Source organism: Terrapene carolina, unplaced genomic scaffold, assembly GCF_002925995.2.
Source record: "Terrapene carolina triunguis isolate 2854851 unplaced genomic scaffold, T_m_triunguis-2.0 Scaffold33715, whole genome shotgun sequence".
In the NCBI taxonomy this organism is placed as follows: domain Eukaryota; kingdom Metazoa; phylum Chordata; order Testudines; family Emydidae; genus Terrapene; species Terrapene triunguis.
Genome location: NW_020698066.1, coordinates 6,279,922 through 6,341,935, shown reverse-complemented (window position 1 = coordinate 6,341,935; position 62,014 = coordinate 6,279,922). Strand labels below are relative to the sequence as shown.

At 42.3% G+C, this 62,014-nt stretch overlaps 2 protein-coding genes across 2 annotated transcripts in view; one reads left to right on the top strand and one right to left on the bottom strand.

Moving 5' to 3' along the window:
- The first annotated feature begins 1,474 nt into the window (after positions 1–1,474).
- Positions 1,475–45,023, top strand: LOC112117182 (uncharacterized protein KIAA0895). The gene is made up of 7 exons (XM_026663480.2): positions 1,475–1,530; positions 19,981–20,669; positions 29,475–29,618; positions 30,989–31,121; positions 32,232–32,537; positions 33,160–33,257; positions 44,072–45,023. Exons 1-7 carry the CDS (start codon positions 1,503–1,505, stop codon positions 44,231–44,233), a joined length of 1,560 nt encoding a protein of 519 aa, XP_026519265.1. The 5' UTR covers positions 1,475–1,502; the 3' UTR covers positions 44,234–45,023.
- Positions 45,024–60,062: 15,039 nt separating this feature from the next.
- LOC112117183 (endonuclease/exonuclease/phosphatase family domain-containing protein 1) overlaps positions 60,063–62,014 on the bottom strand; it is an 88,157-nt gene continuing 86,205 nt past the window's right edge. Inside the window, exons 6-7 of the mRNA XM_024215084.2 lie at positions 60,906–61,100; positions 60,063–60,655 (exon numbers count right to left, since the gene is read on the bottom strand). Of these exons, the coding sequence (XP_024070852.1) occupies positions 60,456–60,655; positions 60,906–61,100 (395 nt within the window). The 3' untranslated portion in view covers positions 60,063–60,455. The remainder of the gene's footprint in view (positions 60,656–60,905; positions 61,101–62,014) is intronic.

Genomic DNA, 62,014 nt, shown 5'->3' with positions numbered 1-62,014 from the left:
CTCAATTAAATTTTTAACTTCTGTAGAGTTGGGGTTTGGACATTCATTTTCTGTTACATCGTAATACAATCAGATGTCATGATTTTGTATTATTACGATTTAAGAAAAAAGTCCATATCCAGTATGTTGTATATTTTTTTAAATGGTTAATTCAAATACTGGACATTGTACATAATTGGAAAACAGTGACACTTTCAGTCAAAGTGCTGACCATTTAGAAAAACAAAATGTATTACTGTACAGAGTGTATTCCAACAGAGTCTGATTCAAAAATATTTATCTCTGTAATATTCTGAAGTCTGAAAGGAAACAAAAACCTCCTAGAACAAATGTATGTTAGTTGTTCAAACAAATCTGTGTGTCAAGGCAGTGTAACTAGCTGCTATTTGACATTTAGTGGGTATTTAAAATTTATGTAACTTACATGTCAAGGGACGGGAATGGGTGTCATAAAAAGAAACGCAAACAGGCTGCTCTAACATACAACAGCCTCCCTGCTTTGAATTGCATCCACAGCATCATCCAAACTCTCAGATGCCAAATGCAGCCCTAGTGTAAGTGGATATAACTTGCAATAACTTCAGTGAGAGTTGACACTGCTTACACTAAGATTCGATTTGGGCCCCAGAGATTTCATAGTGGTATACGTCACACTCAGTTTGCACATGCACTGAATGTTAAATTGGCACAAGTCACGTTACTGGGGCAGTTATATCAATTTTTCTACATTATACCCGAGGCGTAACTTACACTATAATTTATTTCATTGCTGAATTTGGTCCAGTATTTGCATTTACATCAACTACAGTAAAATCACAAGAGATCAAACTGGAAAAATAAAAGTAGGGCCCAACTCTGCCCACTTGAAATGGCATGGGGAGGTGTCAGCCACAGTCCACTGTGCAGATCTCCACGTCGGCTATGGCATACAAAGCACTGCCGCATGAGTTTGGCATGTCTGGGGTTGGCAACGCTGCTTAACCTCCCTCCCAGACTACAAATCCCAGGATGCAATGCTTCACCTTGCTCCCGGCTGTGCAGAGGACTGCTGGGAATCGTTGTGGCGCACTGCATGCTGGGACTTGTAGTCTCTATCCGGAAAACCGCATTGTCTCCCTCTTTGCGCGGGTGCTGCGGTTTGTTGTTCCGTTCTTCTGGCCCCAGGGCTGTGCCGTGCCATGGAAGGCTGGCGGGTGTCCTGGCAACAGAGCCTAGCCAGCCCTTTTCCTGCTGTCCCTGAAGCAGGGAGTAGGGGAGGTAGCAGCTGTTCCTAGGTGTGGGTGGGGGACAGGCTGCACATAGCCCTGCACCCTCCCCACTGCTGCAGCCACCTCAGCCCTCTCCTGCCTCCCCCTTTCACCAGCCTGTGGATAAACAAAAGGAGGATACTATCTCCACCCTGCTCCTTGCCTGTGTCTCTCAGCTCTCCATGCAGAGGGGGCATATTTAGGGTGTTAGGGCAGGAGAGACAGACAGACACACACACACAGACTGCAAGAGGAATGATGCTTGAATCCATCCGTGTCACTGGTGAGTATTACTATTCATTATTACCATTAGCTTTCAATCCTTCCCTTCGCATCCTATTCCTGCAGTTGCCAACTACAGCAGGAAAGCAACAGTTTAAGCAGGTAAAGTGATTAAAATGGCATAAAATACCCCCTCTCCCCATTAAATAACTGTTAATATTTAGTTTCTGATGTGCCTTCCGTCGTCCCCTAATGAAGTTGGGATGCTGCACTGTTATAATGAATAACGATCACATTGGAATAAAGCAATAGAAAAAAACCCCTGAAATTAAGTACTAAATGACTCAATTTTGTTCATGAGGTGGCCATCTCCCACCTGCTGATATATGTTCTAGGGCACAGCCTTGCAAAAATATAAACATTTCCTAGCATCATCAATTAAAATGACATCAATACAGAAAAAAAAAACTGTAAAATGGCAACCAAATAAAATACTAAATGATCTCACTTAGTTTATAAACCCCTCACTTCCCGGGTGTTCAGTGACAAGGTGAGTTGGGGTGTTGCACACCTAAACAGCTTAAATTTAACAAGAAAAGGGAGAGAACAAAGGAGGAAATGTAAAAATCAAATAAAACACTAAAGAATGCTAATAATTTTGTTTATGAGGCACCCTTCAATCCTAAGAAGTTGTAGAATTAAAATGTAACTACAGCATTTTAATGAAAACAAAAGAGAGGTAACAAAAGAAGCAAATAAAGCATTAAATAATAGTAAAAATTATTGACAATTATTTCTTCAGTATCTTTCTGATCCCTTTGCCACTAATATGCTTAGAGAACTGTGCAAACAGTTACTATATAAACTCATCAATAATAGAGAAAGCAGCATAGACTATAAATACCAATTAAAAAACGACTACATAATAAATGCATTATATAGGAATAATTATATGTACAATACTGTATACAATTACTTTTAAACTACAGGGATATCCCATTAACTTCTTGTAGTTTGAAACTAGTTTTGTTTTGTTTTCCCCCCATACAATTTCTTTGTTAAAAGATAGTCATTTTGTACATCATTTCTTAAAGTGCTTCTGGCCAATACAATCCACCACTGGGAAACCTGTCCAGCAATGAGGGGGCATGATGGGGTTGATTGTAAGTGCACTGTCACAAGACATTATTATGCTCATTATTAGGATTTCTTTTAATTAGAATTAACCTGAGTAGCTTTATAAATGTGTATGGCTTCAGATTGGTAGTGGCACTGTCAGTTGAGGGATGGTGAAAATGTCAGTACTTGGGGAAGTTAAAGGAATAGAAATAAGGATTAGAGGGGAGAATAGATGAAGTCTCCCCTAGAAATGTACAATAATAATAATAACAACCTTAAATTATAGTTAACTGTGAAGGTATTACTTTTGGGTTCTGAGTCTGCTACTGAATCTGAATATCATAAATGACCTGGAAAAATGGGTAAAAAGTGAGGTGATAAAGTTTGCAGATGATATAAAATTACTCAAGATTGCAGTCAGCTTTGAACTTAACTAAGAGTTAAAAGGAATCTGGGTGACTGTGCAAGAAAATGGCAGATGAAATTCAGTGTTGATAAATGCAAAGCAATGCACATAGAAAACAATCCAAATGACGGGGTCTAAATTAGCTGTTACCACTCAAGAAAGATCTTGGAGTCATTGTGAGTTGTTCTCTGAAAAGTTCTGCATAATGTGCAGCAGCAGTCACAACAGCTAACAGAATGTTAAGAACCATTAGGAAAGGGATAGATAATACGACAGAATATATCATAATGTCACTACATAAATCCATGGTACACTCACACCCTGAATACTGTGTGCGGTTCTGGGCACCAATCTCCAAAAAGATATTAGAATAGGAGAAAGTACAGAGAAAGGAAACAAAAATGATTACAGGAGTGGAACAGCCTCCATATGAGGAGAGATGAAAAAGTCTGCGACTGTTCATCTTAAAAAAAAGAGATCACTAAGGGGGTATACATAGAGGTCTATAAACTCAGGAATGGTGTGGAGAAAGTGAATAAGGAAGTGTTATTTACCCTTTCACACATAACAAGTATCGGGGTCTCCCAATGAAATTAATAGGCCAGTAGGTTTAAAACAAACAAAAAAAAGTACTTCATACAACACACAGTCAACCTGTGGAACTCATTGCCAAGAGATGTTGTCAAGGCCAGAAGTATATACGAGTTCAAAAAAGAACTAGATAAGTTCATGGAGGATAGGTCCATCAATGGCTATTAGCCAAGATATCAGGGATGCAATTTGATGCTCTGGGTGTCACTAAACCTATGACTGCCAGAAGGTGGGTCTGAACAACACTTGATAAATTGTCCTGTTCTGTTCATTTCCTCTGAAGCATCTGGCACTGGCCACTAATGCTGGACCAGATGGACCATTGGTCTTACCTAGAGTGGTCATTCTTATGAAACTCTGTGCCTCAATGGAACCCAGTTGAAGCCACTGGGCTGAAACTTACCCTTGCAGCAAAACTTATAGTTTTAATATAAAAAAAAATACACTTGGAATAGCAGATAGTAGGTTGCAAGATAAGTGGAATTTTTAAAGAATCCTACAACCAGCGTTGACTTCTAAAATTTAATTTTGCAGGCATTTCGTAACAGAGTAGACCCTGTAGATAGGCAGTTATCTGTTTTAATTTATGAGCTATTGTGATGGCATGAAAATTAGCCATTATGCATGCTCAGTAGAATTATTCTTTTTATTGAGCTTACTGACAAGCTATACAATTAAAAACCATTTTCAGTCAATGGCAGAGCTGGTCACACCGCCTGTATGGCTAAGGTTTCCCGACACTTTCCATTGTAAGACCCACATTGTGAGCCTCCGGAAAAAAAAAAAAACTCACTTCACACAGATAGAGACTAAGCAGACACGAGAGTGCCTTGGAAACTTGTAAAGTTGTCTAAAAAGGCTAAGTATCTGAAAAATGTGGTCCTAGGTGTCTCATATTGTGCACCCAAAATTAGTGGACATTTGACAATTTTGGCTTTAATTTCTCTGTGCTACAGTTCCCCAGCTGTAAAATGGGGATAATACCACCATGTAATCTCACGGTAGTATTGTGAAGAGAAATTCATTAATGTCTGTAAGCACCCGGATACTACCATTGTGAGAGCACTATAGAAATGCCTAGGAGGAAATTGATAATTTGGTATTAAGTGCAGGGTTAGGATGGCGTGCATTAAATAATTCCTGAGGCTTACTGAATGAGGAGTGTAAAAAGAAATATTGACTAAATACACAATTATACATATAATTCACATTTATAAAGACTGTATCATAATGCAGATGCACACGAAGGCTGAATTCAGGTTGCACAGGCATCTTTTGAGTTCTTTACTTTGCAACCCAATCGTTCTTCTAACATAGTTTTCCCCCTCCCATGTCATATGTACTATATATGCACCTATGCATATGAAGTCTCTGTAGATTGTAAATTCTTCAGGTAGGGATCATGGAGCAGCTTCATCACCAGGACAGGGAATAAGTGGAGGTGGCTGAAGCCTACCCTCTTCATGGTCAGAGTCCTGCACGGACCCCGTGTAGATTAGGGCAGCCTAGAAGGCCACCTTAAGATATGTCCCTGTTTCAGCAGCCCCTGTAAGCTTTTTCATGGATACAGAATCACCAGAATGCAGGTCTGCCTTAGCCATACTCACCCAATACATTGCTGTTCCACCTCAGAATGCTTCCTATAGTGGTAGGCACCAGGTCACTCTATGCTTTGCATAGGGTTCTCCAGTACTGGGGGGCTGTTCCCCAGAGAGGCCTTATACTTGCCCTAGGGCAGTGACTCACATCCTGTGTCTTCATATGTGCTTTTACAGAGCCACACACTGTTTGTTTATTGCACCCATCCTTGGATCAGTCTTCCCCTCGCTTACTGCAGAGATTGGTTGCTACTGCAATATAATTTATAAATAATGAGTCAGCTGGAATATGTTTATCATTATAAGAAAAGGATGGCCAGACAGGATTTTTTTGTTGTCACAGTGCTGCAAACCATGGTCACTGAGCACCACAGTGAAAGAGGGTTTAGGAGTCAGAAGCTGTCATTTGAGCTAAATAAGAATATGGTGCACATATACATTTATGATATTGCACAGCCATCAGAATTTTGATTCTGCAGCCCTCTGCACAAACAATGCATGTTAGCTTGAGTCTTCAATACAGTCAGAGCATGTACCATCTATTAAATGTTCATGACAAATACTGAATTGTTTACAAGTTTAAAAATACCCAAAAAACACAACTGCAAATTTGTGGGATGAGTTAGAGGGCGGACATCAGTCCTAAAGACATTAGTGAGATATCTTCCCTACAACTTTTAGACTTTTGCTACTTTATTATTTTGTACATGAATTGCTGTAAACTACTTGGCCTTTCTCCAAAATAGACAGCCAAACACATGATGTTATTGTGTGTGGTTGCTGTTATTGAATAGAAAAAAAAAATCATATTAGGGTAACTTATTGAGAGTCATGCTCTAAAATAACAGTCACAAAATTAAAAAAAATCAGGGCCATATCTTTACCTTCCCACAATTAAACACACAGGAGGGTGGGCTGGAGAAGAAATCTTTCCGAGGACCTCGGTGCAAAGATTCCTCCCAAAATCAGTACAGTGAGTGGGACAGAATTTGCCTCTTATGCAGCAAAGGCCACTCTCCCTGTGTGCCATGCAGCCTAATTCCACAGGGGATCATTACACAAACTAAAAACTATTTCCCCATGCTAATTTCCCCCCCTGCTGTTATTCACACCTTCTTGTCAACTGTTAGAAATGGGCCATCCTGATTATCACTACAAAGGTTTTTCTGCTGATAATAGCCCACCTTAATTGATTAGTCTCATTAGAGTTGGTATGGCAACACCATCTTTTCATGTTCTCTGTATATATTATCTATCTTCCTACTGTATTTTCCACTCCATGCATCTGATGAAGTGGAAAGCTTATGCCCAAATAAATTTGTTAGTCTCTAAGGCTTGGTCTAAACTTACCCCCCAATTCGAACTAAGGTACGCAACTTCAGCTACGTGAATAACGTAGCTGAAGTCGATGTACCTTAGTTCGAACTTACCTTGGTCCACATGTGGCAGGCAGGCTCCCCTGTCGACGCTGCGGTACTCCTCTCGTCTAGCTGGAGTACCGCAGTCGACGGCGATCACTTCCTGGTTCGACTTATCGCATCCAGACAAGACGCGATAAGTCGAACCCAGCACTTCGATTCCCAGCCGCCAAACTAGCGGCTGGGTGTAGACATACCCTAAGATGCCACAAGTACTCACCGTTCTTTTTAATGTAATAAATGATGCTATTAACATGCCAGTTTCTAGACGTTGAAAGCAAATCATTTCAGTAAGATATGATATGAAATTTAAATCTATATTAATTTCTAATAACCTCCAACAAATATTTGCTGCCACTGTGTTTCTACATGATCTGAAGCTAGGCATAGACTAAAATAAATGCAGTTTATAAATGCAAAATATATGTTAATGCTACATTTTGATGAGGTCCCACATACACAAATAACGAAAGGCAGAATTATGGTTTCCACAACAACCACAACTCATCCCCAGTCTTGGGCCTGAGTCTCTTTTTGCAGTGGGATAAATCACATGCAACTCCCCTTAAGTAAATGGAGTTATAGTAGTATAAAACCATTGTAAGAAAAATCAGAATTAAGTCCCGTATATTTTCTATTGCTGTACAGTGTATGGTGTTGATTTTCATGCTGTGCCATGAACCTTCAGTGTGCCTGAGCTGTAGCTGCTGTAGGAATCCTGACAGTTTCCTGACTTGGGTGTTAAGAACTCAGCCATAATATTGCAGAAAGTATTTCACATTTAATTGTAGGTTGGTTGTAAAAGCAGGAAAGGGGGAATAAGGAGAAAACTACCCAGTCAGTGTACAAGTTGATCCACAGGTGTTAGGAAGGGACTGCACAATTGGGTAGGGCCTCAGTGTTTGCAGCTGCTGTGTGTTGCAGAGGGGAGCAAAAAACATGGAGAAAGCCAAACTGGGATAATGTGGTTTTAATAGACTAATGTTTTTTTGTCAGAGGTATTATGTTTTTGTGATACAGTTGCTGGGTATTGTGCAGTGGGATCAACTGAGAGAACCTGTGTGTATATATCATAGTTTTAGAGAGATCATCAGAGCTGCCCAGAGTCTGGAACAGATGCTCTTTTTAATTTTATTTTCTGTTGTATAAATTGAAATAAATAAAATAAAGTCAGGAAATTCATAATTATACTTCTGAGAACAGTTGAAACTTGGTCCCCTTGCACGTAGATGGTAGGGCATAAAAGTTGGTACCATGTACAATAATGTGATATACAGTATGGTGTCAACTCTTCACCTATGTGTGAGGGGGCCAATTTATTAGATTTTAATCTTAGTATTAACAGTTTTGTATTTAAAACAGGCAACCTCTTGTGGATTCTGTTTAATAGTACTGGGTTTCTCAGGCCTGGTCCACACTACCCCCCCACTTCGGACTAAGGTATGCAAATTCAGCTACGTTAATAACGTAGCTGAATTCGAAGTACCTTAGTCCGAAGTTACCGCGGGTCCAGACGCGGCAGGAAGGCTCCCCCGTCGATGCTGCGTACTCCTCTCGCCGAGCTGGAGTACCAGCGTCGACGGCGAGCACTTCCGGGATCGATCCCAGAACATCGATTGCCTGCCGTCGGACCCTCCGGTAAGTGTAGACGTACCCTTAGAAGCCAATACATTTTTGATTGGATAAAGCTATTTGTTGGTAGGCTGCAGCTGGATTTAAAACAATGTAGTATACCCTTCACCACACAAATCCCTACAACATGTGAATATACTTCAGCAACCATCTTTCTTTTATACTTGTTTATATTTTACTAATCCTGATTTGTTTTTATATGGTTTCAAAGAGAAGCAAAGAAGTTCCTTTAATTGTAGATTAGAGAACACATACCAATGAAATGGATTGTCATACATCATTTTATTTTGTTGATTCAAGGCCACATCATCAAGCTAGTAGAAATTCATAGGAGGGTATTACCATGTTTTGCTTTTCTAAGTTACTCTCTTTACTAAATACTTCAACATTTTAAAAAAAACCCTCAACCACCAACAATTGACTGGAATTGTTTTACATTTTCAAGGCTCTCTGCAACACAAAGCGCTAGAGAAGCATTTTACTTTCACATGAAAGCCAAGATTCGCTTTGTTTTTATTGGGGCTTTCTGCCTTAGGCTTTGTGGTCCCCAAAGGCAACCTCTGTGTGCACATCTATCACATACAAGGTGAAATTCATCCCTGTGGGGAGTATCAGCTTATGGCCTATGCACCACTTATGGCCCCTTGAATCCTATTTTGAGTACTTAAATGGAACTTAAATGGTGCAGAGGCTTAGAAACAGATTTCCATGAGTGCTCAGCACCCCCATTTGGGGCTAGGTTTTCGAACACCTAACTGAAATGGTGAGATTTCAAAAGTGCTCAGCCAGGGCTGGCTCCAGGTACCAGCTTGGCAAGCAGGTGCTTGGGGCGGCCCCTCCGGAGAGGGGCGGCAGATCCAACTATTAGGCGGCAGTTCGGCAGACGGACCCTCACTCCCGCTGGGAGCGAAGGACCTTCCGCCGAATTGCCACCACAGATCGTGATCACAGTCGCGGCTTTTTTTGGGGGGGGGAGCTGCTTGGGGCGGCCAAAACCCTGGAGCCGGCCCTGTGCTCAGCACCAGGTTGTTCCTATTGAGAGCAATGAGAAAAATGCTGGGTTTTGAACATCTGGCCACTTTGTGTAGGTGCCTGAATGGGAATGGAGCTGCTTTGAAATATTCTGCCACTGGTGCTGGTCTCTGCACTGGGGTGAATTTCACTCACAATTACAGGCTTTTTAATGCATGAAGGCACTTGTGTGTGCATATGCAGTAATTAAGCAGCTAATTACTATATGTGCATAACAAGTGAGTGATTTTGCATATATCAAATTAGAGGCCACATTGACGCTGGATGAAAACTTGCCGTATGGCACACTATTAAAAGGTATTTTCAAGTATTTTAGAACATTTCAGTGAAAAAAACCCAACTAGTTCTAGCAATCTCATCTGATAAAGGTCAAGCAGACCAAAGAGGTTGATTTCTTGAGCGGCTTTGGTGCAGTTGTAGCGCTAAGACATTGCTTCTAGTAAACTTGATTTGCCAGCTCATAGCCCTACTGCGATTGGGAAAACAGATCTGTAAGACGTACCTTGGTTAAAGTGGAATCATATTAAATCAAATAGAACTTGGCCATTTTGGAGTTCAGCCCATTTCGGTCAGGGGTTGTGTCACCAACTGCCGTTTAGCCCAGGGTGCCTTTGTCCTGTGCAACTTTCATTCAGAGCCCCGATAGCAACAGCCTGATTACAGCACAGTCACCTCACCCTGGCTCCCACCAGCCTGCTTACTCCCTTCAGGGTGACACCAACAGCCTTTCCAGCCCTGGGTTTCCCCAACACCATCTCCTCTTTCGCACTCAGCCCCTCTCACTGTAGCACTGTGTCACCACCTGCGCTGCAGCCTGGGGTGAAGCTATTGTGCTGTAAATGGGCTGCTGGTATCAGAGCTCTGAGCAAAAGCTAAACAACACAGTGGCACCCAAGGCTACAGGGCAGGCAGGAACACAACCCCCTACTGACCTGGATTGAACCCCAAAGTATCACAGCCATATGCTACATATAATTTTTTAAACCAAAAATTCACACTGATCTCAATAGTAATTCTGCAGTTATATGAAATGAACTCCCGGTGTAGACTGTGCTATGTCGACAGGAGGGCTTCTCTCGTCAACATAGCTACCACCTCTCAGGGAGATGGAGTACCTACACTGATGGGGGAAGCTCTCCCATCATCGCAGGTAGCATCTTCACTAAACGCTACAGCAGCACTGTAAGTGTAGACAAGATCTCAGAATCAAATAGGGGAGGAGACGCCCAGTCCTTCCTAGCAATCAAGAAGCTGGAAGGTAGGGTTGCCACCTTTCAAATCATTGGTAACTGGAGCCCCAAGGCCACGCCCCTGCTCTGCCTCTTCCTTGCAAGGCCCTGCCCCTGATCTGCCTCTTACCTCAAGGCACCGCCCATGCTCAGCATCTTCCCCCAAGGCCCTGCCCCCATCACTCGCTCCTCTTCCCATCACTTGCTGGATCATCTGAAGGAGCCTGCCTGCAGGTAGGAGGCAGCTCCGGCTTAGCCAGGGCTAGTGTGGGTTAATGACCTTCCCCCCCCCCTCCCCCCCATGGTAACTGGACTTTTCGTTCAGGTGCCATTTAGGGTTGCCAGGTCCCCTTTTCAACCGGACTGTCCTGTCAAAAATTGGGCACCTGGCAACCCTAAATGGCACCCAAACACAGAAGCCAAAAACCAGACTGTTCTGGGTAAGACCTGGATGGGTGGCAGCCCTAATGGAAGGTTCCCTCTTAGCAGTCAGAAAGAGGGATATCTTTAATGGCGTATATATAAACTGTGCACTTAAAAGGGACACCATCAAACGAAGGAAAAAAATCATTGTCTAAATTATTTGGCCTATTTTGCTACTTGTAGCTCTTAGGATTACTAAAAAGGAAAAAAAAAAAAAAAAAAGAGGAAAACATTAGTTTACTCACTGTATGCATTTGACAGCAATGTTTCAAATCACTTTAATTGTTTCCTTGTCAGTTTTCCTTATTAATTGTGTGGGTCTCATGCAGTAATAGGAGAGGGATTTTTTTTTTTTTTTAAATGTGGTTGTAACAATTGGCAGAAGGATTTGGGGGGTGGTATAGGGCCTGCAACTACTTGTATCTAACACTAAAACGTATACTAGATTTCAAGTGGACAGTTTTCCTTTAAGATCTGGTACTGCCTTGTATGGAAAAACTCCCATTGCAATGTATTGGAGTTGGGAGCATATGGGTCAAGGACAGTGTTTTGTGCATAGCTTGTACATTTTTGCTTGCACGCCTAATGGTACAGCTCACACAAAATTAGAGCAAATATGGCTGTGCACCATGGCCTCAGTCAGTCTAACAGATCTGCAAAACTGACTTTTCTGATATTTGCTGCAGTGAAGGACATTTCAGGCCCAAATGATATTCTACCTCTTAGGGCAGGTCTACACTAACCCCCCAATTCGAACTAAGGTACGCAACTTCAGCTACGTGAATAACGTAGCTGAAGTTGGAAGTACCTTAGTTCGAACTTACCTCGGTCCACACGCGGCAGGCAGGCTCCCCCGTCGACTCCACGGTACTCCTCTTGCCGAGCAGGAGTACCGCAGTCGACGGCGAGCACTTCCGGGTTCGACTTATCGCGTCCAGACAAGACGTCATAAGTCGAACCCAGTAGTTCGATCGCTCGCCGCCGAACTACCGGGTAAGTGTAGACCTACCCTTAGATGGAGCAACTGAAGTGTGTCAGCCTCTGCAGATGTAGAGGCATTAGGCAGAAGATAAGATTATTACACTTGAGTCTCCTCTCATCTACCTCAGAGATTTCAGTTGAGCTACTCTAATACACAGTGGTGTAAGTGAGAGGGAAATCAGGCCTACTGCATGTATAGCCGCACATCTGGTGAAGGCTCTAACATTAGCACTTAAGAACATCGGGTGGATTTGGGAACAATCCTCTAGTGCCATTAAGAATTTTGTTTGACAGTTTGGGGCAGATATAATCCTGCTTCCACATGCAGGTCTTCAAGAGACATTGTAGCCATGTCTTAAACAAACAATGACATTTCAAACCATGAATGTGTTTCAATCTGAATAAATTCAGGTATATGAGAGTGTTATTTAGCATCATCTTTTGACATTTCAGACTTCTGAAGTAAAATGGGTATGTTTTTCTTTGTATCCTTGTTAAAAACAACGTGAAAACAGAAAAACAGCAAATTGATGATTTATTTTGCAAGAAGGACTGTGCCATTTTGAGGCCTCTTTGCATGTATAGCAGTGAATTGACAGGCTGGTCTCATGCTTACTATTCAGATGGGTCATGACACCAAAAATATACCGTGCCATAGATTGGCAGTGACATGGCACAACCGAGGTAATAGGTCACTGATAAAAACCAGGTTTAATATATATCTGTCACTGGCCCAGGGCAAGTAAAATATCAATGTTTTAATCATTATCAGTCACCAGTTGACTTGATTATATGCCAAAACAATTGAATTTTCATGACACTTTTTCAAGGATGCTTTGCCCATTATGTCTCAAAATGTCAGTCTCTTCCACTTTATTTTGGAAAATAATTTAGTGAAGATTACAGTATCAGATAGAGTATTCAGCACAACAGTTACATGCTTTTTGACCTTTGTATAATCTATGTAAAATAATATCTGTTATAATAATTCACATCTTTTGGCTCATTCATTGACCCTTATCTTCCAACACAAATGTCTCAGACAATATTAATCCTTGTTATATTCTGTGTAAATCTAGGTTGGAGAATGTTTAAAGAGCCCATACTGTGTTTGGCAGCTGGTTGTAAGGCTCTCTCGCAAAATGCACATTTAAATCTAACTACAGATTTGGAGGTGGCAGTTGGTGAAACATTTACCATATATTTGAGCTATATGGATCTGGGAATCTATAGCCCAGACTGCAACACCCACATATGCATGATAGTCACTGCAGGATTCAGATTGTTTGCTGCTGCTGCCCTGTGTTGTACAGAGATTGGCAGACAATTGGGTGATCCATTAATGGATTGCCCTGGCAGTAGTACTTAGTCTTAGATCCAAAATCTCCATTGGCATGTGCATCCCCAAATACGCACATGATATTAGACTGATGCAAGAGTACGGTGACCAGATGTCCCGATATTATCAGGACCGTCCCAGTTTTAGGGACTTTGTCTTCTATAAGCAACTATTCCCCCGAAAATAAAAGTGTCACGATTTTTCACACTTGCTATATGGTCACCCTATGCAAGAATCTCTGGGGTTGTATTTTATTTTGGGCTGTTTTCTGCATTTTACTTCTATTTCACATTTATCATTTCTTAGACATGCTTGTGACATGCTACTTCAGTTCCAAGGAATCGCTTACATTGTAGCAATAGAAAACCCTTCTCTACCCCAACACTGTTTTGGTTAGGTTCATAGTGAAGGTGACAAATTTCCACTGTTAGATAGCTGAAATTTAATTGTTTTGTATATACTGTGGCTAAATTTTCAAACATGGTCAGTAAATATACATTTTCAGTTTTGCATGCACAACCAAAACTGTGTGCCCAAAATTTTGTTTAAGATTTCACATGATCCAGCACTTAGATTGGCACTGCCGCATTTAGAGACTACGTTGAGGTCACTTGGAAAACTTGCCCTTAAACAGCATCCACCTTTATTAAAGGCAAAGAGCCTCACTGTTAGATTTAATAAATGCCTAAAGGTAGGTTTCTATACCTTCCTCCTTTCACCCTCTCCCCAAGAAAGAGATGAGAGCAATCCTTTTCTTCTTGTTGCCAAAAGTACCTTTAATTGTGTAGCAAAATGTATGTGTACTAATGTGGCTTGTGAACTTTAGCCTACTGGAGAGTATCCTGACTGCACCATACTCTGTGGGACTGATACTTGATATTGTTTTCTTTGTGCTGGGAATTGTGATTTCTCACACCACTACAGTATACACCAAAGCAAAATAAGCTAGATAAGCAGTCTGTCCTGCATTGATTAAACTGATCTTATTAAACTTGAACTGTAATGCCCTGAAGCCTTCTCTGTGCCAAGCGTAAAGGAAGCCTCTCAAATGGACCATAAAGCAAAACTAATCTTACATAATATCTGCTTGTCAGAACAGGGAAAATAACCGAATACAGTAGAATCTCAGAGTTATGAACACCTCAGGAATGGAGGTTGTTCATAACTCTGAACTGTTCGTAACTCAGAACAGAACATTGTGGTTGTTCTTTCAAAAGTTTCAAAGCTGTATTAAGTCAATGTTCACTTGTAAACTTTACTATGCAGAAGAAAAATTCTGCTTTTAACCATCTTAATTTAATTGAAACAAGAACAGAAACAGTTTCCTTATCTTGTCAAAAAAAATTTTTAAATGTTCCCTTTCTTTTTTAGTAGTTTATGTTTAACAAAGTACTGTATTTGCTTTTTATTATTATTTTTGGTTCTGCTGCCGCCTGATTGCGTACTTCTAATTCCAAATGAGGTGTGTGGTTGACCGGTCAGTTCGTAACTCTGAAGTTCTACTGCACTTCTAACTTCATCCTTTCAGTGTTGGAAGGACGCTCCAAGACTGTGTGTGGTATTTCCCCTCCCCCACATTTCTAGATATGTTTTGCATGAATGTACAATGTACACGAGACCACAGTACATTGATCTGTTTACTGCTTGCACCAGTATCCCGAGTAGCACTGAAGAACAGGAGTTTGTACAGTGTGAAAGATTAAAATGAATTCATAAAGCATCAAAACTTACATAGTGGTATGGTGTTATTTTTTGTCTCATTTGTTCTGAGAGCCAAGTCTAATTTTAGTAGGAAAATAAATCTGGAATTAAATTGTTGATTCAGTTACCTTTGTTGGATTTAATGATCCCTTTATTAATGTTCTATTTAGAGCATAATTATTGTATATATAGTTAATTACAGCTTGGATATGTCTAACGCTGGACCAAGTCCCGAGGTTTTTACTAAGTTTAACTCTGTGCATACTCAGGGCCATATCCTTCATTCCATGGATCCTTATAATTTAGGCACAGAAATGGGAAATGTGTATCTAGGGCATCATTCCCCTCTTAAAGGGTTGCCAACCCTCTGGGATTGTCTGTCATGTGATGAAACCTCCAGGAATGCATCCAACCAAAATTGGCAACCTACTCTCTTAGTCCGTTAGGCCCTGCAGAAGCCCACCTGTAGTTCTGAGGATCTGCTTGGGAGGAGTGAATAGGTCCAGTGAACTAACTCCACTAACTCCATGAGGAATCAGCACAGATGCTACATATGGATGGAGACTGTATTAACTTTTATGTGCAGCTGCTTGGCACTGTAGAGATTCCCTCCTCCCTGAGGGATGTCACAGGGGAAGGAACCATCTGCAGAGTTGAAGCCAGCAGGGCTCCAAGCCATTAGAGCTGCCCTGCCACACAGCCCAGCAAGGGGACAAGGGACTCTCTTAGTGAAAGTGGATTTAACACAGTCTGTAGGCGTGTAGGGGTGTGTGGCCATCTTTTGCTGTCAATCTCTGAGGGAGGCCACACCTCTTTGCTGTCACGCTCCTGGAGTAGCAGTCTATCAAAGGGAAGAAATTAGCAGTCTCTTGGGCTCAACCCTCAGGAAAGGGAGAGCAGCGAATGATTCCAGGGCCCAAGCCCTTAGGTGAGGCGGGGCTCCAAACAGTTTGAGTTCCCACCCTCAAGCAGGGTAAAGTATTTAGGGACAGTGCAGGGACCCAGGCCTCTGGGCAGGGCAAGGCACCTTGCAGTCTAGTACTCTAGCCCTCAGGCAGGGGCAAGCACCAACCGGTCAAGGGGCCCACACAAGGGGCAAGCACCAACCACAGTCTATGGGCTCTGGCAAGGGAGGAGCACCAAGCAGAGTTTATGGGGCTCAGGCGAGGGTGTCTGAGGAGCACAGGCCTCCCAGCCTAAGGAGGGGGAGTACTGCTCCCCCCCCAGGTGGGGTGGCAAGGGAGACATGTGCCCACTCAGCTCCACCACATCCCAGCCCAGGGCAGAGTGGTCTGTCACCAGGTCAGCAAGGACTCCATCCGCAAAACACTGACTGTGTCTCCAGCGGCACCACAGACAGACCGTAAACTGGTTCCCCTGGGCTGCTTCCTGTACTCCCCGTTAGGCATACCTGCATCCAAGGGTCATCCTCCATCTCCCCAGGGTACACTGCAAGCAGCAGTCCCAGCAACTCCTCAGTGTCAGGCATGTCTGGCTGTTCGGGTAGGTCAGGGGCCTCCTTCACAGAAGTCTCCTGCGGGCTCGGGCTCCAGCAGGGCATATCTGTCTCCCTCAACAGTTCCCATTCAACCGAGCTACAAGGCCTGCCTTTTATACTTCCTGTTCTTGTCCCGCCTCTCTGCTTCTGGTGTGGACTTCCTGGTTCCGCCCACTAGGGTGTGTGTGGCCCCCCCTCGCTGTCAATCTCCGAGGGAGGCCACACTTCTTTGCTACACAGTCCTTAAGGAACTTTATTTGCTTGATGAATTTAGTTTAGTTTGTCATGTTTATACTTTAAAGTACATTTTTTTAAACCCAGCTGAGTGTTGATATTGTACAGCTTTGAGTAGATGTTTTGAAAATATGGGGTTAACTTCCTTAGAAATGGCTTTGGTACTAATTGCTCTCTTTTCTTAATAGTCTTAATTTAAGTGATAGCTGATAAACCGCCTGGCAACTAAAAATGTGAGTTTGGGGAAACATACTAAATACCTGAATATACCCTACCATTTTTGTCGAGTTGAAATTTGTTCGCAGGGGCTGGCACATCCTAGATATTCCTCACCTCTCTGGGTGCTTATTCTGGGGAGTTTTCTGGAGAGGGACAGTTTCTTTATAGGTAGGGCACTTCGGTTTTGGTTATTTTAATTTTTGCCAGGAATTTATTGGTGTTTATTACTACAACAATAAAAACAGGTGAAAATTGGTGGAAAAAAACTATTAGTATTTTTTTCTGGGTAAATATTGGGGTTTATTTTGGTAGACAGAAGGACGGGGGGAAGTATTCAGTAGATTAATGCTCTGATTAATGGAATTCAATGTGGTTTGCTGCAGAACTAAAACAGAACTAAAAACACAATGCCACCTCTGACTTTAAAAAGCAATGCATCTCGAATCCCCAAATAAAAACGTTCATTTGAATAAACAGTTTACTGCTGTAGACTTAGAACTATCAGCCTCTAATATTTGCATTTAATAATTGAGCCACACCATTTGCAGCACATACACTCAAGTTCATCCTTTTCTCCTGTTTTTTTTTTTTTTTTTTTTTTTAATTTCAAATACTTCCTTGTGTTCTGAAAGGTATTCTAATACAGATTTTTGTTTTCTTCTCATTTTAGTGTGTCAAATATTTAAACCGTTATCTGTTAACAGCTTGAAATGTGTACATGATGGGTGTGAGATTCATCAGTATGTTCAGATGTGCATGCACTTCAGAGCTTGCATGCGTGCCTGTTTGTTTATTGTATGTACCTTCCAGACTAATACATGTAGCCTTACTTCAACAGGTAGCTTTGCATATACATACAGACGAATGTATTATCATAATACATATATTTCATGCAATGTATTGTATTTTCCTGCTAAAACAAGTTATTTTTATATATATTTGAATGATACAAAAGTAGGGTGAAAAATCAGAAAAAAAACAAATAATACTTTTTGTAAAATGTGGGATTTTTTCAGTCAAAATCGATTTAAACTGAAAACGAAGGGGCTTATTTATAGGCTAGATTGCTAGCAGGCCTAACACAGCTGCTCAGTGGAAAAGGGAGTACTAAGGCACCCCTCACTCCATTGTGTGGTAACATTAGGGCTGCTTGCATTGCAGCCCTGGCACTTGTGGCTTTCTCACACCAGGAGCAACTGGGCTGAGAGTAGCGGGTAGATGAGATCTGTGGTTCTGCCCCTACTATTCAATGTCTCGCAGAGCAGACTAGATGCACGTGGGAGAATAAATCACACTCTTAAAGGACTTTACACGTTATTTTCCTCTCCAGCACAACAGAGGAGTCCCTGAGGAACTGTGTCTAAGGTCTTGTCTACACTGCCAGTGACATGTAGGGTACATGTAGTTACATGCCACAGTGAAAAGCAGACAGCAGCCATATGGCAATGTGTAGCTAAAAGCGACAGTGAAAGGTTCTGGCAGGGGCCTTTCCCCTCTGCCTCTTGCCTGCCAGAGCGTCTGCCCACTGCTGAGTCTTTCGCTCTGGCAGCTCCCTATGGTGGGAAAAGGCTCCAGCAGTGGGGAGTCAGCGGGACACTACATGGCTAAAGATAGCAGTGTAGACAGGAGAGGTACTGCTAGGACATGTAGAGAGCCAGGAAGGGGTATATAGCTCAAGGTTCTGGTGTGTCTTTATTTTACTTGCTTAAGCTGTGCCTCACTGCTATTTGTAGCCATGCTAGTGGGGCGTATAGTGTATGTACTCTACATGCTGCCCTATGTGTAGACATAGCCTAAGAGGAGAGTTTCTGAGGGCATGTCTTACTTTTGGTGAGGTGCACCTATACACTGCCCCTTACTGCTTGTATAATTCAAGGATCACAATATTTGTAAACAGCAATTACTTTTTGAAAGAATCTTTAAAGATAATCATAATTTGCTTCAAAATAAACACAAGTAGAAAAGCTGATTACATAACTGAACTATTTAAATGTGTATACACATGCACAGCACCTGAATTTAAACATGGTAGTTGCTGAGATGTGCACTGAGGCCTGGTCTACACTGGGGGGGGATCGATCTAAGATACGCAACTTCAGCTACGAGAATAGCGTAGCTGAAGTCGACGTATTTTAGATCGACTTAGAATTACTTACTTCGCATCCTCGCGGCGCGGGATCGACGACCGTGGCTCCCTCGTCGACTTTGCTTCCGCCTCTTGCCGAGCTGGAGTTCAGCAGTCGACGGGAGAGCGATCGGGGATCGATTTATCGCGTCTACACTACACGCGATAAATCGATCCCCGATAGATAGATTGCTACCCGCCAATCCGGAGGGTAGTGTAGACGTAACCTGAGTTTGTACACCCATATTAGACAGATGGAGATGGAGATGGGCATAGTTGCTTGCATAGGTGCCGACTCTGTGGGTGCTCCGGGGCTGGAGCACCACAGAGAAAAATTGGTGGATGCTCTGCACCCACCGGCAGCTCCCCGCCCTCTCCCCCCCCGCTCCAGCTCACCTCTGCCTCCACCCGCCTCTGCGTGCCCGCTTTTTCCCCCTCCCTCCCAGCGCTTGCGCCGCGAAACAGCTGTTTCGCGTGGCAGGGAAGGAGAGGGAGGAGGGGAACGTGGCATGCTCAGGGAAGAGGCAGAGACGGGATGTGGATTTGGGGAAGGGGTTGGAATGGGGGGCAGGGCAGGGGTGGGGAAAGGATGGAGTCGGGGCAGGGCCAGGGGCGTGAGCCCCCACCAGCGCCGGGGAAAGTTGGCGCCGATGGTTGCTTGTGCAAATTAGGCCTGAAATTCCACATCTAGCCTGTTTAACAATACATGCGTGCTCACACACACAAACATGCGTGCGCATGCACACACACACATACACACAGAGAGAGAAATGCCTGTTTCCTTTTATCTTAAAATCAAGATTGTCGTAAGGTAGTTGTAGTCATGTAAAGTTATTTTGTATTCAGATTCTGTGTTTCATACTTGTTATTCGGTTAGGTCCTAAGAATTGTATATTGTTTATTGTATCATTACAGAACAGTCAGATTTGTTCTAGCGTTCTGTTTTCTTTTTTTTTTTTAATGCAGAAAAACTTCACTGGCCTGAGCAAGAGCTCTCTAAAAAGTCAGTCTTAAATCCAGAAGAACATAAGCTGACCATTCAGAATGAAAGCAGTCTTCAGCACCTGTCCTCTGGAATCCTTAAGGATATTTTCACAACAGGAACCAGTAGCTACAATGTCCTTCTGCAAAGCAAAGAGGAGAAAAAACACCACTCTCAAAAGCTGTCATCTGCCTACCACAAGAGGCACAGAAAGTCCACCAAGTCTTCTACTACCTCGCGAAGCAACGAGCACCGCAAGATCAAAGTCCCACTGCCTTTGCTCAGCAGTGGCTGGTATTGCATGAACAGGCAGCCATCCATCTTTATCGCTAGCCCAGTGTCTAGCAGTGCAAAGTTTACACACAGTATTTCTGTTGCCGGGAACAGCATAGGACTGCCACCTCGACCCAAAAGCAAGGCTAAGAGACATTATTTTTCTAGTCTAACAAAGCCAAAGCAGCCTCAATTGTCAAAAAGCCATGGTAAAGAGGTAGATGTCTCTGGCCGAAAACTCTGTATACTAACTGCCATCAAGCCTTCCAATGTGGAAAAAGAGAAGATTAAATTCTTCAAGTCCGATTTTACCTATAATCCTCAATTTGAATATGCAAATCCTGCATTGCCAAATGTGTTAGCTAAGCACAGCCAAGCATCCAACAAGTTTCTTAAACAGGTATAGTTATTGTTACACATGCTCCTTGTTCACTCCTCTTTGTAGTACTTTTTTCCACTTATAAAGACAGCATTTGGTTTTGTTTGCTGAGGTGAGAACATTCTTCATTATCTCATAACAGGCTACATTAAAATAGAGTATGAAAATATGGCATTTGACAGAATACAAATTATATGCCACATTAGAAGTACTTAATGCACATCCGTATTATAGCAGCCTTTTCACTTTGAACGTGTTTTGATTTTAAAAATCTTTTTCAGGACTAAAGCACCTGAAACATACTATCATAATCTATAACTGGGGTAGGCAACCTATGGCATGCGTGCCAAAGGCGGCACGCAAGCTGATTTTCAGTGGCACTCTCCCTGCCTGGGTCATGGCCACTGGTCCGGGTGGCTCTGCATTTTAATTTATTTTTAAATGTAGCTTCTTAAACATTTTAAAAACCTTGTTTACTTTATATACCACAATAGTTTAGTTATATATTATAGACTTATAGAAAGAGACTTTCTAAAAACATTACTATGTATGACTGGCATGCAAAACCTTAAATTAGAGTGAATAACTGAAGACTCGGCACACCACTTCTGAAAGGTTGCCGACCCCTGATCTATAAGGATTTGCCCACAAAATGTTAATTACTAGATGTCTTTCTTTATTTCTTGTTTTCTTTGACTAGCCTGCTCTGTAGATCAAGATTTTACTATAACATTTTGTAGCTCTAACCCCATTTAAAGCATGAAAGGGGCCACATAGTAATTACTTTTTTTGTATATGTTTCAAGGGGGCGCTGGAGGGAGGGAAGTAGGGAGGGAGGGAAAGAGTCTAGAAAACCTGCCAGTCCTCTTGATGACACGAGGATTTAGGGGGCAATCATACATTCATTATTGCTTGCCTTAAGGTCACGATTATTGGATAAGCATGTGTTGATTTCATGTGGTTTAATTAGCTTTGGAAGGATTTTCACATTGCATCAAGCTCAGTCAGGCAGCAAATCAGTGCCCATGCCCTTGAATGTGACTGAAATTCTGTTCCAGGGACAGGTAAAGCTGCATAAATCAGTTTTCCTATGATACATGGCCTAATTTCAGTGTGGATTATTGTGGATTATTAGGATGATGTTGTTTGTCTGATCACTAATCTGCAGAGTTTTCCATTCGTTTTAGTAATGTGGCTTCCTACCTATGTATTCTCAGGCTCAAAATGTTTTTATTTTAACTTTAAACTATTTTAACTGTAAACAAAATAAGACACAGTCAGGGCTTATCTACCCAGTTTCAGAAGTGACCCTCTTTCCACTAGTGCTTTTTTAGTAAGATCCTTGACTAGCCTAGGAAATAAAGGGTGTTTGGAAAATGTGTTTTTAACAGAGAATCAAATATTGTAAGTGATGTCCTGGTTACAAGCTCTGTCATTGTGTAGTAGGTTCTGGTTTGTGAGCATGAGTAGGCAAATTATTTCACTTCAAAATGACAAAGAAGCTCAGTGCAAAAATTGAAAACAAAAAAACCAAGCACCCATGACTCTAACATCTGATTTAGGGAGAATTTTATGGCCACGGACGTGTTCAGAGATTCATTTTTATTGATTCACATAGCTGCCTTATGATATTTAAAGGTGTAGTTTGCAGATTTATATTAAAAATATATATTAATGTAACCCACTAGCTTGGTTTTATTATTACCATTATGAAAAACAGAACTTATAACTTATCTGCTCTGTCCTAAAAAGTGGAAAAAAATCCTTTATTGAGGAGCATGTATTTGGTTTTTTCTTTCTCTTTCTGTCTTAAAAAAAAAAAAAAATGTCCTTTTGCTCGTTGGATAATTTTAGAAGCATTAAAAATAGATGATTGCAAATTCAGGTCCTCTTTTCCTTCTATAACTAATAAAATAGTTTTATTGTTAAACTAAATTTTGCAGATTGCACTTAAATTCAAAAAGAGCTAGTGATATTATGAAAAAACAAACAATTCAGCCTGGTATGTTGGAATTTTTTTTAAAAAATGAGACCTTAAAAACATTTTATGTGAAGATTGCATATACAGAAACCTGTGAAATATCTGTTTAAAGGTTTGATTTCTTTCAGCCTATTTCAGTAAACCGAACCACTGTAATAATGAATAAATGCCTTTTCTGATAGTGAATGGTTCCTCAGCAATATGCTGTCTGGCTTTAGGGACTGACATGTCACTTTAAGTTTTTCTATTTTATAATTAAATGCAGAGAACCACAATTTTTAATATCATAATACAACAGTAATGCAGTATGTTTGTGTTCTGTCCAGTGAACCGTGATATTTCTGATGGTTTCTCATTAGTCAGATACATAGCAAGGGAAAACGTCTCTTCCCAGATAGAGCTGCAAACGGCTTGATCAAATGAATTATTTTAAGTGATTGAAATTGTAAGGAATAACATCATCTCAAAGTCTGACTTGTTAAGAAATTGAATAAACAGATTCTGGACTTTAAATAAACAAATATGAGCAGTCATAACTCAAATAATACCAATCCCAGCAGATGGCACTATTTCTTTTCATTTGCAGTAGAAAACCTCATCTTCATGCAGATTTGAATTTAGACTCTTACAGATTTTGTCCAGATGAACCAACATATTATCTAAAATGACAATCAGTAACTTGTATATTCTTGCTAAGGTGTGGGCCAAGTTATTGCCTCACTTCAGTGTGAACTGAAAGTCTGAACTGAAAAATGAATTTGGGAAGAGAAGGGGGAACACTCTATAGCCTTTTATAGTGACTGATACATTCTGAAGAGACAGTTCAACTCTTGGAACTAGTTAACCAACAGTACCCAGTATGTCAAGTAGTTTGTAGTCAAATACTGCTATATACAGTACATAAAGCATTTCCCCTATAACAGGACATAGGCCCCAGTGTTTTTGCAACATTCTCAGGCTTTGATTGGTTACCATAATTATTCTGGAAGGGCTTTCTTTCTACAAGTGACTTGCCCAAGGTCACACAACAAGCAATAGAACCCAGGTCTCCTGACTCTGAGGCCAGTGCTCCATCCACTGGTTTACCGAGACTCCCATGCCTAGCATTAGTGATCGGAGTTTCCTGTCACTGAGAGCTTCATTTGTGTTCAGTGTTCTAAAGAAATTTCCTCACTGCTATTTATAATGAAGTAGTATTAGAAAATATTGCATTCTGATTAGTTAAATGGCAGAGCATTCTTCTGGGATAGTACCATATGTCAGAGCTGCTTTTATTTGCTAAACTGCATCACAGGTAATATCAACATTCCTCTATAAACAATGTCAAAATGCAGGATTATCTACTAAAGATTACCTGTAATTGCATTTACTAAACCTCTTCATTTTCCTTTATCTATGAGCTTTCATGTTGTGAACAAACTTACTCAGCACCAGGCAGTACATATATTTTCATCCACATCCTCAAATCTCTTCTCAATCCCTTTGTCCTTACTCTAATTTATTGTGCTCTTTTCATATATCATCCCTTCCCTAGCTTTAGAGATTAGTTCTTATTCTTATCATCTTTGCCACTCCTCTTGCCCAACTTTGCTCTCAAGATTCCTTCCAGCTCTCCCTCCTCCTTATTTATCTCTGTTTCTTAACAAGGCTTAAGTGAGAGCTGTTTTTCATTTAATTTTTTAAAAAAGTTGAACTGGGACTAGTGTGGGCTGCCCTTCGTGTTTGAAGCATCTCTCTGAAGCCCTGATGAGATACTTGGTTCTAACAGAAACAGTATGTTGAAATCACTGCTGGGACACATCCCTCAGCAGCCCGTAGCATGAGGGTAGGCCTGCCTTTTACTCCCACTTCCACACCCCAACGACAGAGATGATTCTGATGCCACATGCTGCTTCCGACTCAGCATCTAGTAAAAATTAAATGAAAAAGAAAGTCCTCGAGTGGTGGCTAGGGTGGAAAAAGCAGAGAAAGAAAGGACTTGGGGAAAGTCTTGGGAGTAGGAAGCCACTTAAAACATGTAAAATAAAGATTTTTGTAAAGTTTTTATTTTTATTTAAGATAAGTTGAGTGATCAAAGTAGGGGACAGGAGTCAGGATTCCTGGATTTCATTCCTGACTCTGTTACTGACTTGCTGTGTGACTTTGAGCTAGTAACTTACCACCAAATTTTCCAAAGTGGCTACTAATTTGTCTGCCTCCACTCTTGGTGTGCTCATCTTGAGACCAATAGGGCTTGAAAGTGCAGGGCACCCACAACTACAAGTGAGGTCAGTGGGAGTTGTGAGTGTTCAGTACTTTCTGAGAGTCAGGCCTGAGGTATCTTAAGTTGGGCTTCCAAAAACGGAGGCTCCCAAAACCAGCAGCCACTTCTGAAAATTTTGGCCTTAACCTGTCTGTGCGTCAGTTTCCCAGCTAGTAAATAGGGACAATTATTACCTCCCCGAGTCCTCCCAAGAGTGTAGAGAGGCCAATTTTAGCAATGTGTGTGAAGCACTTTGACTAGACTATTAAAGTAATGATTTTAACTTTTTTTTTTCTATTTACAGAATTGAAAATATGAAACTTTTTTCACAAGGATTTATTACAATTTTGATCAAATTATTTAAGAGCTTTTTAAAGGCAATGTCATAATAAATAATTGTACGTGGTAACTTTAGACATATTACGGCTTCTTGGGGAGTTGCATTGCTCTGCCTTTGGCCTCATGACTAACAACCCACTCAAGGTGTGGCAGGATCCACGCCTGGAACACTCCCTATTGTTCATTGTGTAAACATATTACTGTGGTTATTATATAGTTAATGTATTATTGTTGTGGTTAAATTATGAAGTTTAACATAGTTGTGACAGAAAGTTTTAGGGCCTTATCTAGCTCTCAGTTGAGAAGCTCTCATTGGCATTTATGAGAACTGGATAGTACCCACAGGGACAGATTGTGCTACCCTTATGCTGAGTAGTACTATAACCTGCAAGGAGTTCATTCAGTATGAGTAAGGGTGGCAGAGTTGGGCCTTTACTGATCAATTAGTGCAGTAATTTCACCTACCAGAACTGCCTGTTAAATTTCATTTAAATTCTTATTTTCAACATCTTAATGCATTTTAGTAAAAGCTATCCACTATTCATTTATGAGAGCTGGAATTGAATAGATGTTGGGGGTAAGAAAGAGAGAAGAAAAGAGGGCTGGGAATCAGAATAAGAGATTATTGGTCAATTAAATTTAATTGTGAATGCAGATCTCTGTTGCATGTTCAAAGGGATTTGAGCCTCAGAGACTATAAAGGTGCCCAATTCTTAGCATTTCAGGTGCTTACCTAACAGACTTCATTGAATTTCCTTGTTTAAAAAGCAGTGAAGAAAAGTCTATGCCAAAGGATAAAATATTAAAGGAGACATTCTGTTTAAATGAAAGAGTGAAATTAAATTTATTGTTCAGTGAAACCAGATATATATAGCAACTAATAGGTAACATGAATATCTTAAAAGATCTGGTAAGCTATAAGAGAAACTGAAGAACTGTTGTACTGAATTATTCAGGTTATTCAGTGAAAGTAAACTATACTCCTGTAACTAAGTAGGAAACTTATTTTACTTATAAGGGATGTATACAAGCATGAGAGCACAGATCAAAATCTGCACAGTAACAGGAAAGCATCCATTTAAAATGAATATCAGAAGATGGCTAGAACAAGTTAATAATTCAGCCTTAAAAAAAAAAACTTGGAAAAAGCACACAGGTTCTCTGACTAATAAACAAACTGGGCTATTAACTAAGAACTAAATGTTGCTTAGATTACGCCTGGGGGAATTCTGCACCACTGTGCATGCGCAGAATCTATGTCCCCCACATATTTCTTTGCTTCCCCGCAGAAAAATGACTTTCTGATGGGGAAGCAAAGGGAAGCCACAAGAGCGGTCACGCGACCCTCCCCAGCAGTATGTTTTGGGTGCCCGGGGCAGACGGCAGAGAGAGAAATCACTGTGGGGCCGGGGATGGGACTGGGGAAGACACTTATAAAGCAGTTCAGTAAATAACTTGATATGGTAAATCAGGTGCAGATGTCTGTTAGGGAGGAAAGGTCATGCTAATTACTGTACACGTAATACACAGATATATCCTTTGCCCCTGAACCTGTGTATAAAAATAAAAAAGGGAGAATGGCTTCTTTATAGCTAAGTTTAGTAACTTTGCTGCTGATCGACACAGTTAAATAGAGCCTTCAGATCTCACAGGAGGCCCTTTGGATACTGTAGTAAGTGAGAGGCAGCATTCTAAGCTTGATCATAGGAAAATATCAGAAATGGAGTGGAATGTTTGTTCAGCATTCAGAGAATCTCTCTCTCTCTTTCAGCCAAGAGCTACAATACTTAAAGAATGTCTCATGCATAACATTATAGTGTGTTCCAATGATGATTGCTTGGCATTGCTCCGTTTTAGTTAAAACAAAACAAGACTATCTGTAGCTGTGTAAGTTTCTAAATTAATCATATTTTATGGACAGTAAGTCTACCCACCAAGTTCCTCAAATATCAGAATAATCTAGTCGCAAACTGTGTGCATAGTCACCTTATTATTGCAGTATACTGGGAGTCAGAGCATTTTAAAAAAAGTCTTGTGTTTCCCATTATTGTAAGTGGTATTATATTTGCAGTATTAATGTGGTAAGGCTCAGTCCTGTTCTAATCTATTTTATATAATTCGTATAGTGACCTTATCATTGTAGCATCTGGGTACCTTCCAGTAGTACACTAAGGCTTAGCAATGTGACTAACATTGGTAAAGTATGGTTCCTTCTCACTTTGATCCTCTCCCCCAGGGAAGGTGCTGAGATCTTCTATTCACATTGAAGTTAGGAGGAAATTCAGCTCTTCTTCAGGGAGGTTCCAGCATCTTGAAGGAGCAGGCCTATAACCAGCAACACAGTTTGCAGATGCAGTTCTCATAATTAAAACATTAAAATCTCATTTTTGCAAGAAACTAAGGCTATGTCTACACTTCAAGATTGCAGCTTGAGTCAACACACCTGAGCTAGATTTAATATAGCTAGCCCAAGTCCTGGAACAGTGAAGCTGTGGCAGCATGCCCTTCAGTTGGAACCATGGGTAATTACTTGTGGGGCTAGCCTACGTTGAAGTGTGCGCTGCTACGCTTCACTACTCTGGGACCTGAGAGAGTTAGATTAAAGCTAGCTCGGGATATGTCTACACAAACTACAATCACACCCCGTGACTGCAGTCTAGTCCTACCCTCAGAGATACTTACTCAAGGCCCAATCCTGTAAAATGGTGCAGACCCTGAAATCCCATTCATATTAACTGTATTTGAGGGCACTAGGATCAGGCCCGAAATAAGGGAGCAACAAGAAATATTGGAGGAATACATTTGAAATGATGTGACGTCATCTTAGATGGGTAGTTTTCTATAAACAGTCCTGTGCAGCATTGTCAACTCTCATCGTTTTATAACAAGTCTCATATTTTATATTTGTCTGAAAGCTCCAGCTCCGGGAGTCTTGTGAACATAAGAGAATATCAGCTTTTTTTTTTTTTTTTTTTTTTAAAGGAGATTTTTAGCCCTGATGGTTGTAGAGAAAAGCTTGAAAATGTGACCCAAATGAACCCTAAAGGCTCAAAAATAGCAGGGAAATAAAAAGAACTCAACCCATTTTTTTTAAATCTCATGATTGTTAAGTCAATTTCATGATTTTTTAACATTTGTGGTTGGCAATACTGGCTGGCTGGAGTTCCTGGGAGCTCCTTGTAAAAATTCTCCCAACAAATTGAATTCTCCTCAGCCATCCTGTCTCTGAAGGAGTTCTCTTCCCTGCTTTGTTACTGCTAAATCATCCCTACTAAAGTTGACATATCCTGGATATCATAAAATTGATCTTCATAAGTATTTTATTGTCTTTGGAGTGCACTAAATGGCATATTTGAAAATAAATCGGGGTAGGCTATCCCCATCTCTCCTATAAGATCTTCAGCCACAATAACCTCAGTTCCCATCATACAGGGCTGAACACTGTGCTATCTATATTCAGTTCTGTTTTCAGCAACAAAGTATAAGCATTTCCAGATAAATACACTTAATATCAGTTTGTGTGTCAAGTGTTGTTTGCCACCTTTCGTGTGCTTACGAGAAAAATAGTTCCATAATTAAATGGGAAAACTGAACAGATTTCCCAGTCCTTCACCCCGTATCTCTCCAAACACATGCATCCATTGTACAGAGGGGTTAAAATATCAGTAATCATCAGGAATGCTCAGTCATGATTCAGCATTTCTAAATTTAAAAATATCAAAAAATAAACAGAGATTGTAGTAATGCTTAACATTTGTACATTGAATGAGAGAAGTGATAACTCCTTAACCCTCAGATCATCCCTGTGAGGTAGGAAAGGACATATTTTCATCTCTGGTTTACAGATGGGGACATTGAGACAAAGAGGCCCAGATCCTCAAAGGTATTTAGGTGCCTAACTCCCATTGAGTATCTGGGTTTAAGTGACTTTTCCCAAAGTCATAGAGGAATTGGTTTCCATTTACTGAGCTAATACTATGTGTGTGGAGCATGATGGTGTCCATAGGAGTCTAATATGAGTAAACCAGGTTCCTGCAACTTTTTCTTAATGTATTTGCATTCATAATGTGGCTCTGAGGATGACAGAAGTTGATTACTGAGGGTATTAGCTTATATGTAACTACAGGAGTTCAGTAATGTATCCCATAAGAGTTAAAGGGAAAAAAACCAACCGTTTGTCCCATAGCTACAGATGTAATACAATTGCTAGTCTGCAGCTGGAATCTTATTGCACTTATGTCTGCTATGCATTTTTCTTTTACAGTCTGTCAATATTATGGAACGGACATTGCAGAAATATGGAAGCTATGAAAAGTTTGAGCAGGCTACTGGAGGCAGCCTGCTACCAAAAAGTCGCATTTGGAATCATGTCAGGAAATACATGGTGAAAGAAGGCTGCCTTGGTGAGGTAGGATGCACACAGGATCAATGAAAAAGCTTCCCCTTTAATCACAAAATCAGAAATTAGAGATAGAAAAGACCTATAAGATTATCTAGTAGTGCGTCCCTTGTCAATATAGACTTGCTCCTTACATTATATTTTCTAATGGGTTTGTCCATTCTAGTTTTAAATGATCTAAACAATGTGGCTTCCAACTACTTCTCTTGGGAGATTATTCCACAGTGTAATAGATCTCATCAGGAAGTTTTCCTGCTACTTGAATTATGTGTTCCCATTCTTAATTTCATTCTATTACTTGGAGGTGTACCTGAAATAACAACTCTCCTTCCTTATCCCTTCAGTTACTTGTAGAGTAGCACATCCCCATTTAGTCACTTTTGTGTATGTCTAACCCAACCTGCGCTGGGTTTTTCTAATGCTGTATCACAAACTCCTCTAATTTGCAGTCATCTTATATTGCAAAGCTTTTTTTTTGCTGCTTCCTATATTTCTTGTTCCTGTTGTATACATTTATGCTGAATTAGGTTTAAACAGGAGAGCTATGCTGGATTTTGAATTTTACCGGGTAGACCTCATTGGTTTGTCTAGTCTTACCTGAATGTCAGGAATGAATATTACATACACACACGGTGAAATTTACTCCTGTGGAAAGAGTCCACACAAGGACTGTGTACCACTTAATCCACTAGAATAGGATTTAAGTATTAAGTGGCCCATTAAGCATCATAGTGCAGCAAGATAGTATACTAAGCCTTCCCACTTCTGTAGGTGACCTTTAAAGATTTGAAATGAATTTTTTTAAAATAAATCTTAGTTTCAATGTATTTTTAAGTGTGTGTGTGTGTGTGTGTGTATATATATATATAATAATTTTAAAAAAAACCCTGACAAATAGGTACTTAAATTGATTGAGTATATATATTCAGTCAGTTTAAGTGCCTATTTGTCAGGTTTTTTTTAATTTACCTTCTCTTGCTACTAGTAATATGCAAGGTTACAATAAATGACTTAAAAGAGAATTATTTTCTTTTTTCTCAGTTTGTTAACTTAGTGCATTTGACCGCACTTTTTGTTCAGTCAGTTTCACTGTTTCCCCTCTAGGACAGTTAGGTTCCAGTTCTGCTATCTGATTTGCATGGCTGAACCCTTATGTTCATGCGAAGTCCCACTGAAGTCAATGAGGCTTCACACAGGCACAGGGGAACAGAACCTTTCTAGAGACACAAAAACTTATTTGCGTCTTGTTGGGAAGAGCCTTGAGAGGCATGTGACTGAGTCCAGATAGAACACTGGGGGAGTGAGAGGGAGAATAGAAGCGGCAAAAAGCAGGAAAGGAAAAGAACTCTTTTAAGCCTCAAGCCTTTCTTTCTCCTTAGATTGTAGTTCATCTCACTGAGGACCTGCTTTCTCGTGCCTCAATGACAGTGGTGAATGGCCGCCCAACTCTGACTATCAATGTTTCCACTGCACGTGAGCACTGGCTAGAAGGGATGCTGAGGCACGAAATAGGTATGGACACATGTTTTGAATTCTTCATGCCAGAGAGAATATGTGCATTCTTATTTATTATTTGTTTTCAGTAACACTGACAATGTCCTAGGCGTTGTACAAACCCAAAAGAAGTTCTGGCCCCTCCTACTGTAGATGTGGTAAAGCATAAGAAAGGACTATTTATAATTGTAGTATACAGTAGAACTAAAACACCCAACTAGTACCTTGAGAGATGTAGATGTGAGAAATGTTGCCAGTGAACCCCAAATCTGTGCAAGTCCTCCCTGGTTTTGAGTTATCTGGGGAGAGGATGAGCGAACAAACAACACAACATATGTGTAGTAGTCATAGTGCTTAATGCACTGCTGGAAGGCACTCAGACACTACAGTGATGAGCATGGTATAAAAACCTCTATAACATAGAATACAGTAATTACAAACATTTAGCCCAGGATAGTAGAAAGTTTCTCAAACTTTTTCTAGGTTTTGGGTGAACCTGCCCCAGTATACCAGACCAAACCCAGATGAAATCCAATGGCTTTCACCAAGTTACTCTTTTAGGGTTTTATGCCTGTGAATGCCCTGCACCACCGTTATAACTAACCTCTGGTTACAGGGCAATAGCCTCCTCTACAGCTGCAGTAATGCTCTATGATCAGCCTCAAGGAGACAGAAATACTCGTGCATGTTGAATCTTCCCTCCTCTGTTCTCCCCACTTCCCATCCACAGCAAGGCTTTGTCTACACTAGAGAAATGTTGGTGGGTTGTGCACTTCTGAAAAATCTCCCTGCAGGGATTTAGGAGCACAAAGTCCCAGCGATGTTCAATGGGACGTGTGCTCCTAAATCCCATAGGTCCTTTTGAAAATCTCTGCTGGAATCACCCTTTGGACACCCTGCACTGTTGGTGCTTAGATGAGTGCTATTCCACTCGTTTAATTACCATTGATTACCTTCTCCACTGTCCTCAAGGCCAAAGTTACCTCCTTTCCCAGTCCCCCATTGTCCCAATAGGTGAGAATCCTGAAGTTGGGTCCTAAACTTGGTTAGCTCCTGTGATAGCTAATTGTACTATTATTTGAGACACTGGTTGTTACTGTTCTAAGCTCCCTGCTTCTTTCCTTTTAGGAACTCATTATTTTCGAGGTATTAACAACAACAGCCAGCCTTGGTGCAATTGGAATGGACGTAAAAAGCTCGGGTTAAAGCCAATCAACCCTACCGAGGAAGGCCTGGCGAGTATTCACAGTGTCCTGTTCCGAAAAGACCCCTTTCTATGGAGGGCTGCCCTTCTCTACTACACTGTCTATCAAGCTAGCCAAATGTCCTTCAGTCAACTCTTCCAGGATGTGGGGAGATTTGTCAAGGACCCCAACACTAGGTGGGATTACTGTGTACGAGCCAAGAGGGGGTGGACTGATACTTCCCAGCCAGGTTGGTTTCCTATGTAGTTTGAGCACATTCTATCTTCATTCTCCAAAAGCTTTGTTCAAAATAAGGGGCCTGTGCAGCTCTGTTGGCAGGCGATAGGATTTGTGCAAAGGGTTGTGGAAAAATTAAACTCTTCGTTTTCTAAAATGGATATTATGAAGTGGCAAGGATCCTTTATTTAAAACAATGATTGAGATGAAAAACAGTATTTTTTTTTCAGGACTTTCAAAGTGATTTGGTAAAGGAATTTTTAAGGGATGTTAAAGGAGACACTGTCAAGACCTTTAGGTTCACAGTTTGCCCTCCCTTGTTTTGTATGCCCTGGGCAGGGCTTGTTATGATAGTGCTGCAAATTTCTGTGACCGGGGGTTTTAAAGCTGCTCAGCTCCCTGCCTTACACTGTCAGATTCCCAGCAAGCTAGTCTGCCTAACGGCCAGTGCCTTTGCTTAGTGTCTTTCACGTAGGCTTAATCCTCTAGCCAATGGGTGTCAGGTAAATTTTGCAAGTCCTCGGACAAAAATATCTAAATGGCAGGAAATAAAATAATTTTGTGTACAATTACTTTTGGCAAATGCATTGCTTTGAAAAAGCCTGAAAACAATACCATGACTCTGATTCCTTTAGGCTGCTTCAGTAAAGATCAGGTATACTTGGATGGCATCCTCCAAATCCTAAGATACAGGGAGTCTATCGATTTCCACTTGCTGATGGCTCTTGGAAAGGTGAGTGGAATCAATCTCCAAACTGAAGCAATAGTAGCATTTTAATAAGCGCTTTCCTAAATAGTCATTAAGTTGCATGAACATTACAGGATCACTTTCTGTAGGTGTTGTCTTAAAATGTGCTGGTGCCCTTTGCATCACCTTGATCTTGAATCTTCACTGTCTGTAAAATCAGACATCACTGTACATTATAGTATAGAGACACCACCAACTTGAAATATAGTCAATTTCAAAGAGTAAGTTAGAAGTACTTTCAGGACCTACACCTTCCTGTCAGGTTCCTACCACCTTATACCTGCCTGTTTGTGGTTTTACAGTCACATTTCTCTGTTTTTTAAAAATGTTTTTCTCCTCCCTGTTTGCATGGGCCTTTTGCACCTCAACAACTGAGCAATGGGCAGACTTTACACAAAGTCCTGCCAATCTACAAAGTACACAAATGAAATAAAAAAGAAATAATGTCTCTCTCTCTCTCTCAAAATCATTTTTATCTTAGGTGTTTGTAACAATGGCAGGTAATGTATTTGCAGACAGAAGTGTGATTTTATTTCAGTGGGTTTCCTGTAGCCCAGTTGCAGCATTAACTGCACAGACAGGGAAGTAGCCACCAATGTGGGATTTGACTTTCAGATGAGAGTAGGAAGTGTGATCTGGTATTTGAAGAAGGACACAGGGTCAGGAATCCTGGGCTCTGCTCCCAACTTCGCAAGTCACTTAACATCTCTGGGTATGTCTACACTACAGCTGGGAGCAAGTCTCCCATCCTGGCTAGACAGACTTGTACTAGCAGAGTTCAAGCTACCGTGCTAAAAATGTTGCAGCACCAATGGAAACTTGGGCTCTTAAGCCCACCCAACTGCCTGGGTCTGAGCTGTGGGGGATAGCCTGAGTCTCTGCTGGTGCCACAGCATCCACACAGCTATTTTTAGTTCATTAGCTCACGTAAACTAGCGTAGGTCAGTCTACCTGGGCTAGAAGGCTCACTTCCAGCTCCAGTGTAGACATAACCTCTGTGTCTCAGTATGCTCATCTATGACTGGATGCTATTATTACTGGTACACCTCTACCCCGATATAACGCGACCCGATATAACACGAATTCGGATATAACGCGGTAAAGCAGTGCTCCGAGGGGGGCGGGTCTGCGCACTCCGGTGGATCAAAGCAAGTTCGATATAACGCGGTTTCACCTATAACGCAGTAAGATTTTTTGGCTCCTGAGGACAGCATTATATCGATGTAGAGGTGTATTATAATAGCATCTAGAGCCCAGCCACATTCAGGACCCACCTGGCCGCCTGGTCAGAGCTCAGGTTGCTAGCCCAAGTGTCTGGCCATGCAGCAACGTCCGCACTGCTATGTTTAGCATGCTAGCATGAATCTGTCTACCTTGTCTGGGAGGCCCAATGCGTTGGCCCTTTGGGTGTCAGCTGAGGAGGAATTACATGAAAAAAAATGTAGAAATTGTCTCAATGTACAAGTTTTGCCAAAACCACTAAAATAGACTTTCCCCAAAAATCTACTGAGTTCCACTTTAAGCAGAGTCCTCTGCAAATAAGGTTCCCTTCTCTTAGCTGCTGCTAGCCATGTGATCCATTGTCTGGACCCCGCAGTAGTGGGGCACACTGGTAATATTTCCATGTAATGGTTTCACCACGGCTTCAGTAATAACCGCTGGCAGGCTTCTTGCTGTGCACTTGAAAACTTAATTTGATGTTACCTCATTCTCTACATAGCTCCAGGAAGGCTAGAACGAGTTCCTCATATTTGAAGAGGCTGGAAATGTCAGGGGCTGACGTCTAGGAGAGCCAGTGAAAGACCTTGGTCTACCCAAGGCCTTTGCTCCATTTTAGAAGCCTGGTCAGGAACATGTGACTCAGGACATAAATTGCTTCCTGCCCTCTAGAGAAAATTATAGGGAAGTACTTTATTTATATGGAGAGAAAGCAGATGTGGTTAATAATATACAACAAATAAGGAAACTATAACAGAGAAGTCATTGACATACAGATGTTACCAAGTAGTTAGGCTTTCTTGTTTGCAAACCATTTCAGAAATACACAATGGGCCTAATCCAATGCAGTTACATTTGGTCCATATAATATTAAGCTATATAAATAATGTGTCACATTGGGTGGACATGTGACAGATGGACTTTATTTATAGGTGACAGTGGTAGCGATATCTATAGTTAAGGTTGTCTAACATTTTCCATGATAAGAATCTATTTTCAGTTGTTTCTAACTGCTGAACCTTACCATTTGGGCTAAAATTGTCCACAGTGAGTGTCTGCCTTAGGCTGACTTTTTTGGGAAAGTTTCTATCAAAACAGGTCAGCTGTTAGGTTAGGGGAAAATATGTTGTTTTGCCCATATTAAAAAATTCTTGCAGCTGCCGTGCTTCCATGCTTTGGAGCAGAGATGTGAAATTTGACAGGAAGTCACTCTGGTATCAAGGATGTGCTTTTTGATGTCCTTGTGATTTCCCTGTTAAGTTATAAGCCTCTGGAAAAATAAAAAAAAAAATCACAGTTCACACATACTCAATAGATGTATTTTAGAGGCTGGCAGCATTATTTTCTGACGGTTCCTTCTGTGCTGGACTTCTTCAATCCCCAGAGTTCCTGTCTGCCAGCCGAACTGAGCATGTGCCATCCCTGCAGAGTATTGCCAACCCTCAGCGTTTAAAAAAAAAAAAAAAAAAACACAGGTCAAGCCCCTCAAAAATCATGACATTGGCTTAAAAATTATGAGATTTTTAAAATAATATATTTTGTTCCTTTTGTCTTCTGGTATTGGATCATTTAAGGTTCATAGTTTCATGGTTTTCTTTGGAAACATGAGGACTAGAAACTTACTTTTTTATTTTAATGAAATCTGAGATTTTTCAGGTAATAAGCTGACTCCAGTAGCTGGGTCTTTAAAATAATCAAATTGTGGGTATTGGCAAGGCTGCAGCTGAGCATGCTCTGTCATAGCTCTGCTGGGGCTGACCAGGACTTTTTTCTGCAACCACTTCATCTGGTTGCCAGGGGCCACTGTGGCATCAGGCACTGGAACTGAGAGCAGGGGGACTATTTTCCCTTTGCACTCTCAGTGTTCTGCTTACTGGCACCCAGGCAACAAAGAAGAGTTGGAGGATGTAGACTAACTTGAATGGAAAGGAGTGAGGGAAGACTGGGAAGATAAGTAGAGGGGGGTAGGAATGGGGTATTGGGGTGGACAGGGGCAGAAAGATCTATAACCATTTGAACACACTCCCCTTCAGAATCTAGACCTGAACCCAGGAGTCCTGAGTTCAGCATTCCTGTGCTGTCAGCAAATAGGTGTGAAACCCACTAGCAAACTGTGGTCCAGACCGTCAAAGATATTTAGGCTCCCACATTTCATTGATTCCAGTGGAAGTTAGGAGCCTAAATAATTTTGAGAATCTGGGCCTGTGTGTCTAGTGGCTGGTCCACATAGAGGATAATAGCCGACTACTGCTACCACATACTCCATTAAAGTGGTGAAAATCTGGGCTGTGGATCCAAAGGTCCCATGCCAATGACCCATGTGATTCTATATGATCTAAATTCTGATTTTGCAGTTTGGTTTTATTCAAACGTTAGGAAATTACATAGAATAAAAACTACTTTAAAAGAACAATAAGGTTTCAAAATCAAGTGCTCAAAAAAGTTAGGAGCTGCCAGAATTAAGGTTTCCTGTGCCATCTTAATTCTGCCCCCTTGCGTGCATCCATTCGGATACAATTATGTAATCACATACTATATTTCTCACAGGACCCAGCCTCATTCAGTGCACAGGATGGGTTAGGCTCAGGGAATGAAGGGAGTTGGTGTATGTGTGAAGCTGTAGTGTGCCTGGAGGACCCCTCCCTCATTTGCTGCAGAAGTTGGAAGGTGTGTAATGAAAGAGGCAGGGGGTTGCAGGAAAAGAAAGGAGAGTCTTGTGGTTAAGGCAGCTGAATGCTACCCTGGAGAATTGGATTCTATCCCTGTCTCTGCCATAGAACTCATATGTGATGCTAGGCAAGTCTTTTAAACCAACCTTTTTACACACGGTCACTAACTGTGTGTTCCTCATTTTCTGGGTGCCCAACTAGAGATCCTGAGGTCTGATTTGCAGAAGAACTGAGCACTTCCAGCTGCAAATGAAGTCAGTGGAAGCTGTGCTTTGAACATATAAACTGCTATAAAAATGCTAAGTACTCTGAAAAAAAAAAAAATCAAGCACAAGATTCCTCAAATTGGGCACCAAAAATTAGTCAACATGTTTGACAATTTTGGCGTTAATCTATGTGCCTTTTCTCCATCTGCAAAATGGCAATAATACCACCTTATGTCACAGGGATATTATGAAGATAAATTCATCATTGTTTGTGAAACACTAGATATGACATTGATTAAATGTAATAGAAAAGCCCTTGAGGAAATTAATAATTTTGTGTTGGTGCAGGATTTAAATGGTATGCAATAAATATAGCCTGCGGCTACTAGACATTGAATGAGGAGGAGGATTAAAAGAAATATTGAATAAATAAGCACTGTCCATCCTGTGCACCGAATGAGGCAGGGGTCCTGTGGAAAACATAGCATGGGATCATGCAACTAGACTGTATCATAATGTATGTACACAAGAGGACCAAAGTACAGTTACACAGACACCCTTCATTCTGGCATTTGCAACTTTAGTGTTCTTTTAATGTGGGTTTTTAATGTAATTTTAATACATTTTGTTATATGTATCTTTTACAAGAAAACTAAGACTGAGGCTATTCTTAGAAAGTCAAATTCTGCCATCAGACATGAACAGAAGGCTCCCACTGGAATTTGACGTATGGTAAAGAAGTGTTATGATGAGACCAACTTAAAAAAAGAAGAGGAGGATTTGGATGTTCCAAAAAGAATATTAAGCTTTGCTGAAAGAGCTTGAAAAAATAAAGGATCCAATCATAATGAAGATTTCCATCCACTTGGGAAATTCTCTCTGCAAATTAGAAAATGTTCTCATGGCTTATTGCAGCAAATGTACTGATTATTCTGGGCAGATGACAGATCACAAGATGTGCATTTTCCTCTGGCATTTTTCTACCATGAATACAAGTTCTATGTGGGTCCAAAATGGAATAACTACTTTTTATATTTTATTGATAAATTAATAGGTCTGTAAAATCAATCCCTGATTTATCATGGGAATGTGTTTAGTATAGTGCTCATTAAGGAGTTGCTATGTCTTCTTCCCTTACCCCAGTGCTAAAAGCCTTGTCAATCCCAGGAAAAGTCCTGTCTTTTGCTACTTCTCGTTTTACTTGGTATTTTGAAGACAGCAGTGTGTAGGAATGCATAGAGTAAGACTAATGTGCTGGTGCAAGCTGCTTGGCCTGCCCAGAGGGGAGAAACAGATGAAAGAGGCTGAAGCCTGGAGAGAAATAATATTGAGAAGTAGCCATTTTAGAGATTTGCAGTGGTTTAGCTAGGAATTAAATCTTGGAATCCTTACAGCCCAGAATGTGATAATCATGTACAAATAAAGCTAGACAATAGAAACAGAGCTCATAGCTTGCACATAATTCCTAAATGCATCAAATCAGATAATTTTTAAAGTCAGAATGTAAAGTGTGACTAATACACATTTTTTGGAAAGCAATCTGACGAGCGTGACAGAAAAATCAGCTTAAAAAAATCAACTCAAAAACAAAAAATCGCTTTTTTTACCCAGTACAATAGGTTTGCTTGCACACAGTGGTGGAAGTAGCCTATTAAGAGAGAGCTATGTGGTGAGTCATATCTTTCCCTCCTAAAATGTTGCCAAATACCATATTTAGTGATGGCAGTGGCTGGGGGAAGTGCAGCTTGATTGGGGCATAATTTGATCACAGCTATTGAGCACCTGGGTAGATGCAGGTCAGATAGGAATCTGACCTTTTGTAAGAAACAAAAATTCATTGTCCTGTGGAGGGAGGAGGTTGAAATTTGAAGGCAAGGTGCTGAAAGGGCGGTTTCATAGAGTGGCCTTGCCTTGAGCGCTCTTCAGCGGGAGGCCACTGCATGACAGGTGTGCCTGCTTCAGTCTCCCTCCTTCGGAGTCCCCAGTAACTCCACACAAGCTTTCTTGACTCACTGATACCCTCCTGGGGGGCAGGATATTGCCAAAACATAGTTTCAAATCCATAACATGGTCCATTTCTCACAACCAGTGTGTGTAGTCTGTAAAATCCCACATCCTTGGGTCCACTGACATAGCACATACCACGCTCCAGCATCTTCACCACACCCAGGCTCTTCCTGGATCATCTCCAGCCCTTTTACTAGGACAGCCATTGCAGCCCTTCCAGCTGAAGTGCAACCCTGCTCTTCCCAGGTGGGATCCCCCACAGCCTCTTTGCTAGGAGTTCATCCTCACATAGGGAACATCCCTAATACCCACTTGGCCCTCAACCCTCTGGCTTGGGAAGACCAGCCAGCAAATCCTTCTTTCTCCCCTGTCTTTAGCCTTCCCCCAGGAACAACCTAAAGCTTCCTTCAGGGACCTCTCAATCTCCTGGTCTCTGGCAGCTCTCACCTACTGATTTCCTGTCTCTCTCAGGGTTCGTCTACACGGCAGTAAAATAACTGCAGCTTGGCCGTGGCTGGGCTGGCTCAGCTGACTTGGGCTTGCTGGGCTCAGGCTGTGGGACTAAAAATTGCAGTGTAGATGTTCAGGCTTGGGCTGGATCCCAGGCTCTGAAACCCCACAAAGGGGATGGATCTCAGAACCCAGGCTCCTGTCTGAGCCTGAATGTCTACACTGCAGTTTTTAGCCCCACAGCCCAAGCTCTGTGAGCCTGAGCCAGTTGACCCAGGCTGTGAGACTTGGCACTGCAGGTTTTTTATTGCGGCATAGCTGTACCCTCAGGCTGGCGGGCACCTCTCACCTACTTCATTCCTGACTGGACCCTCTCAGGCCCAAGGCCTTCACTTAACTCATGTGGGAGGTAGCTGATGAACCACATGTGCACTAGACACCACTTCCTCTTAAAAGGGGCCAGTCAACTTGTAACATCTTGTAGGCATCTAACCTCAGCCATCCTACCTTGTACACAGCAGTGCTCAGGGCCGTGTCCCCAGCGCGAGGGGAAAGATTCCATTCTCTGCCACTTTCCACATAGCTTCCCGGCACACAGCCAATTAACTTGAGCTAGGGTTTGGCTTTTAGATGTTTCTATATTTACACTAGTCAGGCTGTAATGTAGCTCTTCCCTTTTTGTGGTCCTCTTAAACAGTAAGTCTCCGATTTGACCTGGATTAGCCTGTGCTTGTTCTCTTTTTATCATGATTTATTTTTCCACTGTAGCTCAGAAGACATATCTGTGCACAAACAGGTGCCTTTCCCAACCTACTCTACAAACAGTCTGCACACTATATGAAGTCCAATCTCACCCCTTTCCTGGAGTGTGGAGTTGTTAAGTAACGACAACAAGATAACGTAAGAGCAGCTCCCCAGACTTGGCTGCTCCTAGTCTTCCTCCAGACTGCTCAGTCTAAACCCTCTTCCCACCCCACCCCCTTACGTATAGATGGATTAACAAGCCACCTGCCTCAGGGAGTTAGCAGAACTTTCTTTAACTCTTTTCCCAATCTGCTATATCACTGCCAGCCTGTTCCACTGTGATTAAAGCTGTATCCTAGAAAAGCTACATTTCTTTCCATCCCTTGTAATAGCATAGGGGAGAATTGTGGGGGTGGGAGAAATCTATGCAATATTACAAAGCTCTCTGGCCACCCTGCCACATTTTGTAAAAACAAATGATACGTACTTTATTTGTTCCTTATTTAAAAATGAAACAAAGAAGCTCTAGCTGAAATCCCTTGCAGAAACATTTTCATTTCTAAGGTTGCTTTAATTTTACAAAGACAGGGTTTTTTTTTAACTTAGTGACTGCACATACTCGATGAGTAGGGCCCTACCAAATTTATAGCCATGAAAAATATGTCACAGACCGTGAATCTGGTCTTCCCCTGTGAAATCTGGTCTTTTGTGTACTTTTAACCTATACTATACAGATTTCATGGGGGAGACCAGCATTTCTCAAATTGAGGGTCCTGACCCAAAAGGGAGTTGCAAAGGGCTTGCAAGATTATTTTAGGGAGGGGGTCACGGTATTGCCACCCTTATTTCTCCGCTGCCTTCAGAGCTGGGTGGCTGGAGAGCGGCAGCTGTTAGCCGGGGCCCAGCTCTGAAGGCAGCGGCCCGTCAGCAGCAACACAGAAGTAACGGTGGTAATACCATACCACGCCACCCTTACTTCTGCGCTGCTGCCTGCAGAGCTGGGCGGCCAGAGAGTGGCAGCTGCTGACTGAGGGCTCAGCTCTGCAGGCAGCAGCACAGAAGTAAGGGTGCAATACCATACCATGCCATCCTTACTTCTGCACTGCTGCTGGCAGTGGTTCTGCCTTCAGAGCTGGGCTCCCGGCCAGCAGCCACCGCTCTCTAGTTGCCCAGCTCTGAAGGCAGCACCACTGCCAGCAGCAGCGCAAAAGCAAGGGTAGCAGTACTGCAATTCCCCCCCTCCCCACTACAACCTTGCAACTACCCCACAATTCCTTTTTGGGTCAGAACCCCTACAATTACAACACCGTGACATTTCAGATTTAAATAGCTGAAATCATGAAATTTACAATTTTTAAAATCCTATGACTGTGAAATTGTCCAAAATGGACCGTGAATTTGGTAGGGCCCTATCGATTAGCAAAGAGAAGCAGGTAGTTGTGTAGGGTGAGATCTTGCAAAAGTGCTCATGAGAGCATTCCCCATCCCCATGCAGGAGCAGAGCAGGATTACAGCCTTGTACTTAAGAGACTTCTAGGGAAGAGAATCTGGCACAAAAGCCTCAGAGAAATGTGGCGTGCCAGTTAGTAGAAACATCCATGCCTCAGGCCTGCCTGTGGCACAACAATGCGGGGGCAATCATGCTGGACATTGCCCCAATGGCTCTTGTAGCTAACACCCGAGCCAGCACCCCTCCACTCTTCCTCCCTGCACGATTCAATCACAGTGCTGCCAACGCTCACAATTTTATCATGAGTCTTGAGATACTTGGGATTTTTCTTAAAGCCCCAGCTCCTGGAGTGGGATGTGAGAATCTCAGCTGTCATTAAAAAAGTAACTATATAGTCTGTATGGTAGTGGAGAAATGCTTGAAAATGATCCACCTGCACTCTGAAGGCTCAGAAAATAAACCCATAATTTATTATTTTTGTAACAATCTCACGATTGTTGAGACCTTACTCATTGTTTTGGAATGCTTAGATTGCCAATACTGCAATCATCATTTGTAACAAGTTACTTACTAATTGGGTTGCCACCTATGCAAGTTTTCCCAGTATCATTCCTTTTTGGAGATACTGATTTCCTAGGACAGCTAAGTACACCCTGCCAGCTGTCCAGTTTTATGGGCCCCAAATCATCCTGTATGTCCCAGATTTTTGTACCTCAGAGGTGGCAACCCTCGTACTAGAATGACATGTTTTTATTTTGCTCCGCACAAGCACAAATGAATTATTGGGGGTGAAACTAAAGCTTTGGAAGCTTAGGTCATGTTAGCACTCACAGTCTGACTGCTTCCCCAAAACTTCTATGAACCATACGAGGACTCCTCCCATCGCTGCAGTCTCCATACATCCACAGAGCCTTTTCATTTCCCTTTCTAGTTTCCCAAACCTTGGCCACAACAGCCCCTGCTTCCCTCCTCACATCTCCCGTCGGGCCTGCCGCTCCCCTTGCATGTGAATATGTCTAAGACCAGATTTTCCATTCCTTCCCCCTCACCTAAGAGGCCTGCAACAGCCCTGATCCTTCATGTCCGCAGGCTCATTCTGTCTTTCACATCTTGCTCACATGGTGGCTTCTGTGTCAGAGTGCCCCTGCCCCGATTGCACTATGCATCTCTGTCAGGAAAGCTCCAGAGCACATAAGGTTTGCAAGGAGAAATCAGCCCCAGTGTAAGAAACTGGATGTCTGCTGGCACGTACAACAGGAACGTCAAAAAAGAAGAAGAAAGGCTATCCTTGTGGATGGGAAGGAAATCAGTTTTTCCGGACTAGTTCATTCATCCTTAACAGCCACCAATCCTGCTCCCATTGACGTCACTAAGACCTGGTCTACACTACAGAGTAAGTAGACTGTGTAAGCGTCTACACTACCATGTTCCTCCTGCTGATTTAACTCGCCCGCTACACCGACCTAACAACTCCATCTCTGCTAGAGGCGTAGCACTTAGGTCGATCTAGTTAAGTTGACGCAGTGTCCGTGTAGACACTGCATTACTTACATGGTCTGCTGCTGCCTTTGACAGCTGTCAGCCCTGGGGCGGCGGGGCTCCGGCTGTCAGTGCCCCCAAATGCCCCACTTAAGTTGGTGCAAGCGTTCCTGATGAGGACTCGCACTGCCGACAGAAGAAGCATAATGTGGACACCAGTGGTCGATTTAATTACTGTAGTGGCTGTACATTGACCTAACTTAAGTCAACTTAATTTTGTAGTGTAGACATGCCCTGAGAGTCTGTTCATTGACTTCAGTGGAAGCAGAACCAGGCCTCCTTTGACAGGATGTAGTAATTCCCCGGGATCATATTCTAATGCACACCTTACTGGACCTTGCATAAAATCAGACTCTACTATCACCTCGAGAGAAGGATTCTGACAAGATGCTTTAAAACACCTGTGCCCTGGAATCCTTTTGTCACCTATGAGAGGGGAATGAAATTGTGTGTTTTAGACATGTCAATTTGCAAAATGGGTACAGCTTTGACTTATCCCCCTGTCCTCTCCTCTAGGTCTCTTACGAGGAAGTGGATCGCTTGAAGGAATTTGCGGTGATCAAGAACATGAGAGTACCACACTTCTTGCAGGACCATGTCAGATACATGGAACACTTGGAAAAGATCATGGAGGTGAATGAGCTGACTGACCAAGAGCTCCAGGATCTCATAGTGTAACAGTCAGTCAGTCTCTTTTACCGGAAATCTGTTCTGTATGCAGCCGATTATACAGAACTGGACTTCACCACAGCTTGCAAAATTAGAATGTTTTGTTTTCTGGCAAAAATCTAGACTATTTAGATTTGTTAATTTTTTTTTAAAAAAAGAAAAAATACAAACCTCAGACTATCGATTCAGAAATGTTTCTTTGAAAAAGGGTTCTTTGAGATTCTTTCCTCACTCCCATCATATATATTGGAGGGTTTTTTTTAAGGTTTTGTGCCTCTTCCAAATTAAATTATGGATTGAACATAGGCACATCATTTAGAATTTCCCTTGCAACTGGTCAGTCCCATTGTCCCTTAAATGTTCTGTACACTGAGCAGGATCGTTTGAAATGTCTTGCTTTTATGATATACTGCTTTTTATTCTTTCTATTTATTCTGTGTTTTGTAATTTTCCCCCTTGGCTCACTCGCATTGGCCTCATTTCTGGTCACGGCCTTCACAACAACCCCCCACAGCAGCAAAATTGTGGAACTACTCCAGACTATGCCACCATCTTCTTAACTCTACCCCATTGTATACTGCTTCCCTCCTTGTAAGATCACAATGCACAGACACGCTCCCTTGCACAACAGTATTGTAGTTTGGACATGCGAGAAAGAGGTGATTTCCACGCCTCATGTTTCAAATAGCAGCGGTTAGGGTTACTGTGTAAATGGCTGTAAACAGACTAGAAAGTTGCCCTCTTCCTCCCAAGAGGAGTTGTGCTGTTGCAGCACTGAATATATGCCTTTCACTGAAGTGACTGTCCTCCTCTGACTTGTACAGTACAGGTTTCAAGAGGATGAGCTGCAGGAAAGGGCCTTTTTTTGCCCTTGAGGACCCATTTAGCATGTTTAGCAAATGGAACGTGTTAGTGGTTTGGAAGAAGGACTGGGCTGAACTGAGTTTTCAGACTAAAGTACGTAATGAATCCAGATACGGTGCCATATTTCATTTCAAAAAGCAAAAGCACCCCTTCGCTCTAGTGCCTGAACCCTGTGTGGGTTTGGTTACTTGGAGTGGTTTCGGCCCTAATGCTGCCAGGAGCTCTGCCCTCATGGCGCTCACTGCCAGATTGGGAACTTTAATTGGCGGGGGACAAAATTCACAAGTGCCCTATTCCCAGGGCCGGCTCCAGGCACCAGCCCACCAAGCATGTGCTTGGGGCGGCGCCTGGAGGGGGGCGGCGCGGCGGGGCGCTCCAGCCGGAGAGCTGGGCCGCGACTGGGCTCGCCGCCCTCCCCGCGGCGTTCCGGCCGCCGGGGAGAGCGGCCCCGGCCGGGCTCGCCGGCCTCCCCCCGGCGCTCCGGCCGGTCGGGGAGAGCGGGGCCCCGGCCGGGCTCGCCGCCCTCCCCCCGGCACTCTGGCTGCCGGGGAGAGCGGAGAGCCCCAGCTGGGCTCGCCACCCTCCCCCCGGCGCTCTGGCCGCCGGGGAGAGTGGAGCCACGGCGGGCTCGCCACCCTCCCCCCGGCGCTCCGGCCGGTTGGGGATTGCGGGCCCGCGGCCGGGCTCGGCGCCCTCCCCTGCTGCGCTGGGGGGGGCGGGAGGAGGGGCGGCGGGTGGCTTTTTTGCCTAGGGCGGCAAAAAAGCCAGAGCCGGCCCTGCCTATTCCAATATTCAAAGCAACTGAAGAGTTCTGGCACATCTGAAGCATCCTGAGCTCTGTTTTAAATGTGGGTGCAAAACAAGTAGCGAAAGCACATAATTGTAGGGTCATCTATTCAAACTAATAACTTAGGCAAGGCAAGAGGGTTGTTCACTACAGCGACCAAATTTTCTGAGTCCAGAGTATTAGGAAAGCGCTAATAGTGGCTCCCTAGCACATGCTGAATCGAGCTTTGCACCTAAGGAGTCCCAGACTCACAACTCCTTCCCTTGCGCCTATGGGGAGTGGGGACAGGAGCTCCGTACTGCAGCTGTGAAAACAGTTCAGCTTGCTTCCCCACCCTCACATTGGCTCAGCTGGTCAGTATGTTGTCAGATGGGGGAAGAGAATTGGAGCCAAAGTTCCACTTGCCTGCTTTGCGGGGGGAATACTGGCCACAATCTTCTCCTCCTCACGTACAGCAGGAGCTGCCTGCAATATGTGGAGCATTAATGCAGACACACCATGGGGGTAGGAAGGTCTGACTCCCCGGTATGGCTGCATCTGGCTGAATGACAATCCAGCCCCTGGCATCGAGTTGTGTGGAACTTAGTGGCTTTTGATTAAGGAATGGAATAACTCCCAAAGCCTCTGACTTTACACCAAGTACGATGGTGTCCATTCCAGATTTAAAGTTTAAACAACACATTTTGTGACCAGTGAGGAAAAGAAATCTCACCTAGCCTAGAGGTTTTGAAGTTTTTGAATAACCCATCAAACCAGCTGCCTTTAAAGTACTATTACATGTGCGTGCTGTGGTGGCTGCCTGCTTGAAAAAAAAGAAAAGAAAAAGAAAAACATTTGAGCTGCTCCAGGAATTCAATGAGCAAATTTGCTGATCTGTTTTACAAAACATGGACCAAGAACACCTCACAGTAGCCTTAATTTTGTATTGTTTAACAGCTTCAAACTCTTTTAATCTCTGCATTTTAGTGGGTGAATCTTCCCCTCTGGCCCCAAAATATCAGTCTTAGCCTTGCCTGCCTAGCTTTGTTTCAAAGCCCTTCAGGCGAACTGGGGAGCTGCTGTACGATTGCATCAACCTGGTGGAAATATTTGCACGGCAGTACCCAGTAATGCACCCAGACATTCAGAATGCGTCAGCTCAGCTATTTTGCTGCGAGCAGCAGAAGTGCAGATCAGACTTTTCACATGTCAAAGGTTGAATGTGAAGATTCCAGGTAAAATCCATCCTTGGGGGTAATTGGATTGAGGCCTGTGGAATTACACCAGGGATGAATTTGGCCCACTGTGTTGAAGCAGAGGTACATATGTCCCATTCTTTGTGAAAGGGCCATAAGTTAGAGGTGAACTTTTCTTAACTGAAATAACTCCTGCATTTCTCCAATCGCTTCTGTAGTAAATATAAACATATGCTTAAGCAACCCAATATAGTCATGAGAATAGTCTTGAATAATATATTTACAATAATGGAGTCACTGAAAACATTACGTTTATGTGTAATTATTGTTACAGAATATGATAGTTACCGCCCCTTCTCAACTGCTTGCTGATACTCCATTACTGCTCTGTGGGTTTGCTGATGTAAACGCCAAGGGCTTATTTTTCTTCTTTAAAAGACCTGGGGTTTATTTTCCCCACAGAAGTTGCTCCCATTCCACTTCTACCATTCTCCATTATGCAAATAGGTGTACTCCAGATTCTGGAAGCGTCAGCATGGATGTGTCAGCATAACAATAGTACTGTAGCAGGCACAAATGTCAACCTCTATTTCTCAGCTTGTCCTGCCTCCTTTGTAACAGTGTTTCAGATTTGTAATGGTAGTTTTGTAAACTTTTTGAAATTTTTATTGTGATGGACCTTGTTATTGTCATAGTATTGAAGTTCTGTAATAAAGTATGTGGATGATAACTGCATAGAAACTCACATCATCAGAAAGTCTCACAATGTCTCTAATGTGAAAACAGACTTCTGATCTTTAATAAGTGTTTAAGTTGAAAAGTGAATAATATCACCAGTGTCCCACATGCCCTTCCTTCTCTCTCCCCCCTCCCCTTTCACACTCAGAGCCTGATCTCCATCAGAAAAGTCACGCCTCTAACTTAAAATCACTTTTAAGGCCTTTAGATGCAAAAAAGTTGCAAATGTAAACACACAAGTTAGGATATGAAAGAGTTGTGGGCCTCAGTGCCCTGTTAGCTCTAGAGCAGGGGTAGGCAACCAATGGCACGCGTGCCAAAGGCGGCACGCAAGCCGATTTTCAGTGGCACTCACACTGCCCGGGTCCTGGCCACCAGTCCGGGGGGCTCTGCATTTTAATTTAATTTTAAATGAAGCTTCTTAAACATTTTAAAAACCTTATTTACTTTACATACAACAATAGTTTAGTTATATATTATAGACTTATAGAAAGACCTTCTAAAAACGTTAAAATGTATTACTGGCACGCAAAACCTTAAATTAGAGTGAATAAATGAAGACTCGGCACACCACTTCTGAAAGGTTGCCGACCCCAGCTCTAGAGCAAGTCAAATTTTTTTTTTTTTTTTTTTAACTGGACAATTTTAAAAAAAATTTGTTAAAAAAAAGTTATCATGGAAAATTCTGGCTTTTTGGCAAAAATTGAAACCCAAGAGTTTTGCCAAAACGTCAGTTGCCAAACGCTGCCACTCTGTCTCACGGGAGTTGTAGTTGGGGTTTCTCATACCTCTCTCTCCTCCTCCTCTCTATACTGTACTTTCATGAAATAGCAGCGTATACGTTACCAACTCTAATTCAGTGTGATAGAACGTAGATGGTGGAATGTTTCCCATTTGCTGTCAGTACCAATCTGAAATTCATTAGACACACTCCAGTGGCAAACCTACAACAAGAACATATCGTAGATCTCTTTTACAGCATTTGAGTTGTGTTGGTGCAAGTCTTCAGTTAGGAAGCTTTACAAACTATCATTCTTAATTCATGGGCAACAGCAGTGCAGACTTCACACTGCAGCACCAATGTTGCTCTGGAGGGGCCATCTCTCAGGGTGTTTTCCATGTCCATTTGATCTGTGGCCTTTCTGCCGAGAATGCCCAGAGGATACCAATATAGCCAAGTCCAGTGGATTTCAGGATGTGGACCTTGCTCACTGGAAACTGGATGACCACAGGAATTGATTTTACATTGATTGCCACAAGTTACCCGATGATACTAATGCCTAGACGCCTTACTACTAGGGTCCTGAGCCAGTCTTGAACCAGTAATCTGCCAAATAAAGAGGAACTCCTTTCTTTCTAGAACTTCTCCCCTCCCCCATACCTATTATCTAGAGCTGGTTTGAAAATGTGCTCCCCCACGCCTCCCCTTAGAAATTTTCAACAAATATGAAAACATGTAAATTTTCCACAGAAAAATTCAATTGATCACAAACAAAACATTTTGGCCAAAAATGAGAGTTGTAGCGCTTCATGGGAGTTGTTTGCTCCTCATGTCCTAGTCTCCTCTATGGCCAGGATCCCCAGTTAGACTGTAGGCTTGGTCTACATTCCCAACTTCTGTCACTATAACTACGTTGCTTGGATTTTCTACACCCCGAGCGACAGTTATACCAACCTAACTCCCGGTGTAGACAGCACTATGTTGACAGGAGAACTTCTCCTGTTGACATAGTTACCGCCTCTTGGGGAGGTGGATTAACTACACACGTGAAGACACTACATACTAAGCGCTACAGCGGCGCTGTAAGTGTAGACAAGCTCACAATCTCCCCATTTGGTGAGTGCTGGAGTCCCTGGAAGTTGTAGTCCAGCTATGGATCCTGGCCAGTAAAGAAGAATGGGGGACACAAGGAGCAAACTACGACACCCATGAGGCACTACAATGTCGAAATTCTAAATATTTAGGCAAAAAGCCCAACACAGACACTTCTCACCAAAAATTTCATTTACTTGACAACCCAGTTTTCTCTTGAAAAAACAGTTCTGATGGAAAATGTTTGACCAGCCCTAACATTAAACTAATTATTTTTGCAGGCAGCACTGCAGTCCCTCCCACCCCCTTTGTCAATGACAGAAACAGCTTCTCTGGCTATGCAAATAGCTTGTATGGAAAATACCTTATACAGAAAGGAAATAGCTTTTAGCTGGCTGGGGTCTTGGTTCAGTAGGACTCCAAGAGTAGTGTGCCCCCTACTGAATCAACACCACCACCACTTTCTGGAACACGTAGGGTTTGCTTTGAGAGGTCGCCAAGCATTGAGCTGGCCTAATCCTGTTCAGCTTGTGTGAGATGATAGCAGTCACAGAGCCAAGTGGTACAGGGGGACAGAGAGCAAGTTTAAAAATAAAAACAAAGGGCCTGATCCTCCACTCACATAAAATTGTGTAAATCAGGAGTAATTCAAATGAAGTCAGTGTGAAACTGGGGTATGTACGTGAGAGGAGAACAAGGTCCAACGTGACATGAAGAAGGAAAGGCCTAAGGGGGCAGACTCTATCCCCCCACTAAGGAGCATTTACACCACACCGGACTCCTTAGCGCAGGAGTGGCCAACCTGAGCCTGAGAAGGAACCAGAATTTACCAATGTACATTGCCGAAGAGCCACAGTAATACGTGAGCAGCCCCCCAATCAGCTCCCCTACACCCCCCCCCGCTCCCAGCACCTCTGCCCACCGATCAGCACCTCCCTGCACTTCCCGATCAGCTGTTTCGTGGTGTGCAGGAGGCTGTGAGGGGGAGGGGGGGAAGAGAAGAGGAACGAGGGCACGGCAGGCTCAGGACCTGTGGCAGAGCCAGGGGTAGAGCAGTGAGCACCCCTTGGCACATTGGAAAGTTGGCGCCTGTAGCTCCAGCCCCGGAATTGGTGCCTATACAAGGAGCCGCATATTAACTTCTGAAGAGCCGCGTGTGGCTCTGGAGCCACAGGTTGGCCACCCCTGCCTTAGAGGTTGTGGAAATGGCTCTTAAGATAATACCGCCAGTAGCAGGGGGGGAAGGTGCACCATGCACAGGTATCAAAAGTGCATGCTAAGGGAGTGGCTGGAGCGCACCACGCTCCAAATGTTATGGGCAGTTGAGCAGCTATAGCCCAAGTAAGTCACAGGGATTGCTCATGCCCAGGGCTATGCTGGCCCCTCAAGCAGCACAGAATCTGGGAGGTGCAAAGATGTCTTCAAGAAAAATGCCTGGAAGAGCAAAATAAAAGTAAGAAAGAGCCTCTAGCAAAAACAAAGGTCCCTGTAAGGTGTTTCAGTCTGAACACTTAAATACCAAGGCATCCAAGAATCACTAGTTACTTTTAAAAATCTTGCCCATTGAACCTAATCTAAACTGCTCTACAGGTTGGACCTGCTATAAGGAGGAGAAGTTCATAGATTAGTAGCACTGCAAAAAACATACAAATAGTATCAATATTTTAAGTCAAACCAAAGAGAATTGAAACATCACAATCACAGAATACAAAAAAAATTGCTAAATAAGTGGACACCTTATATTATAATATAAAGACAGTAAATATTCATTGCCACATATTTGGTATGATACTGGGTTGAAGTGGATCACATCACAAGACTAAGTCAGTTCATCTTTTGCAAAAGATATTTGAAGGGTCATCATTACCAAGTTTAGGACTAGGTGGAGGTGGGGGGGGGAGGGAGAGAAGAGAAAGAAAGACAAATGGGAATATATTTAATAAATATAAAAAGAGTTAATCGAACCAAGTTTGGTTCAGATTTAAATGGTCCCAGATGGTGCATTGTAGCGTTGAAAAAACACCACCACCCTAATGGAAGACTGACTAGAAACAAATCTAAACAGAAGTGAAACAGATATATTCATTGCCTAAACTGAGAGAAATGCCAAAAGAGTACATGAATGGCATAAAGAGTTGAAAAGTAAGTTGGAGTTTAAAAATTAGTCACTTTTCATAAAATGGTAATACCAAATTAAAGGTTTCTTTTTAATCTATTATTTATAACTAGATGGCGTAGCTTTAAAATAAAATATAAAGGACAAATACAAGTAGAAAAACATCTATTAGTATTTTGGGGTCACTAGGCAATTTTATGTACTATCTATGCTAATACAATTATAGACTATATCTCAAAAAAGTCCATATTAAATTAAGGCCTGCATGTGACTGACTATTGAATTTTAATGGCATGTTTGTATTTAATATATAATATTTAAATCAAAAGAGATAGGATTAAAGCTGGAGGCATAACTTTACTGGGAAGTACATGGCTATCTAAATTAATTCCTTATTGACATCGTTAAAATAACTATGTTCCCCATTTTTAATCACACAGAGCTAAAAACAGTGGGGAATGAAAATAGCAGGCAACATAATGAGGACTTGGAAAAGGGTCACACATTTTGACAACTGCACAGTGTCTATGGGATTCTCTCCCTCTTAGACCATTTGTCCCAAATGTCCAGGGGATCTGCAGGCTCTTCAAAGCATTTGGGATGAAAATACAGAGGTCCCTGGCACCATTGTGATGTTACAGTGAGAGAACAAGCCATCATAGGAATGCATGCAGGATCATGCTGCATAAGGATCTGTCTGAATAGGAAAACACCAAGAAAAAGACTAGTGATGCAGGAAACGATGCTAGCAATTCAGCAGATGGCGCTCTACGCAAAAGAATAAATGGACACAAATCTGACATCAGGAATCATAACATTCAAAAACCAGTGGGAGAACACTTCAACCTCTCTAATCACTCAGTGACAGACTTGAAGGTGTCAGTTTTGCAACAAAAATAACTTCAAAAACAGACTCCAAAGAGAGACTGCTCAACTCGAATTAATATGCAAATTAGACACAATTAACTTAGGCCTAAACAGAGACTGGGAATGGTTGGGTCATTACACTAATTGAATTCCCCCCCCCCCATGTTAAGTTCTCCTCACACCTTCTATGGGTCATCTCAATTATCACTTCAAAGTTTTTTCTTCTGCTGCTACTGATAGCTCATCTCAATTGATTGGCCTCTTACAATTGGTATGCGTACTTCCACCTTTTCATGTTCTCTGTATGTATAAATATCTTCTGTCTGTGTGTTCCACTCTATGCATCTGAAGAAGCGAGCTGTAGCCCACGAAAGCTTATGCTGAAATAAATTTGTTAGTCTCTAAGGTGCCACAAGTACTCCTGTTCTTTCTCCAAGTCAGTACTGTATCAATTCCCCAGCATGATACTGGGGACACTGTGGTGTTGGAGCGAGGTGCCATCTATCTGAGGAGACATATAACTGAAGTCTGTCACTGGTGGTCATTTGAGATCCCTGTCTCAAGATTAGGAATACTGCCCCAATGTCCTGGCCTGATTCCAATTCAGGTAATTCCATGCTGCCTGTTGTAGCCAAATTTCAACTATAGTTAGGGCTATTAGATTTTCGAAGTGAATAATCAGGACACCTGTTTCTGCTCACTCCCTGTGCTTCAATCTGCTCACTCTTTTCTCTTCCCTCCCTTCCTTCCTTTCTCCCTGCTACCTGCCCATCACACCATGTGCTGCACTTGTTCATTCCCAATCTTTTGTCACCCCTGAAACATGCTCACTTCCATGCCCCTGCAGGATTGCTAATCCCCAGTATTCCAAAATTGAGCCAGACCCAAAACGCATGAGACTGGCTTAAAACCACATTGGGGTTTGTGTGTTTTTAAATCACCCGGGTTTTTGCCCTGCCTTCTGATTCTGGAGCTTTTAGGAAGGAAGCTGCTCCAACCCTAGTATGTCTCTGATTCTTCAATGGACACACGCTGTGGGTGTCCAACAATGAGTGCAATGAGAGACACACCACATTCTCTGCCCTAGCCCATGGGAGTGGGGGAAGCTGTCATTCTGCCCCACTCCATCCAACTCAGCTTCCATTCTCCTGCCCACTTCCTCCATCTCTCATTTTCTCCCCGTCTCTGGTCCTGTCCCACCTGTTCTTTGCTAGTCTCACATTCTTCCCTCCTGCCGTGGTCTCTTAAATTAATCTATCCCCCACCCTTCCTTTGCAATCTCATCTCTTTCCATCCTCCCACTCTACACTCCATATTACCTTGAACCTATATCCTACCCCCAATCCTCATTTCTTGCCTTCAGTTCCACCTCCTCGCCCCCCACCCCCTCACTACACTCTTTTCTCCCTGTCCCCAGTCTATCTTTCTGCCCTTCATCCATTTCCAGCCCTTCTTAAGTCTCCTTCCCCCATCTCCCCTTGCACTAGTCTCCGTCTCTGCTGCCAACAGTCACGAGAACGAGAATCACAGTGTCACTTTCTTCTAATACTGAACAAGGAACTTTGTTAGAAGACAGGAAATAGTATTGTCCCTAAAGCTGCACTTACTCAGTGTCACTGTCAAACTTCTGCCTAGAAACCTTCCTTAGGCCCCTCTGGCCTGCCTTCCTGCTACAGATTTAAAGACATAGCATACCTATCCTCACATCCGCCCTACATAGCTGAGAAACCCATTTGTAAAGTGTATGTCTCATGCCCCTGTAGTGACAGGTCCACATTCAGGATGAATACCTGCTACTGCTGCCAGTAGAGGTTTGTGCTGATGACCCAAAAGTCAAGTATTCCAAAGTTAGGAAATACCAATATTAAGGTTGCCAATGCGACATCAATTTGCCCCCCTGGTGCCTACGCATTATGATATGGTTTTAATTAACATGATCACTTACTATTTTTGAGTGCTTGACTTTGCAACTTTAATGGTCTTTTAACACAGGCTATTTTTTTGATGTAGTATATAGTAAGGTTGACAGTGACCAGAAAACATTAGTTTTAAAGTTTCAGTACTGTGGAGGAGTTTGCACTAGCCACACTTTCTTTACCTATTCTCTGCATAGAGCATTTCAATCTCTTGCACTGTCATTCAAGTCCTACAAGATACATAGATCAAAAATATTTAATTTCTCTCAAGGGGGAAATATACAAGTTGCCCACAAGAGTCTTAAAATCCATTGGGCTACTTATGATTTATTTAGTAAATGTTTGCAGCCCTCCCATATCCCCTACCCAGGTGATGGTCGGTATCAAACCTGAATCGGCTAAATAGCAGTACATCGCATCATTAGGCCAGTTCCATGGTCAAGCCTTGTGAAAGGACACTGAATCTGATGTTATTTTTCAGAGTGATGATATGCTTGATTGATTAACATTAGATCTTTATCTAGGCATGATTCATCCCTAGCTACTGATCACTCAACCAGCTTGATAAAACCCATCTCTAGGACAGAATTACCCATTTAATCATTCTTTGGCGTTCACTCTTTTAGGCTATATTGGCCTGAGAGACCTTTCAGGAAACATTTTGCCCAGAGCCAGACTATTTCTGCAGACCATTTAGAACACTGTGTTGTTAAATAAGTCACTGAAGTCATCTGACCAATTGACGTGTATTATACGCACACTCCTAATTGTACAAGCTGGTAACCAGTACGCAACACAGGTTATTGGTACACAGCATAGGCCAGATCCTGAAGTCAACAGGACAAGGCAGCTGAAGAAATCAAGGAGGATTTAATCCTGTGTGTTCTAAGATGTTTGTCAATTCGGGTATGTGGTGAGGAGGAGATGAAAAGAGAAATGATACTACAGAGAACTAAACACCTCACTAATTACAGTCTTGCCTAGTGAAATTCTTCTTAACTGTGATCTGAAGCTGGATATAAACTAGGTTCGCAAAACAATAGACACACCCTAAAGTGGAACCAAAAGGAAAATACTAGTGTCTATCACACAGCAAACTTGACTACAAAGACAGTCAGACAACTTTACTGGGCCCCTATATAAAGGTTGGTGGCAGATAGAATTAACGGAGGTGAACAGCTCTAAGCTATAGCTATGCACATACCTTTACTCTAGGTGGGTCATTTTCATAGCTGCCTAAAAAAAAAAAAAAAAATCTTTCTTTTATTTTTTCAATTAAAAGTGAACAAAGACTTTGAGAATCTTGGTTTCACCAATACATGGATTGTGTTTCCTGAGGATGGAAGAAAACTGTAGACTAACTTTAGCTCTTACTCTGTATTTAGACTGGTGTGACTAATTCCATTCACTTTCAGTGGAGTCACTTGCTGGTGTAAATGCAGAGTGGCTCCAACGGAGCTACTCTAGATTTAGATATATAGTAAGCAGCCTTGTCGGTTTTCACAACTTGCTCTGAGAATAGTGCCTCCTTTGAAAGGGTAAAACAGAGTCATATGAGCTGGTCACTTGGAAAGTACAGCATCTCAGACATTAACTGAATTAAAGTGTGTGGTTATAATGATTAACAAGTAGTGATAGGCTCCAACCAAACCCAGATCCACAAAACACCCCCTAAGGCTGGATGGGTTCAGAATCTACAACTGGCTCCAGATCTGAATGTCTTACCTAACCTGTGTGTCCCTAAGAGCTCAAACACTCCCCCTTCCCCTTCCATATCTAAACATCCTGAATAGGTGTTGGGGATGTGTGTTCAAAATCCAGATCTTTATTCAAGTTTGTAGCTTGGACCTATCTGTAATATCAAGTGGCTTGTAAAGATGGCACGATGTTCCAGCCCCTCTCTGCACTGGCTGAATCCCATCTGCTTAGTTTGCTGACAGGCCCAAGTTTGTGTTACTGTCAGCACTGCGGAGCCAACATGGCTATGGAAAGGTGAGCTACTTTTGCTTCTGCCTTAGGGGCACACACACAAAAATTGCCTGCTACGTTTTGCTTCTCTCCTCTGAGTTGCTGGTTAAGATGAATGCAACAGGAAGGAGCACAATGTGAGTTGGAGACAGCCGGCTGCATTTGCAGGGTTTGGTTTGGAAGCGGAGTAAACACGATGGAGATGCTATCGAGAGGAGAACTACATGAGAGCAGGCTGTCAGAGTGTTGGAAAGCAAAAGGCCCCTACTCCAAACAAAAGCTATTAATGCCACCCCCATCCTCTTCAGAGAGGACCATGTACAACAAACTGAGCAAACTTCCCTTAATGGCTGCTACAGTCCCTTGTGCAGAGGGCAAGCAAGAGGCCTATGCACCATTTATATCTCCATAAGTCCCAATGGGATATAATAGAATCATAGAATATCAGGGTTGAAAGGGACCTCAGGAGATCATCTAGTCCAACCCCCTGCTCAAAGCAGGACCAATCTCCAGACAGATTTTTGCCCCAGATCCCTCCATGGCCCCCTCAAGGATTGAACTCACAAACATGGATTTAGCAGGCCAATGCTCAAACCACTGAGCTATCCCACCTATATCTTACACTTCCCTCTCACACAGAGGTGAAATTCACTTACCGTACATAGCCAGGAATCAAAAGCATCTGGGCTGTTTCCTCCATGCTGTAGACTTCTCCTTCTCCATGACAGCTCCTCTTTCTGCTTACAAACAGCTACTCTGCGTGCAGTTTCCTGCCTTTCTCCTGGGGAACCTCACTGGCCTGCAGCCTGCAACCCTACCTCACCAACCTTTCCTGGAGCACCTGTACAGCAGGAAGGCTAATGTTCAGCTACAGTTAACCTGCTCTGCCAGCAATCTCTACACATTGTGACCCTAGAGATTCCCCCCCAGGCCATTTTATAGCCACTTTTCTGATTGTACCCACTACAGTTTAAAGGCTGCCAGCTGGTATAAATCAACATAGCTCCATTGACTTCAGTGCCACTCCACTGATTCACACCAGCTGAGGATCTGGCCCATTTAACTTTTATTTCATTAGCTAAAAGGTAAATTCAGTCTCCAGCCATTTTTACAGGAGGAAAATATTAAGAACTAAAAAAAAAAGCAAGAAAAACTCTATGAATCTTTTCCTGCTGATAGGTTGTCCATATACGCCTGGATTCTGCCACCCTTACTCATGTTGAGTAATACCTGACTCTGCAAGTGATCAGTTGATTTCAGTGGGATTGAGGAATTAGGTGCCACTCACCATGAGTAAAGATGCCAGAATCAGGTCCATGCAGCACTAGGCATTAGCAAACCTCTTGGATGCTATTCCAAACTCTGCTGGTCACTCACTTTGTGACTTTGGGCAAGTCACTGTGCCTCAGTTTCTCTGTATGTGTGAAAATGTGAATCAAAGGACATATCTTTGTAAAATCCTCTGAGATCTATAGCCCCAATCCTGCAAACATTCATGCATGGATTTAAGAAGTCAATGGGATTACCCCTGTGCTGAAAGTTTAGCATGTGCACAGGGTTTCCAGAACCAGGGTGTCTATGAATGGAAGGTGCGATATAACTGCAAGCTATGTATTAAATCTTTTGCTTCGTGAAACATTTAGGAAAGGGTTACACTACAGTATGTTTTACGTTTAACAATACATTTCCCCCTTAACTTGAAAGCTAATAGAAGAGTCTGTAACAAACATTATGAATACTTCATGAAGTAATCTTCTATTTGCTATTCAAAGTTCATTTTTCTGAGTAGGGTTTATTTTCTCCCCAACCTTAAACCAACAGTGTAATTGAATTGGGTGTGTTTGAGCTGTATCCATTAGCTAAAACTGGAAAGGGAGAGTGAACAACAAATTTCTTCTCAGAACCTGGCTAGCCTGTTGCAAATTCTCTTTAGACAAAGAGCTTGGTTCTGACTTCACTTACCCTGACATACCTCTCACGGTCTTCAGTGGAGTTAACCCAGGATTTAGAGCGGTGTGCGTTCAGAATCAGGTCCAAAGAGGTTTATTTTATTCCAGTTTCCTTTTTTTTTATTTAAGAAAATCTGTTCAAAATAATTGTTTCTGCAAAATAACAAAATGTGTATGTGCGAGTGATATCACTTTACTACTAACTAAGTGTTCAGACATTATTTGCAAAAGCCAGTACAATGAAAGTGGTGTGGGGAGATTAATGTATTTTGCTTTTAAGCACTCACTTATAATAACCCACTCAGATAGAAAGCTGTGATTTATTTTTTCTCCATAGCACAAGGTTATAAACCTTTTCTTGTCATGAATCGTGAAAATGTGCTGGATCATCTGTTAGAGCCTAGAACAGAGTGCACCTTAGCAGGCCATTTGGCAGGGCTACGGCTCCTTTCAAACTCAACACATTCCTTCGGTAAATGCTGATTTGCTCTTTCATATCCTGGTTGGCTTTATGTCTCTTGCTTTTCAATAATTACTTTGAGAACTGTGCATATGTGCAAATGTAGTGCTTGGCTCCAGCCACTGGATTGACAGCCTGTTTACTGAAGTCCTCTCGCCACAGGACAGACAAGGGAAACAAACTTCCCCCAGCATTGCCCCACACTTCACACCATGTTCAAGAAAGGACTGTCCAGATATATCTCATTTAATCATTTCCCTAAGATGGTGGTGGCCTTGGGCATTGGTGCACCTCAGTCCCTCCTGTTCTCTGCCTGTGTGGCCCATAACAGTCCAGTCTCCAGTGGGCTGTAATACTTTGGTCTAATTTCAGTTGTTGGGTTTAGTGTATGGGTGCTGAGTGGTATTAGTGGCCTGTGATATACAGGTGGTCAGATTAGATGAACTTGTGGTCTCTTCTGGCCTTAAACTTCATGACTCTAGGACTGTATTCCCTCTGCTTTCAGGAAAGAAAAAGTTGGGGCTTGCCTACCTGATGTGGTAGTGCATATCAGTGGGGTGTGAATTCTAATGTGCACCAAAGTGTCGCATACTAATGGCCTGTGTAGAGCCTGCTGGTGTGCACTAAAAGTTCTCTTGTGCACGTTAATTTAGTCCTGGTTGATGATGTTGGTTAGCATTAGAATTCACACCCCACTGACATGCACCACTGCACTGTGGAGACAGCTGTTTGTTAAAAATGCTAACTCATGGATAAATACCATGGGCTAGATTGTCTCCAAGACCACCACAAATTCTCTGCTCAGCCATACCAGGGTTACTCAGATTACAGCTCCATCTGCAGTGTGGGAAGCAGGGACTGCTCCGCCAATATTTCACCCTGTGAGCAAGGAGGCAGAGAGGAGCAGCAACTTTGGCTCCACCCATTCACTGCCAGCTTGAGTAGCTGGCTGGGTGCACGGGGGGGAGTAAGCTGGATTCTGAAAAAGGATGAAGTAAATTACTCTCCACCTTCAAGAGCAAGGGGAGAACTGGGGAATAGGTTTGCCTCTCCGAGATCAAAGGACTCAAACTAGCCCTATATAATCCTCAGTTCAGATCATGTATTGGTCGGAAAGAAATGTTACGCCATGGCAGTTTTTGCAAGGGTTAAACAAATCACTGACAGTTTCCAAGGTGTGTCTCTTTTCTCTTTTTATGGTCTTCATTATTGCTTCACTTTACAAGGAATCAATTAAAAATGTCAACAACAACAAAAGCCCTGTTCTGCTGGGTTTTAACAGAGATAATGTGCCGTAGTAAAAGTGCATTTTATTTTCTGTATGATTCTCCTCCAAGTCCCCAGGCGTGAAAGCGTCCATTGCGTCCATAAAAAGTTACAAATCACTCTGCTGCAGTGAGATACCCTAAAACACCCACGAGGGGCACCGGGAGGGTTGGGGGGGGGGGTAGGGGAGAGACATCATCAGAAGCAGAGGCTGATGCTTTCTAAATGGCAGGGGGAGGAAGGCAGTTCTGCTTCACAGTTGAGCCTCAAGCAATGGGATCTTCTGACTGGGCCCTGCCATGCCCTAGTTCATCATCGTTCGTGTTTAATGTTTGAGTCACTGCGTTCCACGGTCACCCCGTTTCCATTTCGGGTCACCTCTTTTCTGTTCCAGTCCTTTTCCATGTAAAATTCAGCTAATACAGGGCAGTGTTCTGAAGCCACTCCTCCCCAGGACCAGTTATCAGGGATCCATATATTTGTAAGGCCTTCTCTCACAACAGCCCAGTGACCTGCATGAAGAACAATTGCAGAGACAAAGATTAGTATGGAAAGGGGCCAGAGGAAAGAAGCTTAATTCACATAAGACCTAGGGCCCAATTCTGCAAACACTTATGCACATGAGGAATCTCACTCCAACTGACATCAATGGGGCTGCTGCTGAGGTAACACTATCCATGGGTGAGTCAAGATGCCAGTCTAGAAGGGGTCATATAAAGAAGGTGATTTCAAACATTGTTTCCGCTGGTAGAGACATTTTACCTGTGAAGATCTTTTTCAAGCTTCGACTGATCCAGATGTTATCCAGCGACTTAGATCCCTGAGGATTCTTTGTGCTGATGTTTGTAAATGTATTTGCAGGGACTAGGTGATGGAACTTTTCTTTTCTCAAAAGATCGAGGTCACTGCTGTCTGGGGCTTGGTTAAAATCTCCTAAAATGATCACATCTTTTTCTCCTAGAAAAATTAAAAGGACAAGAAAAGAATGGGAAAAAAAATCAGTGATTAAATATGGGATGTGAGAAAAGAAATACAATTACTGAGTAGCGATGCTGAATTTACTTTGCATAGGGCTGTTTGTTTTTTTCACATGACATGATATGGTTAAAAATCTTCTATTGTGAACAAACACATTAGCTTACCTATTTTACTAATAGCCACTCGGGTTATTACAATTCATAAAAAGAATCTGGAAATCCAATATACATTGCACAATTTATGCTGCTTGTTTTCTTTTTGAATTTCCCCCATCACAACTATGTCTGGGGAACTCTCCATTTGTACACAATGACAGACTGACCCTATCACCATGTGGTGGTAAGTCTGATGTTGTAGATCTTAGGAATTTTAGGCGTTGTAAAAGGTGTGAGGGTTTTGTTCGCTTGTTTGTTGTTTTGTTTTAAACAAGATCTACATTTTGGGCCAAATATGCCCTGATGCTGTCCTTTTACAGTTTTGCCACTAAGATATTTTTGTGAAAATACAAAGAAGGGTGTGTCTTCCTCAAGGATGGATCACTGCCAGAAAAACACGAGAATGCAGGACACTCATTCTAAAATTGTAGATTTAAGAAATTTTAAAAAACCACCAAGTCTAGCAGCCTGTGAGCCTGGTGGCAGAAGCAGCAGTCATGGCCCCTTGCAATTCACAATCCAGGACTCTAGAAATCTATAGAAGAAATGAAACTTGTATTTATTTGCCTATGTGATTCAATGGATTTTGTGGAACTCTGAGATGCCTCAGAGTTTGTCTAAGGTTGAGATTTTGAAAGGAACTAAGGATGTTACGCGCTCAACTTCTTTAGGCTCCTTAAAAAAATCTCACCTTAAATATATGTGGAAAATTGTCTAGATTCCAAATATTTTATTTTT

What these genes read in the sequence shown, in the direction of transcription:
- LOC112117182 (XM_026663480.2), top strand. Translation starts at nt 1,503, where the DNA reads ATGATGCTTGAATCCATCCGTGTCACTG. An exon ending in GATGCTGAGGCACGAAATAG is followed by an intron (nt 31,122 to 32,231) that starts GTATGGACACAT and finishes CTTTCCTTTTAG; the next exon opens with GAACTCATTATTTTCGAGGT. An exon ending in GACTGATACTTCCCAGCCAG is followed by an intron (nt 32,538 to 33,159) that starts GTTGGTTTCCTA and finishes TGATTCCTTTAG; the next exon opens with GCTGCTTCAGTAAAGATCAG.